At 38.4% G+C, this 71894-nt stretch overlaps 6 protein-coding genes and 1 long non-coding RNA gene across 9 annotated transcripts in view; 4 read left to right on the top strand and 3 right to left on the bottom strand.

Moving 5' to 3' along the window:
* The first annotated feature begins 10140 nt into the window (after positions 1-10140).
* LOC121810709 lies at positions 10141-12219 on the top strand. Its single transcript, XM_042211460.1, has one exon. It carries the CDS (start codon positions 10141-10143, stop codon positions 12217-12219), a length of 2079 nt encoding a protein of 692 aa, XP_042067394.1.
* Positions 12220-20877: 8658 nt separating this feature from the next.
* Positions 20878-25315, top strand: LOC121811181 (putative late blight resistance protein homolog R1A-10). The gene is made up of 3 exons (XM_042211983.1): positions 20878-21595; positions 22179-22670; positions 22886-25315. The coding sequence occupies exons 1-3, from the start codon at positions 20942-20944 to the stop codon at positions 25145-25147; spliced, it is 3408 nt and encodes a 1135-aa protein (XP_042067917.1). The 5' UTR covers positions 20878-20941; the 3' UTR covers positions 25148-25315.
* Positions 25316-25668: 353 nt separating this feature from the next.
* On the bottom strand, positions 25669-30074 carry LOC121742106 (calcium-dependent protein kinase 2-like). The gene is made up of 8 exons (XM_042135145.1): positions 28998-30074; positions 27863-28006; positions 27635-27787; positions 26950-27059; positions 26640-26807; positions 26428-26555; positions 26152-26251; positions 25669-26077 (listed from the first exon to the last, which is right to left on the bottom strand). The coding sequence occupies exons 1-8, from the start codon at positions 29740-29742 to the stop codon at positions 26003-26005; spliced, it is 1623 nt and encodes a 540-aa protein (XP_041991079.1). The 5' UTR covers positions 29743-30074; the 3' UTR covers positions 25669-26002.
* Positions 30075-47085: 17011 nt separating this feature from the next.
* LOC121742580 lies at positions 47086-47637 on the bottom strand. The gene is made up of 3 exons (XR_006038079.1): positions 47512-47637; positions 47348-47430; positions 47086-47267 (listed from the first exon to the last, which is right to left on the bottom strand). It is a non-coding gene; the product is annotated as an uncharacterized LOC121742580 (long non-coding RNA).
* Positions 47638-48285: 648 nt separating this feature from the next.
* On the top strand, positions 48286-49333 carry LOC121742579. The gene has a single exon (XM_042135762.1). The coding sequence runs from the start codon at positions 48496-48498 to the stop codon at positions 49075-49077; it is 582 nt and encodes a 193-aa protein (XP_041991696.1). The 5' UTR covers positions 48286-48495; the 3' UTR covers positions 49078-49333.
* A 14507-nt stretch (positions 49334-63840) lies between these two features.
* On the top strand, positions 63841-68950 carry LOC121810269 (uncharacterized GPI-anchored protein At1g61900-like). 2 transcript variants are annotated; one of them, XM_042211047.1, is made up of 8 exons: positions 63841-64406; positions 65551-65721; positions 65814-66419; positions 67163-67408; positions 67540-67551; positions 68108-68251; positions 68336-68380; positions 68601-68950. In XM_042211047.1, the coding sequence occupies exons 1-8, from the start codon at positions 64343-64345 to the stop codon at positions 68669-68671; spliced, it is 1359 nt and encodes a 452-aa protein (XP_042066981.1). In that variant the 5' UTR covers positions 63841-64342; the 3' UTR covers positions 68672-68950. The 2 variants fall into 2 exon arrangements, with proteins under 2 accessions (XP_042066981.1, XP_042066980.1); XM_042211046.1 differs by having other exon boundaries at positions 63847-64406; positions 68333-68380.
* Positions 68951-69787: 837 nt separating this feature from the next.
* LOC121810268 (heat shock 70 kDa protein 16-like) overlaps positions 69788-71894 on the bottom strand; it is a 6177-nt gene continuing 4070 nt past the window's right edge. For both annotated transcript variants that reach the window (XM_042211045.1, XM_042211044.1), the window contains exons 6-12: positions 71868-71894; positions 71219-71365; positions 71017-71145; positions 70779-70909; positions 70340-70392; positions 70200-70262; positions 69788-70113 (exon numbers count right to left, since the gene is read on the bottom strand). The exon at positions 71868-71894 is cut by the window's right edge. In XM_042211045.1, coding sequence (XP_042066979.1) covers positions 70112-70113; positions 70200-70262; positions 70340-70392; positions 70779-70909; positions 71017-71145; positions 71219-71365; positions 71868-71894 — 552 coding nt within the window. In that variant the 3' untranslated portion in view covers positions 69788-70111. The remainder of the gene's footprint in view (positions 70114-70199; positions 70263-70339; positions 70393-70778; positions 70910-71016; positions 71146-71218; positions 71366-71867) is intronic.

Below are 71894 nucleotides of genomic sequence, written 5' to 3' on the forward strand. Positions count from 1 at the left end.
TGCCGCTTCTAATGGTAGAAGTAAAACATTTGAGGTTGAAACATTTTGACACTGTTTTCTAAAACACCATTATTCATAATCTATACATATATCAAGGCGGAATAGCAAAAAATCCAATTTCTCAGTTTCAAGAAATATTGTTCACTATATTATAAAATTTTATTAGCATATAATATACTATATTAACACATGATTGATATGAGTATATTGTTCACACTTATACATCCAGTGAAAATTCTCTTAAAGATTATTCCTATGATCATTGCATGAAATAAGACCAAGTGGTCTCTCCCTCGATTTATTTTATTGATCAATGTGATTATGCCATTTGTACATATTACAATGTCATTGATCAATAAATGTTTTATTTAATATTCAAATATCTTTTATATATTAAATGAAATATATACATAAATTATACCAAAATTCATATTTTTTTTATCCTCTACAAATAGAGATCACATTTGCTATAGTTCTATTAAAAAAAAATCTCTATTTTTCTCCGCATATAATATTTCTTCTATTTTACAATTTCTTATTTTTTTAAGTTATTCACCATGGAAGATGAGAATAACATGTTCTCTAATTCCAAAATTTCAAACCTTATTATTTGGGACAGTAAGGGTGTCCACTATAAGGTGGACACGCCCAATAGCCCCGCCCCAGTTTTTTGTCCATAGCCCCGGATTTTTGTCCATAGCCCCAAAATTCTATTTTCGCCACTGTAGTGGACACCTCCAATAGCCCCCAAATTTTATAATCAATTTTCATTTTAAAAATAAAAAATTTTGCACGCGTCGACCGCCGCGCCGGAAGCTGCGGTCACTATGACCGCCGCGCCTATAGGCGCGCCTCACCCCCACCAGCCGCGTCCTCGCCCCGCACGCGGCGAAGCCGTTTCCGCCCCCCTCCCCCGTCCTCAGGCGCGGCGGCCACCCCAGCCACTATGACCGCCGCGCCTCCCGCCTCGCCCCACACCCCTCTTCGGCGACCGCCGAGCCGCTCCCATAGTGGACACTCTAAGCCCATCCCTATGAGTTTTCTTATACGAAGTGTGAAGACAAAAGCTCATCAACAAGAATAGTCAAAATTCCTTATTTAACTACTAGTGCTTATGTAATTGCTTACACTCCTTATCAAGGTGAGACGTTTTCCTAGTTTAGAGGTTACCATTAGAAGCTCTTTTATGTAGAAAGAGAATATGTAATGTGAAAGACAAGCCAAATTAAAACTCTTTTACTGTATTGTTCAATAAGTTTCATGTCTTTCTTTAACCTAGACCTTGGTATCAGAGCAGGAAAGCCAAATTAAAACTCAAAAGACTCCAACCAACAATGGAGAACAAACAAATTGATCAGCCTGAAATTTTGATTGAGATTATGTCAAACTTAATACTGCAGTCCTACAACCAGAACTCAGTCGGCTACAACCGGAACCACCGCCTCCAACCGGAAAATCAAAGATGTCGTCGATGGTAAGAATGGGGAAACAATGGAGCAAGTGAATGTTACCAGTGCCGCTGCCGAGAAGACGGAGGTCCGTCAAGGAGAATAGGAGATGGCATTTGGCGAAAGAGAAATATGAAAAATGAGAAGAAAAAAAAAAGTATATTCTTTATTTCTCAATTACTCTATAAGGACTGTACAATCCTTATAACGTGCTGGGGGCATGTCTTCTTCCGATTCGGATCCCGGCAGTTGATCACTCTCGTGGTCGTGCATGTCTTGGAAAAATTCTTTTTTTGGTAATGCATGTTAATGAAATTGCATTTTAATGAAGAGTTTTAGTTGTATTCCGACTCAGGGAGTGACGCATAACCATTATGCGTCGTTAAAAGAGAGGCGCATAACCATCATGTGTCTTTATTTAGTGACACATAAGGGTTATGAGTCATTAGGGAGTGACGCATAAGGGTTATGCGTCTTTTAACAATATAAACAAAAAAATATTTTGTTTTGCATAATTAAATTAAAAATAAATTGGAAGAACTAGAAAATTGAAACTAACAATAAAAATCAACAACAAAAAAAGGTGCTACTGGAGTACTAGAAAAAAAAATTAGTTAGTTTTAATTTTAAATAATTTTGAAACTACTCAATATAAGTATGCGTCTTACATTTCTTCAAAGTAGAGACCGAAGAAGTTTACCTATAGGCACGCTTTTAATTTATGTCAGAGTCTTATACATTTTCCAAGAAAATAACTCAAACAAGTTAAATTAAATAATGATTATAATAAGTACTCCCTCCATCCCCGAATAAGAGTCGTTAATTTCCATTTTGGGTCGTCCCCCATTAAGAGTCACTCTTCATTTTTACCATAAATGGTAGTAGGCCCCACATTCCACTAACTCACTTCACTCACATTTTATTATAAAACCAATATAAAAATGTGGGTCCCACATTTCACTAACTTTTTCAACCAACTTTTCTCTACATTTCTTAAAACTCGTGCCCGGTCAAAGAGCGACTCCTATTAGGGGACAGAGGGAGTATTATTTTTATTGGCATGTATATCTTCTTCTTCCCCAAGACATGGGAAACCATTTCTCTGCAACTTAAGAAATTTAAGTTTCAGCCCTTTTTATCCTCTAGTTTCCATCGATTTAATCTTCCGCATCACTAATTTGGTGAGGGCTGAACTTGATTTTTCAAAATTTGTAAATTGGAAAAGAAAGGGAAAAAAATTGTGTAGTTGCGTCCGCCAGTGTCCAGTCGCCTTGACCGCTCCGAGCATGCCCCAACCGCCCAGAGCGCACCCCGACGGCGCCCCACGTATCTCGCTCGGCTCACCCATGTTGAGGCGAAGCCGGCCTCGATCATGGTGACCCGCGCCCCGAGCGCGCCCCAGTCGCGTTTTTGACAACACACTAGGAGGCCCCCATTAAAATAAATTCCATAAGTGTTGAGAATAGTTTGGTGCAACCCTTAATATTTGAAGATGGCATATAAGGGTATCCAAGACTCCTAGCTCAACTGGTTGAGAAGGGAGGCAAGGATACCGCCCATCCAGGAGGTCTTGAGTTCGAATCCTGCCTTTACAAGGCTTGTTGCCTTGGGGCTTGGCATGCTGATGAGCCTTGACCTGTCCGGGACAACGCTGGTCCACGGGCCGAACCCGTCGGAGGGTGGCTGGTCTACGAGCGCATAATGGTTGTGCGTCATTAACCAAAGACGCATAAGGGTTGTGCGTTTCATTAATAACGAGCGTCACTCCCTAAGTCAGAATAAATCTATACTCTTTCATTAAAATGGAATGTTTCATTAATAACGAGCGTCACTCCCTAAGTCGGAATAAGGCCATCCGCAATGGGGCGAACGATGGCACGCCCGATGGCGCGCATCGTCCGCGCCCGCCATCGTCCGCACCATTGTGGGTGCGTGACATAGGCCGCGGACGATCGTCGCGCCCTATACTAAGGGCGCAGAGTATAGGGCGGACGATGCCTATCGTCCGCCCCATTGCGGCCTACGCGGACGATGGCCGCGGACGATAGGCCATCGTCCGGCCCACTGTTGGCTACGCGGACGATCGACGCGGACGATGGCACGCGGTTTCGTTTTTTTATAAATAGAGTTCATTTGTAATTTCATTTCACGATTTCACTTTCGAAACTTATTATTACATTTACATAATTACTACGAAATGGATTCAAGTCCCAATAGTCCTATGTTTAGCGGAGAGGCGCGTTGGCCGGGTACAGAACCCGGCGAATATCGTTCGTTCGACGCCGACACCCAGTACCATCCCGATTTCAGTACGGAATCGTACTGGTTGTCTGACATGGAGCCGTCTTCCGATCCCGATCCCGAACCCGCCGCGACCGCTTCCGCCCCAGCCAAAAAGAAGCAGAACCGGCAGCGGGCACAGAAGTTGCCGCCTCCCGGAAATTGTGATGAGTACGCCCCCGGCCGTACGAACTACACCGACGACGAAACCCTCATTTTGGCCCGGTGTTGGGTAGATATATCGGAAGACCCGATTTTCGCGAACAACCAGAGGCAGGGTGCGTACTGGGAGCGCATCGCTGGCCTCTACAATGAGGCCAAGCCGCCGACCGCGTGTGACACCCCGACCTTTTCTATTTCTTTTAAGTTAGTTTTTGGATTACCGTCAAATTTTTAGCCAAATATCGTTCCGTTTTATTTTGAGAGCCTGTGGAATTTTTTTAAGAAGTCAAAATATTAATTAATTATTCTAATCCTGCAGTCAAATCCCCAGTCAACATGAATTTCCTTCTCCTAATTTCATTCTACACGTTTTTTTTCATCAATATCCTTACTCCCTAAAATCTCTCCAACCATCAAATCCATTAATATCTATCAGTTTTGCATATATATACCCAAACCATATATATACCCAAACCTTTCCACACATATTCAAATTTTGGTAGAAGAAACCGAGAGGGAGAAGAGAGAGCCGACGGTATTCTGGAGTAAGCTGTTTTAATAACTAATTTCTTTTACTAGTTGGTTACTGTATCTTTTGGGAGTATATACAAATATATAATTTTATGATGATGGTTTTTAAATGGAAGGGGAAAGGGGTACGTGTAGTTTTGGAACGGGATGTGTGCCCATTTGTTTCATATTTTAGATTTAACTACTATCTCTCTAATATTATTTAAATGTTTGATGCTTTTAATGAATATGTAGGTAGCTATATGATACGTGTTGGAAAGGGAGTATGTGACTTTTAATAATCCTAATTAAGGCCACATTAACAACTAATTAATTATTTGCAGTTGTCTCTCCATTCGAATGGTATGTACTCATAATCAGATTAATTAAATTTACATTACGATAATTATTGTTCTTATGAAAGTACAGTAGGAAGAGAAGGAGTACAGTACAAGATAGAAAAGGGATTAGGAGTATATGCGTATTATTTTGTGAATGGAAGTCCTACATTTTATTAGGTTGCTTTTGAGTTGGACGGCCAGAGTTAATCGAAATACCTAAATTTTTTTTATGGGGAAAAATTGTGATCTTACCTACAAAAATAATTCAAGCCTTCGAATGCATGCATTTTAATTAATGCTTGATTCATTGTGTTGATTTATGTGTTATTTAAATGCTAAAGGTGATTCCTTGCGAGCTAGACGTGATATCAAGGGAAAAGAAATAATTCCGGATTAAGAACTTGAGGTGGACTTTCTTTTTAAATAAGGGCAATGCCCTAAGTATATTTTATGTGAAAATAAAATGAATATTTGTCATGCCGTGTTTTGTTTTATCTATGGAACCTATCTGATGTGGCTTTTGCCATCAATGGATAATCGAATTCGGGTCTGTCTAGGGAGTGAGTCCCTATTCAGGCTAGTGTACACCTATGGAGATCGTGAGCCGTCTTTTGGGTCGGCCGGTCTAGTGACTTGGAATGTGGCCACATTCCTTGTCATCAATGGATCAGATATGGTAGACATCTATGGGAAAATGACTGATCAGTCACGAGTTCTACGATGAAAATGATTTTAGTGTCTTGGGCGATTTCTAAAGTTAAAACCCCATGGTCACTCAATGGTGGCATGATAAATACTTTTTATAAAAATGTTTTCGGCATGAGTCCATTGAGTGCATCAAGTACTCAGCCCTGCATTTCTTTTTAAAAAATGTGCAGGTTGAGCGTGACGAATGCGGTGGGTGTTGAGCAAGACCATTGAAGAAATTTAAGTGTTTAGAATGTGTCATGTCTTCACACGTGGCATATTCCTTCTCTCAAATGCTTCCGCTAAGTAGTTTTCATTCTTTTGAGCTCTTGTATCGCTAAATATTGTTTCTTTTGAGTTGTTGATTGTTGAGATACTCTGATTTTATTCAACCTATTCTCATTTGTTTCGAGCTATGGTCGATTTGCGTTGTTTTCCCCTTTCTTCCCCGCTTCTTTAATCCTCCCCTAGTCGCGATCAACCGTGTTTTCTATCCTTAGAGAATGCGGGCGTGACACCGCGTACAAGCGCAAACGTGAGCAACTCCGCAAGCACTGGGATCAAGTGAAGAAGCATGTGAACTTGTATGCAGCGGAGTTCGAGAAGTCCACGCGGGCACAAGGGAGCGGCGAGAGCTTGAGCGACGTGCGCGCTAAAGCGCTGTTGTCGTACCGGTCGATGTACGGCGACTTCTAGCACGAGGCCATCTGGGCGCTCTTGAGGGACAAACAGAAGTTCCAAGGTGGAATTCTGCACACTGGTGCGCCGAAGAGGACGAAGACCACCGAAGCTGGTGATTACACGAGCAGCGGTAATCACCTGGTTGACCTCAACCGGACGTACGTGGATGAATGGAGTTCCAGCACACCGGTGTCCTCCCGGCGTCAAGGCTGCGAAGACCAAGGGGAAGGCGGCCGCGACCTCATCCTCGACCGCTGCAAACCCATCTTCGTTCCCGGAAACGCTCCCGACCCAGACGGCCACCGCGTTTGAGTCGTTGGCAACAGCGTCGATGGCGAGGACGTTATTGCAGACGCACAAGGCCCTCAAGAAGTGTACCGACCCCGACGAAGCCGAATATCTCCGGGCGTTAATCGATGAGCTGCGTCGGAAGTTGGGAATTGCACCGACTTAGTTGTTTTTTTTTGTAAGTTGAATGGTGTAACTTTTTTTTATTAATGCGTCACCATTTTTTATTTAGACGTTTTTTATTTACTAGTTACTTGTTATTTGAAAACATTTAAATTAATTAAACAAAACAATAAAATGATGATAGGGCGCCTTAGGGCGCCCCACTGCAGGTGGGGGGAAGGAGGATAAAACTGATGACGTGGCGCGCCTTAGGGAGCCCCGCTGCTGATGCCCTAAATCTATACTCTTTCATTAAAATGGAATTCCATTAGTGTCCTATAACAAAAATAGAAAGAACTCTGCATGTCTTCTACAACTGTTGGATCTCGAGGTCTCTATCATGCATATTGGTTTAATATTGTCCGATTTTATCAAATCCATGGATTTATTTTTGGATCATTTTCAAAAGATTTTAAACTGATTAGAATAAAAAATATTTATATATGTACTCCTATTTTCTTGTTTTCTAAGAGTTCGTTTGTTTGTCATGTTAAGGGGTAGATAGTCCCCTTATCTACCTTAATATCCTCGTTTATTTGACATGTTGCGTATACACATGACTCGGCATTCAATCTCAAAATCCGTCACTACAGTTGCTTGGTAATTCTAAATTTGTGATAACTCTATACCTGCTTTCAGCTGTGATTGTGCAAATCCTCAAAACAATGATAGACCCTCTCACCAACAAATTACACTAATACCCCCACCATTTATTCCTCTTCCTTCCAATACACCGACTCCCTCCAACCCCAAAGCACAAAATCAATATCTCAAAACACCCTTCTTCTCCATTCACCATTCAATCCCTCCAGACTAACCCTTCACCGAACGGCGGATGGGGCGCTTCCCTCGCCGAAGGCGGCAATCCATCCGACCTCCTCTTCCTCGTCGGCGGCGGTTGCTAGTTCTTTCTGCTCTTCTGTAAATTCACTTTTAAAAAAACAAAAACAAAAACAAAAACGTAATATTTCAAGATGATGCTGAGAATCTAGCGCGTTCCTACTGTCGTCTCTAACTACCAGAAGGAGGATTCCGATGTAGGCTACGACCGCAATTGCCTCAGAAGCTGTTTCCTACCATGTGTTTGATCTTTTGTTCAATTGAATTTTAATTTTGATTTTGTGGAATTCACTGATTTGGTTTGTTGAATTAGGGGCAAAATTACCTCTCTGTGTTTTTAAGAAGGATAGTAGCAATGTTGTTGTGGAAAAGAATTCTGTTGTCATTGATGAGAAGAAGGAGCTTCAACCAGATTTCTTGGATCCAAGAAATTAGTATGGATCATGTATATTATACTCCTACTAATTGTTTGTTTTTCCACCTTCGGAGTAGGCGCCACAGGTACAGATGTGCTCTCGTCAACCATCTCTGGTAGCACATCATCATGAAAAACTTCGTTGGGGAAGAGTTCCTCTAAAGTTGGTGGAGAGGACTTCTCTGAATCTTCATTCAAATCAGCCTTAGATCCATAAATTTTGTGAACTGCATCCCTTGTGTCCACTGACCGAACTCCCTCTGCACGGTCCTTGCCGAAGATCTCTTTCCAGTCATTCAACATTAACTTCAGGCAAAGATCTTCGTTTGATTTGGTAACCTCCGGCATCGCAGGTTGCAGCGTCCTCACAAGGGGCTAAATTTGGGGATGAAGTATGTATTTGAGGAGAAGTTGAAATTGGGGGCGCGAACGAATTTGGTTTCAGCGCCATATAGAGTTACGAGGATATTTCGGGAATTATAAAAATTTTATGAGGCTATTTTTGTCAATAGAATTTTGTATCTACCGTTTTGATGTATCATATCAAACAGATGTATGGCAAACATATGATACGTATATTGCCAAACAAATGGCTGAAGGTGATTACTATGCAAAAATGAAAACATAAAAATAGTTTTAAATATATGCTAACATATGTTAGACCAATATGGCAAACAAACGTGCCCTAAATGTCTCTGACTGCATCCCCATTAGGGAGAGTTGATTTTGAAAATGTATGATTTGATGTCAGACTTCAGAGCAACTTAAAGGGACCGTAGGCCAAAAGTCAGTGTGTACGCATTTATAAGTCTTTTCCACGAGCAATATATTTCACTATCCAATAATCTGAAGACATTGATGAAGTGCATGTATTTAAAAGTAGGAGTAGTAGTTAAGTTTTTGTTGGCTAGTTATTTTGAAGCCACGAGAGGGAAAAGTACCTATCAACAGAGTTTGAAGGACTGAAATCAAGCATTTAAAGTTGAATTTAAAATAAATTTATAATTTTAAAAAAAATAATACGGGCATTTGCTCCTCCAAGGATCCTTGTGGCTTCGCCCATGCTTTAGTTATATGTCAATAATAATAATAATAATAATAATAATAATAATAATAATAATAATAATAATAATAATAATAATAATAATAATAATTTCAGATATTGGCAATGCGATGCCATAGTTTTATTATTTGTTACAATTAGGATCATCATTAATCCCTAACTTTGATCAACTTACCGAACTCCTAGGATCATCATTAATCCCTAACTTTGATCAACTTACCAAACTCGTGGTTATTATATCGTCCCAAGTTAGTTGATTCATTTTTTTTACATAAAATTTAAAAAATTGATATTTAAAGGTTAAAGAGTGGTTAAAGTGGAGACTGAAGAGAATAAAGTATAAGATATATTTAAGAATACGACTCAGGTACTTTAGGACAAAGTGAGCACAACTGTATAATACTTGCTATTCATGAAATTCTTTGTTGCTAGCAAATATGATCCCATCATCGAGTCCATCAAAGCTCAACCTCTATCGAATTAAAGGCTCAACCGACTGACTGAATAAAATTAACCGTTTTAAATCTGGTGGCCTTACTACACATAGTACTACTATCTCCATCCCATCATATGTGACACATTTCTTTTGGACACAGATTTTTAGGTAATGGTGTTTAGTGGTTAAACGAAGAGATAATAAAGTAAGAGAGAACAAAAAATAGAGAGAAAAAGTAGGAGAGATAATAAAGTAAGAGAGAGATAGAGTATTGGTTTTTTGCCATAAAATTAATGTCCCACTTATAGAGGGACGGTCCAATATGAATACGTCTCACTTATGGCGGGACAGATGGAGTATAAATTTTAGAGCACAAAAGAGTCTTATCTGCAGTTTAGAGTGTCCACTATAGGGGCGGCACGCCGGCCGCCCCGGAAGCGGCTAAGTCGCGCCTGTCTATAGTGGGCGGGGCGTCCGCCCCGAAGTGGACAAAAAATCGGGGGCAGAAGGGCGTTCGGCGCCGAGCCGCCGAGGACACGGCTGAGGAAGAAGGGGTGGGGCGAGGGCCGCTGCCCTATTGCGTGGAAACGGGGCGGACGCGGGAGGCGCGGCTATGAAACGGCTGTGCGAGAAGGTGGGAGGCTGCTGTCCGCCTATAGTGGACACCCTTAGTCTCCAGAAAATTCAAATTTGCTGTTGATTTCCAAGTCTTCTCTTTTACTCATGAAAAGACTTGTCACAAGATTTATGTAAATAGATGTATAACGTGTGATATAAAATGTCAAACACAAAATATTTTAAATCAACTAATTAGTTTCAACTCATTGATGGATTCTGATTCCGACACCACAGTGCAGAAGAAGCTAGATGCAGCGATGCCATGGGTGGGCTTATACATCGCCGCAGCTTCTACAGTGTGCATCCTTGCAATGCTGGCCGACGCTTTCAACAGCTTCCGGCGCAAGAAGCTATGGTTTCCCTGCAAATACACCTCTCTCAATGCTTCTTCTTTGACTCTATTAGCCGTGGCAATGAAGTTGCCCATGGATCTCAACACCGTGATGATCAACACCGCCACAGATGCATCTGCAAAGTTCACCAGCTTGCTCTTCATGTCAACAGCTCTCAACACTCTGATGCCTTCTCTGGGATCCATGAACGACAAAGAGCTGCTCACAAATTGCGTTGGCCTAGCCCTTCTCGTGGTCACCATCACGGCTAATGTTTCCATTCATACCATTGAGGTGCAACGTTTGCTATCACAAGCAATGATCCCTTCTGTTGTAATGTTAGTTTCTCTTGCGATGCTAGTTTGCCTGGCGCTTAGTGTGTCAGTGATGAAGAGGAGTCTGAAACTGAAGTACGAAGAGAAGCACAGAGAAGCTTTGGAGAAGGAGGAGGAATTGGTGGAGGCCTTCAAGATGGATGATCAGAGAAGACAGATGATGAAATACTGGGTGATGGCAGAGAGCAGCTGCCCTCAGTTTGTGATAGCGCGTTCTAGTGTTTGTGCAGCTTCATCTATGATCACCTTCTTTTTCGTGATCATGTATACTTTTGTAAATGTAATTCATGGGATAATCAAGTATGTGCCAGGAAAGACGCCCTATGGAATTTACACCAAAAGGATTATAGAGATTCAGTTCTATGGGGCAGGGATAGCCGTGATTGTGGCTATGTTGAGATGGTTCGTCACAGTCAGGTTTCGTTGCTCATCAACCAACACGTGGATGATTGAAAGCTACTGGATTCAGACGCTCAGCGACTGCAGAAACAGCTCCGCAGGCATCAAAATTGGGCCAAACAGATGGGGCAAATGTCTTCTTGATGCAAAATGGTGTGCGCTAACTTTCTGCATTGGAGTTCAGTGTTTTATTGTTCTTGCAAGCAAAACCCTCATCTTCTTTTCTAGCTTCATGGTGGCTCCATTTGTATTGTGCTGCTCTCACATCAACAAGTTAGCGAGAAGGCATCATGATACATCATCGGGTGGTGACAACATGGATCTGAACTACCTAAGCAGTTATGTTCTGTTACTAGATGGCGAGGTGAAGCTGCCGACAAGCTTGGTGAGAAGCATGTGCCTCGAGGCTGATGGCATGATTCAGATAGGTAGAGTAAAGAAGCCCTCCAACCTTATAAATCTTCTAAGCAAATCTGATAGCTCTAATACTAGCCAAATTACGACCTTAGTTTTAGGCTTAGCTCATGATTGTTGGACTCTACTAGTAGTCACTCTCACAAGCATTGCCCTCGCCCTTCCCAACATCTCCCAGCATCAACGCAAGCAGTTGTTGAGCAGTGTGAGCGAAGGCCTTCCTCTTGCAAAAGTAGTCGAAAAAACTTTGGATACAAATGCGAAACTTAAAAGCATTAGGAATGCTGCAAGTGCTACTTGGGTGGAACTGCTAGTTTACTCAAAGTGGGTTGAGATCGATCTCAGAACTGGATTTGTATGGTGCAGAAACAGCAAGCAAGTCTTGCAAGAGCTCTCCGATAAAGCTGAAGAGATCGTCTTGGAGTCGCAAGATTCCAATATGGGAAATCCTCTAAACTTCCCAGCAAGAGTTGTGGCTGCAAACTCCATGTACAGAATTTGTCAGACCATTTTGTTGTCCTATGGTGAAGAGGAAAGCTGTGAGGAAATGTGGGAGAGATTATGTGTTATGATCGCAGATGTTTTTTCTGCGTGTCTCACCAATTTGCCATATGCTATAACCAAAATGTGTCACCAGAGTTGCATTGAAAAGAGAAACAACAACGTGCGCGAAGCGTTTCTGCTTTTGGGGAAGACGGAAGAAGTTGTTGGAATTGTCCGACAACAGAGACGGCTATGTATAGATCATAACGAAGAAGCTTTGACGCTGTCAAGCATGAATGACTTGGCTGTAACTGTAGATTGTTGAGCATGCCACATACTCGAGCCGACAGTGCCATCGAAAATGAAATGGCATATTGAGGTATTCACATGTGAATTGTCCACATAATAAATGTGAGGTAAAAAGAGATCAACTTAAATGCCATGCCTAGTGAGTGATCACTAGTTAGTTTTAGGATAGAATCTGCCTATGGTTTTATTGATCTCCACTTTACGTATTAAGCAACTTTTCATAACATTTGTAAGATTTAACACTTTGTTGGTCCCCTAGCTTGTGCTTTGGGGAGGGGGTGGTTCTCCCTAGAGAAAATGGCTTGAGTTTATTGTAATTCTCTATTTATTTACCCACCGAAGCAAAACAATAAAATATTGTATTCCGTAATAGTTATAATATTGAAAACTTTCATTTTCCGAATGTGCCCTATTTTTTTGGACAACCAAAAATGGTAAATGTGCTATATTTTTCGTGGACGAAAGGAGTACAAATTTTTTGCAAATTGGCGGAAACTTCTCTTTGATTTTCTCCCAAAAAAATTTCCCAAAAAATCTGTAACTTTATGTATTTATAGATAGATCAGAGATAAATAGATATATTATAAATTATAGATTATAGATTTGCAAGAAATTTATAATGATTTTTTTAATTGTATTTTTAAAACTGCATTTATATTTCTTAAACCATTAGTCACTAGAATTATTTTAAGAAACTACCTTTATAACTTCTCAACCAGCAATCAATAGCATGAAAAAGTAGATATAGCTCTTAAAAAATTTGAATGATGATGATAAATGGAGGTCAACCAATGGAGTACAAAAAGCTGCAAATCAATTTATAGAAAGTGATGCAAAGTGTGTTACAGATACAAGTGTGATCAAATACACAAATTTAAAAAAAGAATTTAGAGATAGATTAGGCATCCAATATAGCCAATTTGGAGAAAGAGCTTCTCTGCGTCTCGAATTGTGAAATCTGAATTAGGCAATTAGATTTAGAGTAATGCTATGGAGCCATAACGTGGCTAGCCACACAATGGCATTTTTATAAATAATTATAAAAGTCAATGCAATAAATTAATAGTAATAGTTAGTGCTAGGATAATTTTACTTAATTACCCTTTTCTCAATTTTTTACTTTAAATTTACATTTACAACATTATCTCTCCAATTTATGCACAACTTACGAAATAGTTTATGCACAATTTCCGTCAAATTATATGTATGCACAATTTACATCAAATTATATGTATGTTGTATTGGAAATAATCATATCATACCTATTAACTAAGAGACATCACAATATATCATAAATAAATTGTGGTAATAAGTAGTATATATGCTTGCATATATATTTTATGATCTAGTTTAATAAGATCAACTAATCTTAAATATAATGTTACTCCTAGCTATTCTAATTTGGTAATCAATTTTCATGAATGTGCAAAGTTATATAATTGTATTGCATATCATATAAAGTATACTTCTATATTGTATTAGAATTGGATCATGTCTTCTAAACTGTAAATATAAGTCACATATTAATATTATAAATTATTGTGTATTTTAGATGCTACTTTATTATGTAAAATAATTTAATTTGTTACATTGCAAAAAATAACTAATATTATATAATTATCATATTATTGCAAAAAAAACTATTATATCACATAATTCAACTTACACACCAATAACTAAACTTGCTAATAATATTAATAATAACATATAATAGTAATAATATTGAGTTATATAGATAACATGGATAAAGTTTAAATACAAAATACATTTAAAGGTCATTGTACTACTTATACGAGTTTGGCCGTAATGGTATATGAGCCGTAATGGTATATGAGTAGCTTTATATCATTATTATATGCTATATTATGATACCATTTAAAATCAATTAAACATTCTATTTTTCATCTTTTACGTGTATTTTTTTCTCTTTAGTGTCATTTATTTTTATTTTTATGTTTTTCTTTGATTTTACATTGTGGTGTCATTTAATACTTAAAAATATTTGATCCCAAATTATTAAATAAATCTAAGACCAATAAAAAATTCTTCGTTAAATTGAAGATCAATTCAAATGTCCAATCTAATCTAATACTAGATGACGCCCAATTAAATTTAAAATCTACTCAGGATCTAAATTACTTAAATGAATGAAAATTAATTTGAATATCAAATTATACGATCGAAATAATTAATCTTTAGTTGCATTAAAGATCAATTAGAAATAAATAAAATTTAATTATAAATAGATTAAGCATATTATTAAATTATAAAATATCATACTATAGTTATATAATATAACAAAATGTTAACAGAATTATAATTATTGATAATACAATTATCATTGATAATTAATCTATAGTATTATCACAAATGTAGGATCATACTATACATGTAAAAATTGACACTGCATATTGTGTATACATAAAAAATCTAAATGTTCAATTATAATGTCGTAATAATATACTATTAACTTATACATTTGTCAAATTTTATATTCATGTGATATAGTAACATTTTAAGATTAATAATGTTTTATTTTCAACCCTTGATATTATTAATTTATATACTATAAATCGTTATTAGAATTTTTAATATTAGGGATTATTATGTTTGACATATTATAATATTTTGAGTTGTTATAAATTAATAGTCTCAATGAAATACAAATGACTGCATGTTATCACAATATTATTAATCAATGCAGTACTATTTAGTTATTTACTACTATGATATAAATTTTAAGATTATAATAGGTGCTACAACTATATGGTGTAATATATTTTTAATAAATGAACAATCTGAAAAGATAGAATGAAGGATAACATTAATAAGTAAAGAAAAAAAGAGGGAGCCGATGAGTGGGGTGTCTAGATTTGATATTTTTTAGATATATTTTTTGTATAAATAGATTTGATAAGTATTTAATATATAAGGGCATATTAGTCTTTAAAAATTGCAACTCTCTAGATGCATAAATTTCATCCATTTAGCATTAAATGCACAGAAATTTTAATAATTTTTAAATATTATGGCTGGCCATAATATGGCCATTTAGCATCACCCTTAGATTTAATATCATCTCATTATTGAGCCATGTGCTTTGAAAAGAAGATCAGAGACAGAGTGTGTATCCCATCCATAAAGCCACAATTTTCTTTTCTCGCATGCTGTAAGTGGGGTGAAAAGAGAGGGTTGTATCTAATGAGTATTAGCTGTCGTGGAAAAAAAAATAGCTTATCCTCCCAGCTTCAGCCTTTAAAAGCCATCCCCCCACTGTCCCTTAAACTACTATTTGAGAGCCCAACTGTACTTTATTCCTCTATCCCTTAACTAAGGGACGGAACCTGCAACCCTCCGTCCCTTAACCGTCCCTTAACCGTCCCTTATTCCGTCCCTTAAATTACTATTTATTTAATTTCATTTTTTATTTTTTTCCAATCCAATTTAATTAAAACAAACACACTTTATTAAAAAACACACAACATAAAAAAACACACAACATAATTTAAAATACAAATTTAAAGAAAATAAAAAAACTACTCCGCCGACTAATCATCCTCCGGAGGCGGTCGAGGTTGAGGGGGAGTCAGAAGGCCAAGTTGTGCTACCATATGCACAATTCCGTTCCACCAGGCCGCGAATTGGGCGTGTGAGAAGCGGGAAGTGTCCGCCATTGTGGCGGTCATGTACGCCACTATAAGTGTGTCCGAGCCTCCCCGCGAGCCCGATCCCGAGGCCGCCTGGCTTGATTCGCCTCGGCCCTTCCTCGCTCTAGCCGCCTTCGTCCCTTGCGGCCGACGGCGCCCACGGCTGGATCCTCCAGCATCGCCGACCGTACCCGCAAACTCCTGCGATTCAGCCTCATGTGGGCTGATGCCCTCAGCGGTGTCACCACCAGACGAGTATTGGCCACTCGCCGTATGCTTCGTGCGCTTCTAGTTTGAGCCCGAGCTGGAGCGGAAACCGCCTGCCCACCGTTCCTCGTCCTTCACGGCCTGCCAAACATCAACAAATCTGAATTGTTGATGGGTGTCTTGGTAGTAGGCGCGCAAAGCGGACGTCAAAATGTCGGTTGTCGTGGCGCCGCTTTGGTAGCGCGCCGCTTCGGCCGAGTAGAGGTCGTAGAATTTTTTGACCTGTCGGTCGACTCGGTCAAAGTGAGAGCGGAGCATTTTATATTTGCGCTTGCGGGAGCCTTTCGGCTTTATCTGGTGGCAGACCTCGCAGACCTTTTCCCAGAAACACTTCCGGGGTTGTTGATTCTCGACGATGGGATCGTACGAGACGGTGATCCAGGCGTTGTACACAGCCAGCGTTTCGTGGTTGTTGTACGGATGCCTGCCTAGATCCTCTTCCTCTTCATCTTATTCCTCCTCCTCCTCGTCCTTGCCCGACTGGGGTTGTACACCGCCTCGTCCACCTCCACCGCCTCGCCCACCTCCACCGCCTCGCCCTACTCCCGGCGTTGGATCAACGAGAAAATCCTCCCGGATCTGGGATAATCCCTGCGAATACCGCGGGGCGGAGGGACGGGCATATGCATCAACGTCAAAGTTGGGTGGTTGGTACCCCCGGCGTCACCGAACCCTGGGTCCCCGGCGTCGACGCACTGGAACCGCCCAGTGTGTTGATCATGGTCTCCCAATTGCCGAAGGCGTTGAGATCCCACCCGCCGGAGCCGGAGCCGTCGTAGTTGCCTTCGCCGGACATCTTGTGATGATAGGAAATTGAGATGATAGAAGAATAGATGTGTAGTTGTGTGTAAAATGAGGATGGGTGTAGGAGTATTTATAGAGTAAAAAAATTAATTTAAAAATAAAAAAATTTAAAAAAAAAACAAAAAAACGGTATAGAGAAAAAAAATTTAATTTTATTTTTTATTTTTTAAAAAAAAATCAAATTTTTTTTTAAAAAATATTTATTGCGTCAGCACGTGACGACGCCCACTCGCGGGCCGGCGAGTGGGCGTCACGCACGACGCCGGGTCGCGCCACGTCGCATAGGCGCGTGGCGAGACGGCCCGTCGCGTATCTCGTAACGCGGGACGCGGGACGTGTCGCGGGACGGGACGGGACGGATGCTGCAACGCGGCGCGCGACGGACCCGTCTCTCCGGGACGGGTCGCGGGACTCCGGCGCGCCGCGTAGTGGATGCTCTAAATAGAGCCAAAATCTTTAAGCATTCTCCCACACAACAAATTCGAACAAAAATTTAATTTCAAAGGCTCTTAAGAATCGAGAGGCCACGCAACAATTGATCAGTTGTGTTAGCGAGGCCACGCAGCAATCGATCGGTTGTGTTAGCGAGGCCATGCAGCAATCGAGGGCGAGGTGGAGCTAGAGACGGATGCCGTACAAGTATGTCGCAGCGAGATCGAGCGTGAGGCAGAGACAATTAATGGGTCGACCAAAGGAGGTGAAGCCCGTGCTGCGTAATGTGGAAGCGATAACCGCTTGCTCAATGACACCACTTTTACCATATACATTTTGGTGTATATGCTAAGTTTTTTATAATGGGCTGGGCTTAATATGTATTTGTTGCGATAATATTTGTCCGATAATTATTAATAGTTGTAAATCTTTTTTTTATTTATTTAACTCTATAAAATTTGAGGCTTCTCTATGTTTATAAATCGGTGCAAAACTATGTTTAGATGCATCTTAAACTAAAAGATGAGTGATTTAAGCATGAAGTTATGTATCGTAATTTAAATTCTTTTGATATGACTTAAATACATTAGATGCAATATCTTGATAAAAGAGACCGTTAAATTGTCGTACTCTCAATGATGTATTCCTAATACGAGGCCCATATAATTAATGTGTATCGGAGTAATATAAAAAAAAATACAGTATATCATAATTTGTTTTTTATGTATACATATAAGAATTATCTTAATTAAATTAAATTATAGTAGCGTTTAATAAACCTTTATTTTTACATTTTTACATAATATTTATTGCTCCCCAATACATGTAATCCGAAAATGAACAATAAGCGGAACACCGAATTCAATACGAGTCCATTAGATATAAGTTCTATTTGTATTGCTTTTTATTAACCAACTTCGTGCTAACTATGGACATAAAGAAAGAACTTAAGAAAGTGAGTAAAATATGAAAGACCAAGATCAAATGTGAATAAAGTAAAAGAGAACAAGATAAAAAGTGAGTAATAATTTACAAGTCATTTTTCATTTAAAATATAAGACTATTTTTTATGGATGGTCAGAAATTGATATGTGAGACTATCTTTTGTAGATGAAGATAATATTTAATAAAATGGATGATTTGATAGTGAAGCTAAATCGGTCAAATGGGCTATGTAGGCCCAATCCATGTCCGTGAGGCCTGAATAATTCAATCACGAAACTTTGAAATTGTAATCCATTTAAAGTGAGTGAATTTATTAGCGGAGTCAATATTAACTTTTATACTCTAGATATTGATCCTTTTGTGTTTTATTAGCATTGGTTATTTAAAATCTTAAAACTATAGATATTATGTTTATATAATTATTGGGATTGTCTTTGTTAATTTAGTGTGATTCATTCGTTAGTTCTCAATTATCGAATGATTGTTGTTGTAAAATTTGAGATGATTGAGCATGTAGATATATTTATAGAGAAGTTATTTTTGGGTCTTATTAATGAATTTATATAGTTATTGCTACATATAAACTATAGATAGTATTTGAGGGTGTGATCAATTGCTAACTTTCTTAAGTTGCTAACTCTGTTAACTCATCAACGTAGTGTCTTAAAATTGTCAACACGATTATATTAAAATGTCAACACATAATTTTGTTGACATATATTGTGTTGACATTATGTGTTGATATTTTACTATGTTGACATTTTTAATACAGTGAGTTGATGAGTTAGCAGAGTTAGCAACTTAAAAAGTTAGCAATATATAACGCCTATAGTATTTGAGTATAAATTGGTTTCCGTATATATTGAATTTCTGATTATATATTGTAGCTGCTAATTGGATTGGATTCGACTTAATTTTATTGGTTTTTTTATATCGATTGAATTTCTAGAGCCAATATTTTCATATTTCTTTAAGGGTATAGTATTTTATATATTTTTTTTATAAAATTTTATTTATCTTTCATAAATTTAGTGCTAATATTTAAATTTGTATACTGTGAAGTTTAAGAACAGCGTCTCAATTAAAAACTTATATACTTCCTTCGTATTCAAAAAATAGAAACATTTGAAATGACACGAGTTTTAATGCACAACTGGTAAAGTAAGTGAGAAGAATTGGTAAAGTAAGAGATGAGAAAAGAAAAATGAATAAAGTAAGAGAGAGGAAGAGATAAAGTAGTGAAAGTAGAGTTAGTAGATTGTGGGGTCTATGTCCTAAAATAGAAAGATTCTAAATTTTCTATTTTTAAGGAATGACCTAAAATGAAAATAGTTGTTATTTTTAATAAACAGAGGGAGTATATGGAACGAACCGCGCATAGCCCGGGTGGAAAACTAGTTTTTATACTGCCCAAGATGGAAATAGTAGTAGTAGTAGTACTTGTTTTTTTTCTTACGAATCTTTACATAGACTATGCATGATTACATGGATACAGTAGTACCACTATTTCTAAGAGCATCTTTAACGCCACGGGCCAGACCGCACTTGGGTCCCGTCCCGCTGCCCCGCGCGATGAAGGTGACGAATTTGCGGCCCAGGCCAGTCTCGGGGACTCAGTTGCGGCTCAGGGACGCGCCCGAGGTTCGGCATGGCGGGCGATGGAGCTTCCGGTTAGAGGGGATTCGGGCCGCTACTGTGCCCCAAGTTTTGAATTTTTATGCATTTGGAAGAGGAAGAAGAGGGAGGGGGAGGAAGAAGAAGGATGGGGAGGAAGAAGAAGAGGGGGGGGGGAGAGGGGCGAGATTTTTTTGCACTTTTTAAAATTTTTTAAATTTTTTTGCATTTTTTTTAATATTCTAATTTTTTTATATTTTTTAGTTTATAATTTATTATTTTTTTATTAAAAATGAAATTCTCATGTTATAATTGCTCAACGTTTATCCAAGCCCCTTGGCCTAGCGGTAAAGGGTGCTGGATACCGCGTCCATCCTGGAGGTCTCGAGTTCGAACCCTGGGTGACGTAATTTGTCTTTCCTCCTTGTTATAGGAGTTGATTTGTAATTTCCTCCTTCATATATATGATATAAATATATGAAGTTAATTTAAAAAAAAAAAAAATTGCTCAACGTTTTTAATTTTTACAAGTAATATAGGCTGGAGTAGTGAATAATACAATTTAATAGTTGTGGTCTGAGACGGGGCCTGCAGGGTTAAAGCAGTTGTGGCCTTGGACTTAAATTTAGGCGAATGATTATGTGGAGAGGACTTGGGGTATAAATATATGAAGTTAATTTAAAAAAAAAAAAAAATTGCTCAACGTTTTTAATTTTTACAAGTAATATAGGCTGGAGTAGTGAATAATACAATTTAATAGTTGTGGTCTGAGACGGGGCCTGCAGGGTTAAAGCAGTTGTGGCCTTGGACTTAAATTTAGGCGAATGATTATGTGGAGAGGACTTGGGGCCTGAATCCGGGTCGGGAAATGATGACGTAGAGAGGACTTAGGCCTGAATCCGTGTCTCAAAGTAAAGGATGCTCTAATCACTCACTCTTTTTGCTCTCTCTAAGAAGTACTCCATATTTGCGTGCACATTACTTGCAGTGTTTTTGTGAGGAGGTCCAGTAGCTAGAGAGAGAAGAGGTATGGCTTATGCTGCAGTTGTTTCTCTCAAGCACACAATCCACCGCCTTCTCAATTCTTCAATTGCCTCTGCCACTCTACAATCTGCACACGTGGAGGTGAAGTCGCTACAGCAGGTTCTCAGAAAACTCGATGACAGCATCTGGAGAAGCAAGAGGTTGAACGAATTGGATGAAGAAATCAGAGAGGCAGCACAAAAATTAGAAGATTCGCTGGAATACTACGAAAAAGATCTGGAGATGGAGGAGATGGAGGAAGTGAGGCTAGAAATAGTTTCTTTCTCCGAAAATGTGAAGAGGATGAAGGAAGAGTTCATCAAAAAATTAGACACGCCTGAAGAGGATGATAGTACATCAGATTTTTCGTCAATTAGGGATTTCGGAGTAGAGATGGTTGGAATCTCCGATGAGATTAGTGGCATTAAGAAAAAGCTGGTTGGAGGTGTGAGGCCATGCGACTATGGCATTTTCTGGATTGTTGGGAGGGCTGGCAGCGGAAGAACAGTTACTGCGAGGATCATCCTTGAAGAGCTGTGCGTAGGCAAAGATAAATGTGTGGATTGTGGCGCGTGGGTGACAATAGGCCCCAAATATCAATGGAAAGATATCATTTTAGCTATTCTTCGTCAACTAGGTTATCCTTCCAATGAAATTAAGGTTTGTCTTCCCATTTTAGGTAATTTTCACTGTTGAAGTTTTTCGATTAGATCATTCAATCTGCCTTAGCTCTACACAACTTGCACAGCTGATAAATACTACTGATAATCATAATGTTAGGAAACTGATGTTTTAATTGTCAACATTCAAAAACTCATATGACATTGGAGAACGTTATATAACCGTGGTGCTCAATCCAACAACTATCCATTATTATTAATATGTATGCAGTCATTGGTCCACTTGCAAGTGGAACAAGTGTTCAGTTTTGTTTAAGCTGAGTTAATGTATAAAGACTCAATTTGCCTTAGCTCTATACAACTTCCGCTAGCTGAACTATAGTAATAATCCTCTGGAAGTGGTGTTTTCGTTGCCATGATTTGGAGCTCATATGAAGATTGCAGAATTTTGTAAACGTAATGCTAAATCCAGCAGTTATCCGCCATTATTATGCAATATAGGTTTATGTAGGTTATGGATTCATTGATCTACTAACAAGTGAAACTAATGTCGAGTTGCCTCCAAGCTTGTGATTGAATAAAGACTAAATGTGTTTGCTTTCGTCTTGAATATCTCATTTCAGACTGGACATCCTGTGAATCCAGACCAGTCTATGGGATTAGGAGATGATGAGGAACTACTAGTTGAGCATTTGTACACGAGATTGAAGGATCGGAGATACATGATTGTTTTGGATGATGTGTGCGACACAAATATTTGGGAGTACTTGAGACGGTCATTTCCAAAGCAAGATAATGGAAGCCTACTCTTGCTCACTACCAGTTTAGAGGAAATAGCTCTGTTTTCCAACAGTTTCCATATTTCTCGTATGCCTGACTTTGATGAACATCCTATGTGGGACTTTCTTTGCCTGGTTGTTTTTGGAGGGCCATTTTGCCCGCCACAACTTGAGGAAGCTGGAAAGAATATAATCAAGAATTGCCAAGGTCTCCGTCTCGTAGTCATTAAGGTACTTCTCTTCCTTTCCAGCACCAAGAAGACACCAGAGTACTGGAACAACATAGCAGCTGACAAAGACAATCCTATTTTCATGGTTGCTGATGAAATATCTGAGGTACTACTACTTTGCTGAAGATAACAAACTTAGTAAATGATGTACAGGAAATGCATCTTTACTTTGATACATGACTGATCGTGGCTTTTGAACTAAAACAAACCACACACTAGTTGAGCTCGAACTGCAGTCAATATTATATAGACCACAAACTTGAACTAAATTTCAATATTAAAGAAAAGGAGTGGTCAATCTCATATCTACTCTTTTAACAGGTTTGTAGATTCAAAGACGATTTTAACAATTCAGTGCCAGATGATGATCGAAGAGCTGCAACTTTTAAAATAGTGGCAAAAATGCTCAACTTCTCAAATCATGTGGAAGGGATTAAGTTGCAAATGTTCCCAAAAAGGTTACATCCAAACATGGAGATTTTTTCAATCTTTGGGATGGCAGGGATTGGTAAAACTACTCTTGTTAAGAAAATTTTCGATGACCCACTAATTCTGTGCCATTTTGATCACCATGCATGGATCACTCTTGGCCCAAATTATCAATCGGAAGAATTCTTGGTAAATATTTTGGCGAGACTATGCGTTGCTGTTGATGAAATGCATTTAAGAGAAGATGAGAAACTGGTTAAGGATTTGTGCACAACATTATCCAATAAGAGATGCCTCATTGTGTTGGATGATTTATGGAACAAAGAACCCTTGCATTACCTGAAAAATCTATTGCCCAACATCAAGGGTGAAATCTTCGTAACAACAAGGCTATTTGAAGTAGCAAAATGTGGAAGATCTGATATTGTTTACAAGATGCCCTTGCTAGATGAAGAAGAAAGTTGGCTTCTTTTTTGTCGGAAGGTGTTCTCCAGTGACTTATGCCCTCTTAGATTAGAAAAAATCGGAAAAAAAATCTGTAAGCACTGCGAAGGTCTTCCTCTTTTAATCCTCACAGTTGCCGACCTTCTATCCAGAGCTGAGATCAGCCTAGAGTTTTGGGAAGAGGCAGCAGAGAAAAAGAACTATGTATTCATGGAGGCTCAAGCTCTAATGTCAAATGTGGTATCTCCGAGCTACAATTACTTGCCTCAACATTTAAAAGCCTGCTTTCTTTATATGGGAATTTTCTCTCAAAATTATGAGATCCCAACTTCCAAACTTGTCAGAATGTGGGCGGCTGAGGGATTCCTCGAACCAAATCCATCCCAAACTTTGAAAGATTTTGCCATGGATTGTTTGGCAGAGCTTGTTGACAAAAGTCTAGTCATGGTTTGCAAGAAGGGCATGAAGGTCAAAGTCAAGACTTGCCGCCTTCATTCTGTCTTTTGGCACCTATCTAACAGCGAAGCCGTGAGGAGCAAGTCTTTCCTTACACTGAATGTTGATGTCCATAATTCAGTCGAAAGTCTAGAGGCTTATCGCAGGTTGTGCATTCGGAATGCAGTACTATTCAGCCTCAAAGATTTGCAAGATTCAATCATGTCAATCTTGCGTGTACATTCTTTGCTCTATACCGGTCCTCGCCATCAATATCCAGTACCGATATCTTACACTTCAAGGTTCCTAAGAGTACTCTATGCTCTTATGATCCGCTTGTATGAGTTTCCAGTTGAAGTAGTGAAACTAACTCAACTAACCTTTCTTGCACTCACTTGCAACGGGGAATTGCCAGGTTCCATATCCAAACTTCAGAAACTTCAGCATTTGACTGTCGGTCGGCATCTGAGCATCAAGTCACGAGAACATTCTTCACATTTGCCAGCAGAAATTTGGAATATGAAGGAATTAAACCATCTTCAGATCGAGGGAGGGCGCTTACAGAATCCCAGTTCCGACACTATTTTACCTAAACTCGTGACACTCTTAGAGGTGGATGCTCAAAGTTGCACCAAGAAGGTCCTCAAGAAAATCCGAAATCTGAAGAAGTTAGGAATTCAAATCGAATTGGAACCAGATGATGACAATAGTAAAAGCGTCCGTTGTTTGAATCGTATCTCTCGTCTCCGTAGACTAGAGTCACTTAAATGTGTCGTGTTGAATCCTGACCTTCCCCCTGATGCTGTCCCCCCACCCGCTCCTCGTTCGATGTTTCCATCAGGTCTTAAAAAACTGAGTCTGAGTGGGCTTGGATATCCATGGAAGTACATGAGTATAATAGGTAATTTGGAGAATCTTGAAGTGCTCAAATTGCAATGCTACGCCTTTCAAGGGCCAGGATGGGAAACGAATTACCGCGACTTTAGGAATCTGAAATATCTTGTGATTGAAGATACAGATCTGGTCTGGTGGAAACTCACAGTACCCAGCTTCCTAAAGCTTGAGCATATAAGCATTAAACACTGCTATAATTTTGAAGAGCTCCCTCTCAATACTGTGTCCTCTGTGAAAATGATTGAAGTAGATGACTGCAACTCTGTGGTTATGAAATGGGCAGAGGAAATGAAAGCGAAGCATGCATGGAATGTTTATGGTATGCCAGCTCGTAAAAATCAAGTCACTTGTTCATGGGATGCTGGGAAGAAATTCAAGTAAAGTAAGATCATTTTCACTTTAATTAGATTTAACTAGTTACTTAAAGTTAAACTTTCTCCTTTTATGGTTTTTGGAGAACTGAATTTATATTGTCTTGTAAGTTGTAGTGATTGGGTTGTTGCAATTTTGGCATGTTTTAATCAAATTTTCCACATCGAATAGTACCAAGTTCTCTGGATTTTTCTCTACTGATAAATACTACTCCCTCGAAATAAGTCATTTAGGAACGGCATGCGTTTTAATAAATAAGTCATTTAGGAACGGCATGAGTTTTAATAAATAATTGGTATAGTAAGAGAAGGAAATTATTGGATACATAAACTATTTTTATGGGATGACGAAAAAGGAAATTGAGACTATTCATCCCTAAAAATCATGAACTTAGGACGAAATATGCTTTTTCTCATAAACTTTTAACTTGTGTTTATGACTCAGATGTAGCATGTGATTCTCAAATGAACATAAATACACTTGCATTAAATCTTTGAAGTAATAAACAGATCAAGATTTGTAGGCATTAATGGAACAATCAAACCCAATTTCCTTATTCCTCTATTAATGAAATAAATATCTCAACAATTGTTTCTGACCACCTAACACCATATATTCATTAACTGAATAACTCGAAATAGCTTTGTTAAAAGCATTCGAAAAAAGAGAAAAAGAAAAACTAATGTAAAACCATAAACATTTCTAACTTGCTATATCTCTTGTTACAAAATTACACCAAAAAAAACTTACTTATGTAACTAGATGAAGAAAACAAGGCTTTTTCTCAAGTAAATACCTCAAAAACCCAAAGCATAACTGAATCATGGAGGTGCGGTGAAAAAGCACCATCCTCGACTTGATCCTCTACAAGAGCTTTCCAGGTTGCTGTGTTCCGCTTCTCATCATTACACAGAACTCCTCGTAGTTGATCCTTCCATCCTATCAAGTGCAACCTCATAAGTTCCACGCCCGCCACAAACATAACAAAACATGTCTATATTAAGGTAACTTACGTTATCTGTATCCACCTCCGAAATTATTTCCCTGATGCTGCCCTCATCCCCTATACCATACTCCTTCATAGCAGTTTCCAGTTCATCTCTTGTGATATAGCTGAAATGAAATCAAGTCATGCATTATGATTTACCTTTGTGTAACAAAAATGGTTTTTGTAGTATCAATGAGACTAACAAGGGGCATACATGATTTCCTTTCACTTTTAGTTATAAACAGAGACTAATGATCAAGTATTCTTTGGAAAAAAAGCTCTATCCAGACGATAGGCTTACCCGCTACCATCCCTGTCAAAATATTGAAATGCACTAAACAGATGCTCGTCCCTCTCCAGCTTATGTCTGTGCATTGTAGCAGTGATAAATTCTTCGTAGTCGATAGTCCCGTTTCCATCCACATCAGCCTGTATTAAGATAGAAGTAGTTTAGGGTGGTGGCAAAGCTAATGAAGGCTGACTCTACTTTCCATATAAAAGTGTGATACTCACAGCTTCCATGAGTTGCTTTACTTCAAATTCTGACAATTTGGACCCAAGCCGTGCCAATCCAGATTTCAATTCTTCATAAGTGATTGAGCCACTATTGTCGGTGTCGATATTCATGAATGTAGCTTTAAGACCTTTAATTTCTTCTGTGGATAAACTTTGTGCAATGACCTGAAAAAAATCTCAAATGCATCAGAATCTTGATCGGTAGCGAGAATTTCTCATCTAACTAACTTTTAATACTTCACTTAATCACAAATGTGATTAAAGTTCTTGATCAGAAACTTTTGACAAATGCAATAAAAAGTCTGACCTTTAATGCAAGTTTCTTGAGCTTATTCATTGCCCTGAACTGCTTCATTCTGGAGAGAACTGCACTATCGATCCGCTTGTCAGATGCCTGTCCCTTAATCCAGGGGTGCTCTCCAAGAAACAAGAAGAAAATAATATCAAGTTTGGTTACTTATGAATATACTTTCATGACTAGGAGTCTGTTGCAAAAGAATAGAAAAAACTATATAACCAATGGATTGCAAACAAAACTATCCAAAATGTAGAATGTGACAACAAGTCCACCGAGAAATTATTAAAACATGCATACATAAGTAAACTTAGTTCAAAGAAGACTATCTGTGCTCTGCATTTCATAGAGTTCTAGACATCTGAACACCTATTTCTACACTTTCTCTCCCAAAAATTACTGAGACAATTTTCTTCAAAATGTTTCTTCCCTCAATAGAAAATAACAGAAACAGAATTTCGGTTGTGATGCTGCAGATTAAAATCATCGTCTTTATCAAGATAATTAATGGTGCAATGACACCATATCACCAAGTCAAATTTATTTGTCTTAATTCTCATCTGCACTGTGTTATGGCATAAAGTCGAGCTAAGATTATAGTCATTGGCCAAAAACAAACACACGATTTACAAGCAACAAATAGCCAAGATTATAAAGACTGAAACTGCAGCTATGAAAAAACAAGAGAGGAAATTACCCAGTACTTCTGTTGAAGTAATTCTCTGTTTTGGATCCTTTGTTAGCATTCTACCAACAAGGTCTTTGGCACTGTTTGATATGGAAGGCCATGGATTGCTATCAAAATCAACTTTTTCTTTAAGTATAGCATCAAATATGCCATGTTCAGTTTCTGCATAAATTTTTCACAAACCAATTAGAATATCAGAAACATTTGTCATCTTGCAACACAAGAGGTTAGTCATACCAGCCCAAAAGGGAGGCACACCACTGAGGAGGATGTACAAAATAACACCAGCACTCCATATATCTATTTCCTTCCCATAACTTCGTCGCAACACTTCAGGAGCAACATAGTATGCACTGCCAACTATATCTCGATACACCTTTCCTGGAAAATATTGATGAAATGAAGTCAATTACTGATTCTATAGTACAAAAAAATAGATACGTATGACACAGAAGATTAGTATACTCAACTGAAGAGATAAATGAGTCCAAAAAGTTAACTGCAAACATGAATATCTAGAATGCAAATAAAGACCTGGATGAGTGTCCAGAAGACTTTTACACAGACATGTATCCCATATCTGTAATCTGTATGACAGTATCATCACACTGAACAGAAAAACTGGTATGAAACTTTTGCTAATTTTATAGCTATATTCTTCCTTCACAAGGATAAAGATTGTCAAAACTCAAATCCCTTCAAGAGACTAGTATAGTATATGGCTAATATGCTGAATCATAAGCCATGACCAGGGTAACTTATATATAGAAACAAACAGCCCCATTCTAGGAGAAAGGATTTATTTCCTACAACAAATGCCCAATAAAGTGATGGAGGGCTGAAAGATGGCACCTTTACTTCTGCATAACCTCCCAACACTACCCTCCCACCACATTATTAGGAACTATAATTACAACACATACTGTTCACATTTCCAAAATAATTCACTAATTGGTAGAAGTGTATCAGTTTAACTTAAACTGGGAAGTCACAAAACAGTTCAAATCCTACGATAATGAACATAAATTAGATCCCTTGTTTTTAAAGCAAAATCATTAAAAGCATATGCATAGTTTGGTGCACTGTAGAGCTCATCAATCTTGAAATCGTAGAAAGTAAAGGCATGCTAGGAGCACAAAGTTCCAGTCTTCCAGAACGTCAGCATTATCACTCAATCAAACAAGTATAAGAACCATAAGTTGAACATCGCACCCTACTGTTAAAAGCTCTTCTCAAAGAAAGAAGATTAAGCAATTTCTATCCGAATGTAGATAAGACTAATAAACTGATATAATTGAGATTAAAAGGAACGCCATAAGGAATAATGAAACAGTTACCAAACTAAGCAGAAGAAAAGAAGAGTGGTGATCACCTTCTTCAATGAAGACAGAGAGGCCAAAATCAGTAGCTTTGAGCATGGCCTTCTCCTCCTTATTAGAAAGCAAGAAATTCTCAGGCTTGAGATCCCTATGCATGACCCCCATAAAATGGCAGTGATCAACCACATTGACAATCTGGCGGCAAAGATCAGAAGCATCCTTCTCAGAATAATGGCCCTTGGCAATAATCCTGTCGAAGAGCTCACCGCCGGCGCAGAGCTCCATGACGAGATGCACAGACTGGCGATCCTCGTAGGAGCCCCTGAACTCCACTATATTGGGCTGGCCGCTCAAATGCTGCATGATGTCAATCTCCCTCTTCACATCCTCCCTATCGTTCTTGCTCACCAGCTTCCTCTTCAAGATCGACTTGCACGCGTACTGCAGCCCCGTCGCCGCATCCGTACACGTGTACGTCACCCCGAATTGGCCCCTCCCCAATTCCTTCCCGATCGAATACTTGGACTTCACCTCCTCCAATGGCTTCCCCAATATGTTATTCGGCTCCAATTTCTGCCGGGATGGAGTGCGAGGAGATGGAGATGGAGATGGAATTGGCGCCGGCGCTTGATTCTGATGCTGATGTTGATGCTGCCTCCTTTCAGGGATGATGGCTCGACTTTCGGATTGATCGGGGCGATCAATTGGTGCCTTTTGATAATTGGTCGCTCTTTCTGATCTGTAGCCGTTCACGTCACGGCTAGGGGGATGATTTTTCTTGCTAAAACAACCTCCCATTTTTTCCCTCTTCTCTCAGTCCAACCAAATTAGGTGCACGAAATCGTTAGTGTCGCTTTATGGTCGGAATAATTGGAAAGAATAGAAAAGCGGACCCCAAAAAAACTAAATCTTGGGACTGAAAAGGGAGTTGTTCTGTCAAATCCCGAGTAGCAAGGGTCAAGGAATGTCTTGGAAATGACGATCAGAAATATGGGAGTGAGATTGAAACGAAGGAGAGAGAGAGAGCATACAATTGAGTGAGAAATGAGAATGATTTGAAGCAGAGTTATGGGAGAAGGCCGAGACGACGGCAAGCGTGTTTGCCTTGACGCGCGGCTGAGTTTTTCACACGCTTTTACTTCTTCATTTTTCGATTTAAATTTTAGTTTACACGTTTTTAGGAAAAATAAGATGTCAAAGCAATTTTGTATGGAAGATTGCAATTACAGATTTACGTCTCAATTGCAATTGGATTTCCTAGCACATTGTAATAACTGGCATGTTGTCGTTAGTGTTGACTGAATTTTAATTTATCTAAAACAATACTCCCTCCGTCCGGCATTAGGAGTCCCTATTGACCATTTTCATCCGTACGTCATTAGGAGTCCCGATTGACCATTTCCATAAAAAGTGAAATAAAAATATTATAAAATAAAACACTAAAAAGTACAAGTAAAAACACATCCAAAGAATAAAGTAAATAATAATGCAAATGGGTCTCACGTTCCATTATCACACACTCCAATTATTATACACTCAAACATTTCTTAAAACCCGCAGCCAACTCAACCGGGACTCCTAATACCGGACGGAGGGAGTATCTCTTTAGTCTTTACGACCACATAAATAGATAAAGGTCTATTTATTCTAAGAAATATGAATTTGTGAAAGATATATTAGCTTTAAATATTCTAGTAAGTCATACTAAGTGCAATATATATCATGATTTTGACTCATATTTGGATTAAATAAAATTGTAAATGTTATCCTTGCTCGAATAAATATTCAATATAAAGTACTCCCTTAGTCTCACGTTACTTGAGGCGTTTCTTTTTTGCACGGGTTTAAAAAAATTGTGTTTAGTGAGTTAAATAAAGTAGATGAGAGAACAAAGTAAGAGATAGAAGAGAGAGTAAAGTAAAAGAAATAATAAAGTACGTGAGATTAAATGTTTTGTTTTTAGCAAAAAAAAAGAGACTCAAGTAAATTGGAACAATTCAAAATTGAATGTGACTCAAGTAACTTGGGATAGAGAAAGTATTCATAGTAGTACACTTCAATTAGTTAATGCATAACATGCGCGCATACATATGAGATGGATCTACTACCATCTTCTTATCAATCTAAAATTACAAAATTTTAATTAATTTGAATATCAATTTGAAATTTTAACTTGTATGTGAATATATTATTTTTATTTAAATTAAAAAAAATAATTCAATTAAATGTCACAGTAAATAACTTTTCTAATAACATGCTTACACTTTTGTTATAATGTGAATTTAATTTGAATTTTAATTAAACTAATTTATGTGTAAATATATTATGTCTAATGAATATCGTATTTTAATTAGATTGAAAAAAATAATTTAATTTAATAATAAATAAATAAAAATAGAAAATGAAATAAAATCAATAGTAGAACTCATAAATAGTTAAGAGAAGATATGATTAAGAGATGAAGGTTTGTATTATATGTGTTGTCTCTTGATTAAGATAAAGTAAAAAAAGGTTGGTATGGAAGCTATGAATAGTGAAAGAAAAGAGATGGATAAGTGATAAAGATTGTTGATGGCCTTACAAAGCAATTTACACATATTATTTATGTTTGATCTTATTTAAAGAGAACAAAGATAGCAATATGTATATGCAACTCACTAATGAAATGGAGCACGACTTGGTCAATAACAATCTGCTTTGCAGATCATGACTTGGTCAATAACACTAGATGAAGTCTTTCAAATAATTGGGCCTCCGTGGGTTACTGGATGAGCGGTGCTGAGGATGTGTTTGGGCTGCTATAACTGAGTTGGGCTCATGGGCCACTGGGCTTGGATCTGTAATAGAATTTCAGTTAGATACTCCATGGGTATTGAAAGGCAGTGGCAGTAGAATGGCCTATTTTGTAGTATAACATTTACAGCTGAAATAGCCTTTCATTAAAAAAAATTAGTCAAATTGCATCCTCAGTCATGAGCAAAGTCCATTGGCAGAAAGGCTTTAGCTCAACGTGACTACTGCGACCTACTTGCACTTATGACAAAGTTATTGAATTAATCATCTCATGCATCTATCAATTCAATGGGGCCTATACGCATCGTTACATCAACAATCTACGTAAAACCTAACTTTCTACTTAATTATGTATACTCCACTTGGTGTAGGGTCTGAATTGCATTGCATACCAATAAATTTCTAATCACACATGCTACCTTCGTCATCTAAAAGTAAATTAAGTTGTAAATAGCACGGATTTTGATGCATAATTGGTAGGTAATGGTAAAAGGAGGTGGAATTAGAGTGTCCACTGATGAGCCGCGGCTGCCGGGGGTGGTGGGGCCGCGGCGGCCCCCTGCTGGACGAGGGGAGCCAGGGGGCCGCATTGCAGACCGCCAGAGTTTTTTTTAAATTTTTTATTTTCTTAATTAATAATGTGATTTTATTTTGTGACTGTTCCGCCTATTGTGGACACTCTTAGTGTGGATTGTGACGTTCACATTAGTAAATTGGTCTAATTTTGATGGACGACTCAAAATGGTAAAACAATTGGTCTATTTTTTGTGGACAGAGGTATTATATTTATTATCTATATCCCATTAATCATTACCATTATGGGCTATTCGGTTTGTAAGATTATATCTTGGGATTAAATATGTATTATGTCTGGTCCATGAGAATGAATATCACAACTCAATGATAACCATGTGACAATTAGTCATAATCACCCCTGTAACTAAAATGATCTCATAACTCAATCGTATGCTACATCTCATGAGGGTGGAGAGGATGATATTATCAAGTCTTGATTGCCATTACACTTTACTGATTATGCTTTCGCCCAGAAAGTAATGTGACAAAACAGATTTTATTAAGCACTTAATTATTCAGGTACAAGAGGGAGAAGAGACTACTACACTACCTAACATTTATGAAAACCAAGAAAAATCCTACCTTATACTGTGTTCGTGTGACCACATATAGACTATTAAATCATCTTAATGGAGTATTAATTGCATTAACAAAACTCGGAATTATATTTGTGGTTTAGTTTTACAGTATTTTATACTACTATTACACTTTTAGATACCCTTGTAGAGTTGTAGCTGTATGGAGTATATAGTATGGGGTTGGAATCCTCTGCTGTGCAAAATGCCACAACAGGGGATGCCGTGCAGTTCCACACCTTATATTAATTTTACATACTTGTATTATTTTTTTTATTTCAGCAATGCATGGCTTTGATCTGCGCAGCATCCCCTGTTGTGACATTTTGGACGGTAGGGGATCCCATCCCTATAGTATGAGTATAATACTAAGATAGAATAATTTCCCATACCCATATTACAAGTCACAATTTATCTGACAGATTGTAATTTGCCAAATCTCTGTCTGTAACTATTTCAAGTCCAATCAAAACACAGCTCCCTTAACTAAGATACTGTCTCTTTAAGGGTTGATTAATGTTTTCTTCTATTGGAGTGAGTTGATTAAACGTGTCAGAGACATGCCATATGTACATAGCAAATTATCATTAATTTAGGATTCATCATAATACTCCTACCAATTAATTTTTTATGAAGGTAGTAGTACATGATTATTAATACTACTACTTTCTTTGGCTCATTTGATTCACGTTGTGAAATGAAATTAGTCTTGTTTGTAATCGTAAATATATTTCAAATTTTTATGAATTGACCTTGTATAATGTATACATGCTAAAGCAAGATTAAATATAGTATATTGAAGTATGATACCTAGAAACAAAAAATTAAAGTATTTATAGATATATGCAAGCTGTATAAATAAGATGAAAACACGGCAGTCTGTGAAAAGCCAAGATTCTGGTTTATTTTCTATAGCTAAATTATTATTATGACTTATATTAATTTGTTTGAACTTATTAATTAAGTGTGGTTCGGTACTTGGAATCATGAATTTTATTACTAACACTGATATTCTATGATGTCTGGTTTGAACAGAATCTCATTATCAAATAATTGTGATTATTCTAGTAATATTTGCTGCACTGATTGGTGGACATTTCATCTACAAAAGAATAAGTGGAGGAAATTCGATTGGTGGACATCCATTAGACAGTAAAACTGTATTTAAACCACCAAAAATGGAATCTTCGTCGTCATTGCAAATCTAAATAGTGGTATAGTGTTGTTAACTGATGTTTAAATTGGACCCATTAGACTTAATTATGATATAGCAAGACTTACATGTGAAAGAACATATATGATAATAAAATACATTTCTTAAAAAGAGTGAAATAGTACATAATCTTTCACTTTCGCATAAATATATTACCTGATCTTTGTTTTATATCGTTTTTAATACATAAAATCACATTTTCAGTACCTAATGTTAATTTTCATCCTAAAATATCCCCTAAAAATCACATTTTTACCATGAGAGCATTTTTGAGCATACATGAAAAGAGGACCTAAAATGATATCTTCTCTATCTTTCTCCTTATTATTATTATTATTATTATTATTATTATTATTATTATTTATTATTATTATTATTATTATTCTTATTATATATTATTATTATTATTATTATTATTATTATTATTATTATTATGTTATAAATTAATATTTAATTTATTTTTTAATATAATTCAAATTATGAGTCATATTTAATTATAGTTATAGATTTAATTTTACTTAATTATTATTATATTATTATAATATTAATATTTCGTAAGTAATAATTAATTATAATATACTTATTTAAATTATGAATTATATAATATTAAATTAATTAAAATAATAATAATAATAATAATAATAATTTTATTATTTATCTTATTATTAACTAATCAATATAGTCTTATAAAATTTAAAATTATGCATTATATTTATAACAATATAAAATAATTTTATACTTTTAATTGGGTTATTTAGTCCTAAAATATAATAAAAAATTAAATTTAAAATATTCAATTGATTTAATTAGTTTAAACAATTAATTTAATTAAGTATTTTGTCCTTAATTTATATTATGAATGTCAATTAGGTGTACATATAAAATACTAAAAAAGAAGAAAAGAAAGAAAAATGAAAGGAGATGAAATAGAAACTAAGAAGAAAAATGAAAGAAGAAAAGGAAAAAAATCAAATGCTTGGTACTCCATTATTTAGAGTGAACTATAAAAACAGTCCCTGGACTATGCGTTTATCTCGCCATTAGTCTCTGAACTTTCAAAATATCCCCAGACAACCCTGGACTAAGCATTTATCTTGAAAATGGTCATTTTTCACTGTTTTAGGACAAAAATACCCTTTTGGGGGTTGGACAATTTGGTCTTTTTACACTTTTAACATTTTAAATCTGATATTATTTCAAAATTATCATTCTTCTTCCCTTTTGTCATCCTTCACTTTGTTTCTTTATTTCAATATTAGATTTAATTCTATAAAATTAAATTTTACATTTTGATTTTTAAATATCAATAAATTTTTTTAATTAAAACTATTAATTCATGGACACTATAAATATTGGTTAAAACTATTAATTTTTTGTTATTTAATATAATATTCAGCTGAATTGAAGAAGTACAGATTAATCATGATAGAAAAATAAGAGCTATTCTATTTAGTCTTCGTTCGGTTGTTATAATTGCTTGTGATTATATATTATGAAGTTGACTAAAATTTTGATACTACTAAAAATTTGATATAAGAGAATTTTTGTTGAAATTTTCTAGTTAATTTTGATTGTTTTCAAATTAATAAACGAAAACTATATTAGTCTTACATTAGATGCATATTTATTTCAGAATAAATCGTGTTATATGATCTATCTATGATTAAAACTATTAAATATTGATTAAAACTAAGGCGTCGTCGTACCTTATTGATTAAATATTATACACTATCAAATATTGACTAATACTATTAATTTGTTATTTAATAGTAATTTTAATAATTAATAAAAATTTATTGATATTTAAAAATTGAAATTTAAAATTTAATTTTATAAAATTAAATCTAATATTGAAATAAAGAAATAAAATGAAGAATAGTAAAAGGGAAGAGGAATGATAACTTGGAAATAATATCAGATTTAGTATATCACTAAAATAATATCAGATTTAAAATATTAAAAGGGTAAAAAGATAAAATTGCCCAAATCCCCCCCCCCCCCAAAGGGTATTTTCGTCCAGAAACAGTGAAAATGATCATTTTCGAGATAAACGCTTAGTCCAGGGTTGTCTGGGGATATTTTGAAAGTTCATGGACTAATTGCGAGATAAATGCATAGTCCAGTGACTATTTTTGTAGTTCACTCCATTATTTAATACTCCCTTCGTCCCATAGTAGATGTCACACTTGGGGATTGGTACGGGATTTTAGGAGGTGTTATTTTGTGTGTTAAGTAGAAAGAGAAAATAATATATTTATATTAATGTGAGAGACAACTTTTTTCAAAAAAAGAAATGTAACATCTTTTGTGGGACAAACTAAAAAGGGAAGTATGACATCTACTATGAGACGGAGGGAGTATGGAAAAAGAAAAATTACATGTTTGGTATACTATTTAATTGAAATTTCCAAAGATACCCTCTATGACTCAAAAATCACATTTTTGGTACCTATGGTTATTTTTGTCACAAGATACCAAAAATGATGTAAAACAAAGATCATATACCATTTTTGTGGGAAATTGAAAAATCAGATATGTAGTTCACTATTCTTAAAAACACGTTTACTAAGCATAAATAGCCATTAATTAGTTAAGAACTTAAGATTGTATTATTGGCAAATAAATAGATAACTTGGGTATATCGAACTTAATTAGTTAAGAACTTAATTATATAATGAAATCATTATATAATTAAGTTTATAGATCACTCCTCCTATCTACTGATTTTAGGATAAAACCTTATAAAATCATTCAACCTTGCCACAGTTGGAGAGAGAAATAAATAAAAATATGATAATGATCGAACATAAAGAACTTGGGTATATCGAAAGTCAATTGGCTAAATAAACAAAGTTGTCCACAATGGTGGCCCTTGAAGGCCACCAAAGTTGGCCCGGCCACGAAATGTGGCTCTCCATGGCCCTCCGCAATGGTAAATAAACAAAAACAACAAGGGCCACGAAATGTGACACTCTCCAAAAAAAATTTTAATTTGTTTACTTTTTTTAATTATATTTTTTAATTTAACTACAACAAATTTAATTAGCCTAATAATTTGGAAAATAAGCATAATTTAATAAAAAAGTGAATTAAAGATAAATTTCCGTCGTATTATAGATAGAGGAAAATTATACAACGAAAATTGTCGTATCCCGAGTCTCCATACCCCGGGGAATCACCATCTCCACCTTGCATCTTTGGTAGGATTTTAATTAGGGTTTTGAAGTGTTCAAGTGTAAAATGGAGTGGAAAAAATGGAAATGGAAATGGTAGGATTTATAAAAGAATTTTTTAAAATTAAAAAAATATATTAAAATTTTGCGGCCCCAGTCGCCGTTTCGTGGCTCCCTGCAGTGGTGGGCCGCGGCTCTCTCGTGGCTCTCGGCCCTCAGCCGCGATTCGTGGCTCTCTGCAGTGGGGGCCGCGCACCTGAGCCCCGGGCCGCGGCTCCCCCACTGTGGACACTCTAAGCCCCAGCCCCCAAATGATAATGTAGGGTTAACTTTGTCCTCAAAAAATTTTAACAGCAATAAATTAGCAAGTGTGGCCTAGCAATTGGCATAATTTCAAAATATTTAATACTGTCCATTTATAATACTATAATAGATAATATTTAATATAAACTTGACAAAATAAAAGATAAAAGTGATTATTATAGTATTACTAATTATATGTGAATAAATAAAAGTGTAAACAAGTAGGGAAAAAGAAAATAAAATGCAAGTCATATTTAAAAATGAAATTAGATCTTTTTATTTATAAAGTAGATCAAAATAAGAAAATAAGACTAGAAATTGTGAATAAAGCAGTGGAGTATAAATTTTGTATTCATATTTTTTTTCTGAAGTATGACTAAATAGCTAATATATTCTTTATTTTACTCTTAAAAATTACAAAAACAAATCTCTCATAATTAAGTGGAACGACACTATGTAAAATTCCTTTTTTTTATAAACCAATCATAAAAATTTATCCTAAAATCATATTCTTTTCATTTGGTATTAAATGCTCTGACTTTGATTTAGTGCAAATTTTAAGAAGTGTAAAAGAAAATAAGAGTAGTTGAAAAAAGTTAATGTAATATGAGATCTATTTATTAAACCATTAAAAGTGAAATAATTATTTCATTGTAACATACAGAATTAAAATAATAATAATATAAATTATTTATTAATGGACGAAGGAAGTAGTCTATAAACGTACATAACACTTCCCAATAAAACAAACTATTAAAAATACACCTTATTCATAATTCTTTTACCACAACACCACTTTGAATCATCATAACATATGAAAAAGAGATCTCATTCAAAACTTTGAGTCGTCTCTCATTTATGAAAATATTAATACTATAAATTAATTCAACATAGGAATTTATATGATTTACTAGCTATAGATGAAATAATTCTTTGGAAACCTTGCACAACTGATATGAACAACCAATATTAAGACCCAGCATGGAGCTTAGGAGGGGCATATGCCCCACCTCATATTTTCTAAGTACTCTATACATATATTGCATTTTTTTTCAATTTTTCCCTGAATGTCATTCCTCAAATTCTTAAATTATCTTCATAAATAAATTGCCCCCCTTCCTATAAATTTTGGATCCCTCCCTGAAACCGACCATAAGAAAGTGAAAAACGTTAGCCACAATATTTTTTTTAAAACCATGATATTTTTTGTACGTGTCAAAATGTCTTATTAGTCAAATTATCACCTTGATACTGGACTATCCCAAAATTGTGTCTAGTAATCCAGACGATAAGCTGCGTGACAAAATATTTTATGGATAGCACGACTATAGGATGGGGATTCATTCCAATAAGCTGCGTGAGTCAGCGTGACAAAATATGCATTTAAAAATCTCACTATTAATTACTACCTTTCTGTATAAATTGTTAAATAATACTAGTAATTCAGTATAATGCGTGTAAACCTTTGTCGAGATCACTTTATAAATATTCGCAATCTATTGGCATTGTTCTTTAGTTAGTTTAATTTCACTAAATTAAATGGATGGCGCATGTGAAACGATATAAATCTAAATCATTTTAGCAAATTAAAGATTCATTTCTTGTTGCGAAAGTAAAATTACAATTTTCTATTAACTTTTATTGAATACTTCATGTCTATTTGACTTAGGATATGCTGGATAACTGATATGTTGGATGATTGGTATGTCGCATTTGTGTCAAGTATATATATTAATTTAAAATTTACTGTATTAATCTTGTACGATCTTCTAAAAACCTTACATATAATAAATTAGTAGAAATCACATTTTTCCATACACACATAATCTCATTTAGACCTCGTAAGAATAAATAATCTCCCAAACTCAAAATACTTATATTATATGACTCTTGATTTTGAAACATCAGTTTGTCTGAAGCTTGACATATCACCTCTGATTTATACACATCGTGATGCAAGAGCTTGAAAAGTCATAATTGGCCTTTTAGCATTATCATATTTAATCTAGAATTTGAAATATTAGCTCTAACTTTTGAACATTTTTCTTCATAAATTTGAATGAAAATATATGGATGCTCAAAAATCAGAGGTGGAGATAATTATGCTTAGATGTTAAAATGTCAAGATAATATAAAATTATAAATAGTAGTAAATGGTTTGAATTGAAAAATATCATTCAGAGACTCAGAGTAATAGTATATCATTTGGAAACAACATCTCTCTCATCTAAAACTTTAGCGAGCATCATCTAATCTGAAAATATATTCAGTTATAAATTCAATCGTCGATGCTCAAGTAAATATAACTCCAACAAATTAATTAGTGCTCCACTTAGTCCCAAAAACATTGCACTCTCTTTTGTTTTAGAGAGCCCCACTGAATATTACACGCTTTTTAATTTTCATTTAAAAATTACATTCTATTTATACTTTACTCTCATTTTATACACCCATTTAAATAAAATTAAAATGTGTTCTTCAATAAAAAGCGACATTTTATTGGAAGTCCAAAGTGAGAGGAGCAAGACCGACAAAGCCAAAGTGAGCGTGGTCCGCAACACTTCCAAAATCAAAGGCAATGACGTGTCTCCATATGGCTTTAACTCTAGCATTACAAAAAACCTCGTCATTGTCATTAACAACCAAAACCAATAAGAGTAACTTTTAGCAATATAACCATTAACCAACCTCGTCATTACATATCATATGCAGAAATGAAACACAGATTAAATGAGAAGTGGTAAATTTGGAGTGGTGCGGGTGTGTGGGACCCGTCGTGGTGTGATGGTGAAATCATGATAAGGTTTTCCGTTAGTTTTCGTAGACGACGAGTAATATTCTGGACCCGCTCAACTCTATTCACGGCCGTCCAATAAAGGGACCCTGCCTTAATCTGTTGTACCCCTCCGCACTCTAACAAAACCCCCTCTCTTCTGTTGTTTTTCCATATTAGTAATACAAGGCCATCACCCTTTCTCCCTTCAAATTTGTGGGGCTGCCTGTTAATGTTATTATGCTTTTTCCTCTCTCGGCTCAATTTACATCTAATTTACGATTTTTAAATGTTTCCAATTGTATGATGCCTGCCAAATACCTGTGTAATTCTTTGGTTGCTTTGACCAAATCCCAAAAAGATGAAACACTTATTCAAAAGAGTACATACATTTGAGCTTTTTCTGTTTAACATTTTTAGTTTATTTGACTTGTTAATTCGGTATAATTATGTTATTACTCCATCTTAATGGAACCTTGAAAACTTTTTTTAAATTTGCCGAAAAAGTAGTATTTGGTCAATTTCGCAACTTCTAAAACACAGTCAATTAGCATATACTTTGACATTTTCTTAACTGTTTCATGGTAATAAAATTTGGTTTGCTACATTAATTTCTTGATACGATGTGTACACGTACTAACTAAATGTAGTCGACATTTTGTTCAAATAGTATTCTCTGCTTTCACAATGTACACCATTTCCAGCAAATATGAAACTATGAGATAATTGAAAAAAATGTTAAAGTTATGATATACTTCATTCGTCCCACAAAGATTGTCTCACTTTGATCAGGCACGAGTTTTAAGAAATGTAATGAAAAGTGAATTGAAAAAGTTAGTGTAATGTAGGTTGTAGAAGTTAAGTGATGAATCGAGCTGCAAATGAGCTACATCAACACTGAAGAAGTCGAGGAAGCTGAGACGCTTCAGCAACCGTCGGATCTCACGTTTTAAGATGGATTAAATCCTGAGCGTTCGATTCTTTCGACCGTTAGTTAGCTTAGTTTTAAATAGCCGTTGGTTTGTTTCTTTTCAGTTAACACAGCAGCTGGTTTTCGTTCTCTCTCAATTCAATAAGATTTCTTCTTTTGCGAAACATTCTTGATTCTTCTCCAATCAAATACTCATCCACACTCTCGCAATCATAACCTGCTCGTAATCATAACAATTGGCGCCGTCTGTGGGAATCGCAAATTGGAGAATCGATTCAATTCTTGCGAGAAGGAGGCGGATCTGCGACAAAGATGGCATCGAGGTTTGAGGCGGAGAAATTTACCGGCAAGAACGATTTCGCCCTGTGGAAGATGAAGATGAGGGCTATGCTTACCCAACAAGGTCTTGTATCTGCTCTGGCGACAAAAGAAATAGGAAATGAGGCGGAGGACAAAGATCTTGATGAAAAAGCGATTCAGCAACGTGCGGAGCTTGAGGCGAAGGCGTATAGCACGATCGTCCTTTGCCTCGGAGATAAGGTGCTTCGAGAGATTGCAAGGGAGAAAACGGCTGCAGGTATAATGGCTAAACTGGAAGACTTGTATCTTACTAAGTCGCTTGCGAATAGATTGATTATGAAGCAGCGATTGTATTCCTATAAGTTCTTGGAGGGAAAAGGGGTGTTGGAGCAGTTGGAGGATTTCAATAAGGCAATTGACGATCTGGAAAATATAGATGTGTTGATTGGGGATGAGGATAAAGCGATTTTGTTGTTAAATGCGCTCCCATCAAACTATGATCAGCTCCGGGATGCTATATTGTATGGAAGGGAAAGGACGGTGAGTTTTCTGGAGGTGCAGGCTGCCTTGAGATCAAAGGAGCTGCAAGGTGTTGAGATGAAATCTGGAAATTCAGTCCATGAAAGCTTGAATGTGAAGAAGTTCAAGGGCAAGAAACCATACAAGAAGTATAGTGAAGCTCCTAAGCCTAGTCCGGGTGAACAGAGGGAAACAAGATCTTGCCATTGGTGCAAGAAACCGGGCCACCTAAAGAAAGATTGTTTTGCTTGGAAAAGAAAGCAGCAAGAAGGTGGTGGGAAGGTTATGAATTCCATTGAGGAAATTGAAGAATGTGAGCTTCCAGTGGCTTTGAATGTTATAGACAAGAATGACAGTGGCTCTTGGATAATGGACTCGAGTTGTAGCTTCCATATGAGTCACAATCTTGCGTGGTTTGAAGATTTAAAGGAGACCTCCGGATCAGTAATTATGGGGAATAACCAAATCTGCTCTGTTAGAGGGATTGGTACTATAAAGCTGAAGGCTGAGAATGGCTGCATTGTGTTGCTCAGTGATGTTAGATACATTCCTGAGATAAAAAGGAATCTGATATCTCTAGGCTCTCTTGAAAAGAAGGGCTGCAAATTTGTATCTGAGGGTGGTGTAATGGTCATCAGCAAGGCAGGGAAGATACTGTTGAAAGCTAGGAGACTTGGCAGTCTGTATTACATGGCAGCAAGTATCCAGAATGATAGCACTGAGGAAGCCTGTGTACTCATCACTGAGAATCTTAAAACATGGCATACTAGGCTGGGACACCCAGCCATTGGTATTGTGAAAGAGCTAGTGAAGAAGGGGCTTATCCACTGTGATGAAGCTAAGGATGAATCAGTGCAATGTGAAGAGTGTGTACTTGGGAAGGCTAAGAAGCTGAGCTTCCCAAAGGCCATTCATACGTCCACCCGGCCTCTTGATTATGCCCACAGTGACTTGTGGGGGCCTGCCCAAGTTCAATCCATTGGAGGTGGGAAGTACTACATGAGCATTATTGATGATTACTCCAGGAAAATGTGGGTCTATGTGTTGAAAGAAAAGTCAGAGGCTCTCACAAGATTCAAGGAGTGGTGCACTGAGGTAGAGGCAGAAAAGAAGGAAAGTTTGGGATGCTTAAGGACTGACAACGGTCTGGAATATCTATCAAAGGACTTTGATGTGTTTTGCAAGTCAAAAGGGATCAAAAGGCACAAAACGGTTCCTCTGAATCCACAACAAAATGGTGTTGCTGAGAGAGCAAACCGCACCATTTTGGAGAGAACAAGGTGTATGCTCTTTGCTGCTGGATTGGAGAAGCGGTTCTGGGCCGAGGCAGCTTCTACAGCCGTTGTGCTAATAAACAAATGCCCTGCATCAAGTTTGAATGGAGAGATACCAGACAATAAATGGTTTGGGAGACAATGCAGTTATGGGAATCTAAGAACCTTTGGCTGCAGAGCCTTTGCACATGTGAGGCAGGGAAAACTTGAACCTAGAGCTATAAGGTGCATCATGCTTGGCTATCAACCGGGAGTGAAGGGATATAGGCTCTGGTGCACGGAGCCTGGTAATGGGAAGATAGTTATCTCCAGAGATGTTGTGTTTTGGGAGCATGATCTACCATTCAAGAAAGGGCCAAGTACTGCCAGCTCTGATGATAATGCAAGGGCAACTGAGTTTGAGAGTGATGGAATTGAGGTGGAGCATCCTAATATTCAAGATAGTGTGGAGGACAATGTGATTGACACGGAAACCAATTCTCAATCACAATCACAGCCAGTGCAGCAGCCAGTGCAGCAGATAGATTCTGGTGTTGAAGGAAGTTGGAGGTTAGCCCGGGATAGGGTGAGAAGGACTGTGAAGCCATCCAACAGATACTCTGATGCAGAATATCTATTTTTCTGTCTAATGGCTGCTGAGGAAATGGAGTATTCTGAACCAAGCAGTTATGAAGATGCAGTTAGCAGTGATGAATGGGAACTGTGGATGAGAGCCATGGTTGATGAGATTGATTCTTTATTAAAAAATGGGACTTGGGTGCTGGTTGAGAGACCAGATGGAAGGAGGATTGTGAGCTGCAAATGGATATTCAAGAAAAAATTAGAAGGGGCAGAAGGTGAGAAACTGAGATACAAGGCAAGGTTAGTTGCAAGGGGTTTCACACAAGAGTATGGGATTGATTATGATGAGGTGTTTTCCCCTGTGGTCAAACATACTTCTATCAGAATTCTATTGGCTATTGTGGCAAGAAAGAATTGGGAACTAGAACAACTAGATGTTAAAACGGCTTTCCTACATGGTAAGCTTAAGGAGACTATCTATATGGCTCAACCCAAGGGCTTTGTGAAGGCTGGTGATGAGAACAAGGTTTGCTTGTTAAAAATGAGCATTTATGGGTTGAAGCAAGCCAGCCATCAGTGGCACATGAAGTTTAATGAGCATATGAAGAATTCTGGGTTTCTGAAATCATCTTATGATGGGTGTGTGTACATCAAGAATGTAGGTGGAGCTGCAGTTGCCTACTTGTTATTGTATGTGGACGATATGTTGTTGGCTGGGGCCAATGTGAATGAAGTCCAACAAGTGAAGAAGGATCTTAGTGAGGCCTTTGAAATGAAGGATCTAGGGCCTGCCCGAAGAATTCTGGGAATGACTATTGTGAGGAATAGAGAATGCAAACAAATATGGCTCACTCAGAATGATTATGTATCCAGATTATTGAGGAAGTTCAAGATGGATAACATCAAGAGTGTGGCTGTGCCAATGGGACATCAGTATAAGCTGACATCTGAGCAGAAACCGAAATCAGAATCTGAGATAATGGAGATGCAGAAAGTCCCTTATGCGAATATCTTGGCAGTATAATATATGCCATGATATGTACACGGCCAGATATAGCACAAGCCATATCAGTGACTAGGAGGTACATGACTAACTACGGTAGGGAACATTGGTCTGCCTTGAAGTGGCTGATGAGGTATTTGAGAGGAGCCACTGATTATGGAATCATGTTTGATGGTGGCAATAAGTATAAGGGAGATGCTTTGGTGGGATGGAGTGACTCTGATTTTGCTGGAAATTTGGATACAAGGAGATCACAATCAGGGTACTTATTCACTTTATTTGGCTCGGTTATCAGCTGAAAAAGCAGTTTGCAATCGGTGGTTGCGTTGTCTACAACCGAGGCTGAGTTCATGGCATTAACCTCAGCGGTGAAGGAGAGTTCATGGCTCAGAGGCATATTGAGAGACTTTGGTATACTTCAAGAATCAGTGAGCATAGGCTGTGACAATAACAGTGCCTTATGTTTGGCTAAACATCAAGTATACCATGAAAGAAGTAAGCACATTGATGTGCGATTACACTTCATTCGGGAGAGGATAGAAGATGGAGAGATAAGGGTCTTCAAGGTTAACACAACAGATAATCCAGCAGATATGCTGACTAAACCAATACCAAAGGCGAAGCTGGTGCTGTGTATGAGTTTGATAAATCTCAAGAAGGGCAGCTGATTGACAGTCGAGTCATCAAGGTGGAGTTTGTAGAAGTTAAGTGATGAATCGAGCTGCAAATGAGCTGCATCAACACTGAAGAAGTCGAGGAAGCTGAGACGCTTCAGCAACCGTCGGATCTCGCGTTTTAAGATGGATTAAATCCTGAGCGTTCGATTCTTTCGACCGTTAGTTAGCTTAGTTTTAAATAGCCGTTGGTTTGTTTCTTTTCAGTCAACACATCAGCTGATTTTCGTTCTCTCTCAATTCATTAAGATTTCTTCTTTTGCGAAACATTCTTGATTCTTCTCCAATCAAATACTCATCCACACTCTCGCAATCATAACCTGCTCGTAATCATAACATAGGTCCTACTTTTATATATTAGTCTTATAATAATATGTGAGTAGGAATAAGTTAGTTAAATGGGACAAATTTTGTGTGACGGGCGGAAATGGAAAAATGAGATAATCTTTGTGGGACAGAGGGAGTAATCAGTATCTTTTTAAAATTGAGTGATTAGTTGATCATAAAATAATCAAATTTGTAAATTTTCCGAGGATTTAACCTTCTTTTTAATACTCTCTCCGCTCTATTCTAAGTGATGCATTTTCTTTGTTCGCTACTATTGTGAGGAACCTGTCACTCTAAATGACACATTTCTTAAATAAAAATATTACTTTTTCTATTTTTTCCCTCACTCTTACATTATTATATTCAATTAACTTATCAAACAATACAGTACATAAAATCTCGTGCAAAAAAACATGTTTCAGACGAAGGGAGTATATGCTGTGAACCACGATATTGGAACAACATTTTGCAGTATATACCCACGAACGACCACAATGTCGAATTCCCTCAAAAGAAATGGTGAGTGATTATTTTAAGGTCACATTCTTCTAAAAGAAACATATTATGGTCACATCTCAAACTTTTATGCAACGTCCTACCAAGCTGACGTGGCAGAAGGTGACTTGTACAATTCGGGACTCACATCTTCATGATGTGTCTACTTCTGGACATATAAGCAAAAATAGTGGGACCCACGTCCACGTGGGGTGTGGGGGCAAAGTAAAAACTTGAGCTCTTCAAAAGTCAAAGGTTGTCTAATTAGTCAAATATTCATTAATACCAAACTAACATGGATTTCATATGTTCTGCCGATAATATTTGCTCTATCAGCTATAGTACGGTGTATAAACATTAATTGTGACATTGAAAATACATTTTAATTTTTAACATAATCTAAAATGAGTTCTGATGAAGAAGTGATCCCATGCTTCATTTCTCATCGATAAGTTTCTCAATCAATTTTGAGCACAAGCACTCATCTTAGTCGTAGCATTTGTGAATAACACAAAATTGAGGGATGGGGTGCGTTGGTCCATGCAAAAATTGATTTTAATGTTTATTTATATTTTAATTAATAGTAGTACTAAAATTTCACAAATAGTGCTTGAGATATGTGCTCTCTCGTGATCAAGCGAAAGATGGTGTCCGGTCCTACAACACGAAGACGAGCAAAATGACTCAAAAATCCTTGAGATATCATTACTTGTATTTAGGATGATAAATTTACAGGTACCCTTCATATGCCTGGTAAAATATATATTGAAAACCGGAGGAGCTAAGAGACTGTTGGGCTCTGTCCATCTGGGTTTGATGAACGAAGACATCCGCTGTTCCAAAACATAAGTAGTGAATAGTAATTGGTAAACATGATTTTGAAAACAAAAAAACGAGGTAGAGAGATATGTACAAAGTCCGTGAGCTAGGAAGATCGGGAGAGAGGCAGCTCTGTTTCGTGATGGACGATTACGAATGAGGAGGTTGCGCATGCGGCTGCAAGGGTAAAATGGTCAACACTTTAGTAACACCACCACACCAAATTATTTGGACAAAATAGTTTTCATAAAATCAAACCTAGCTTGGGGAAGCCAACCATTGAGGGCAAGAATGGTAGTCAAATTGATAGGAGGGTAAGCGCTGCCATTATGATATTGGCCGCGAGCAAAGCATGTTGCAGAGTGAAGAGCTACTGCGGCTCCAACGCCAATACCCCCAACACCAAGTTTTACTGCAACCAAACAAATCATCCCGCGTTTTTGGATGTCTAAAATCTAAATCACTCCAACATCAAGAAAACTAGATTAATTAGTAGAGACTCTTACTGCCAGCAGGCTCAGTTGACAGCAAGTTAGCTACGCGTGCTGCTGAGGCATCTAAGCCTCCCAACTCGTCGTATGGACTTTCTTCTGTAGACACAACTCACATATCGTAATCACACCCTGACACACCATATGCTTGATTATTTTTCAGTTTTAAGTTGCATGATGTAAAATTGATCTGTTTTTCGTCCTTACATGTTGCTATTTAAAAAATACAAAAAAAAAAGAGAGGAGGGACTAGTATTAAGGTAATTATCATCTGTGGTCATTAGCAAGAATCCTGACAAGACAAGCTTTCTTCAAGTAAGACGCACGTACGTACCACGCGCGTCATGGAGGTTGGTCTTCGATTTTACAGTTTCGTAGCCATCTTCCCCTTCTCAACAACACAATGCATCGCTTGTCCATATTGTGCCATTCTTGAAATTCAGACAAAATGAAACCCAGATTTAAATGAAATGAAATGAACGGGTGAGCCCCACGCCCCTCTTCACGCAATGAAATCGTTATATATACGACCGCAGCCATCGCAGTTCACTTCTGTATACATGCTCAATTATTATTTACTCACGTATCCTCATTTTTATATTTAATTAATCATTTTTCTTTCTTTTTTCTTTTTCTAAAATTTTGTTTTCCACTCTTTCAACCAGCCAGAGCTCCATTTTACTCATACAAAAACAGATTTATTAGCATTCCGGCGAATCCAATTCTTTGTTTTCTTTCTAGGCAATAATTCATGGCCAAGGGTCGGAAACTGACCACCAGCCGCAGCGAACGCTTTTTAGGAAGTTTCGGTAGCCACACGGCGGCGAATTCTTCATCCGAGCTGAAAGAAGAAGACGTCTGGTCGGTCGCTGATGACACCATCAACGGCGAGGGTTTCTCAGCAGACGGAGACTGGGGCACACGCGCTTCCGCTGACCGCAATCGAAGCTTCGGTGGTTGCAGGGCCTCGCCGCGGTACCAAGTCGGCGGCTTGTCATTAGCTTTCGACGACCCCAGAAGCACCGCGTCGCAGAGGATCATTCATCAGTTCCACCTGCAGGAGGGATCGCCACGTGGCCGCAATATGGCCACGTCAGCACCGGTTAACGTGCCCGATTGGTCTAAGATATACCGGGTCGACTCGGTGGAGTCCTTGCATGACTCGGATGACGGCTTGGACGACTCCGAGCTGGTCCCCCCACACGAGTATCTGGCGCGTGAGTACACACGCAGCCGGAACTCGGTGTTTGAGGGTGTGGGGAGAACGCTCAAGGGGCGCGATATGAGCCGAGTCCGGGATGCGGTGTGGAGCCAGACCGGGTTCGATGGCTGATTATGATATTTCTATTGATATCGTCACTACTGAATTATTGTTTTTTATTTTTTTCCTTTATGATAATTTGGATTTTTGTGAATGGGAGATGAGTCAGAGTTAAGTTGGAGGCCATTGGGCCCTAATCAAAAAATTAGATTGGTTTGTGTGTTTTTTTGGCTTAATCCCTAGTGTTACTCATATATGTATTGCACTTCGATGTATTGCTATTTAAATATGTGGTCATTAATTTTATCAAAGTGTATTTTATCTTCAATAAGGGATAAAAAAAATCGATCTTATCACATTAGAATAGACCATTAGAGCATCCGCGGTGGTGGTCGTTGGAGGGTCTAAAACGCAACAAACAAGAGAAAGAAAAATGGATGAACAATAATTTCCATGTGGCCCCCGAATGAAAAATCATGACATTTTTCTGTTTAATTGAGGCCTGCTCCACTGATGCTATATCTGTTTGGGAAAGTGATAATTCTCTAGTTATTTACTAGTACAGATTTTGGCCTTTTCTATTGTTTGCAGTTGTGTGCTCACGTTAAGGGACTGTGTAGTGACCACCCAACCCAACCCAACCCCTTTTTTTACTACCCTTTTCATACACTTTTCTTGCCAATGCCAACTAATCCAACCCAACTCCTTCCCCTACATAAATCATTTGCCCTATGATACAATCATGTATTTATTTGTTGTAAATTAATTTCAGTGTAATTGCTTTTTATGTAGATTCAACTTTTATAAACATACAAACAAACAAACAAACAAACGGTAGGAGTCGCAGCCCATGGAATTTTTTTTACTTAACATTATAGAATTGTATTTCGTCCTACAATGAGGGAAAACCACACAAAAAATGAAAAAGAAGTTGAAGTTGTGTTTTTATTGGAAGGAGATGGATGATATAATTATAGAGACAGGAGCAAGTGGAACGAAGGTGGGTGCATGTCAACATATAAAATATTTGAATTTAATTTAAAGATTGAAATAAGTAAAAATAATAAAGGGTGGATACCTTTTTCAAGAAAGGGATGCACGGATTTAATGGCTTCACCATTGCTTTGCCTTCGTTTCCTCCTCCCAATTTAGTGAGGTGAGGTCCACTTCCATAAACATCAAGCTTCTTTACAACACAACATTCACCTTCAACACAATCACCAATTAAATATTCATTGCTATTCAACTACGAAAATTTTAATCAATACGATTGTCGATTATGAACCAACTAGTATTAAAATACTACTCCATCATATCAATAAATAGCAGGTGTAATTTGTGAAGAAAAAATCGCACTATGATAAGAGTACTGAATAGATACTTAACTAGCTGTATGTATGTATGTATCCACAAATTTAGTAAAGTAGTTTGTGTATGAAATGATTGAACTTTTAAAGGGAGTCATATATTTAATCGTTGATTTAACTAAATAAACCATTAATCAGTCCAAAGAGAGAAAAATCAAAATATTATTGTGTGATGAAGTATGAAAATGTTCATTTTACATTAAAAGGAAAGGAATATATGAGCATAGAAATATGCACTATGGTAACTGTACTCGAGGGAACCCAGGTTAGTTTAATCATCTTACATTATTCATGCAGTGACCAACTCTGCCCCAACCATCCGCATAATAATCGGAAAAATCCATTAAATTCAATATTTGGAATTGTTGCCGACCCCACGTTGCAACAGACCTGCCCCAACCCTTTGTTGTTGGGTTATATTTTCTTTCTTTACATGTCATCTATTGTTAGCAACGACACGCTTTTGTTTTCCAAAATCACGATAACCGTCTTTAATGTGTCCAATCTTAAAATAGCTGGAGTTAATTATAAATATGTGGTTTATCACAGAGATATTATTGAGGGGATGATTGCATTTTACAATTATTAACTTTCAAAATAAATGGAAAAACAAATTGTGGGGCGTGGTTCCCCCACCAAATTAAATAGCGCATGCACTCATTGTATCATTCTCTGTCTGTTGTGAATTTCACAGTAACCAAATTTGTGAATGTCCCAATAACGGAGACAGCACCTACTACTTGCTTCGGAGATGCGGAACCTAATCACGACCCTAATAAACTTTTAAACTCTACCATGGTTTTAATAGGGCCAGCCCAAACATTTGGGCTCAATTTGAGATTCACATTATCCAATTATTCAACTGACTTTCATCTTTCTTTTTCTCCTATTCTATTGCATTAAACGATACACTATAGTCTATAGGTACTCATACTATATGTTTTGCAATTCGCAGAGTTTTTTTCATGTACGACTCTCAACAGTAAAAATTGTTAAAATTAAAATCTGTGTTATTTACTGTTGATAGTTGAGTTGGGATTTACCGTGTTAGTTAACAAATGAGATATACGGAGTATTATTTAATTTTATATGAATAAATAAATATGAGCTGGTTTTAGTATATTAGAAATATAAAATAAATATTTTAACTCTGTGTTTGGTATATTAGTCTGTATTTAAGTTTGAATTGTAATTGTACCAAAATACATTAAATCTCAATTAAAATGGAGAGGTTAAAAATGTGAAGCAATAAAATAATCTAAGTTAATTATCATGATTTGATTTTTAATTTAGATTAATTGACCCACCTACTTAGTGGGTTAATTTAGCGTATCAAAACATAGAAAATGAGGCAGACCGAAAACTAACACAGATCAAAAGATAATTTATTTTATATACCGAAATATTATTATCATATCAATATAGATACTAAATGAACCATAAACATTACATATTGAAAAATAGAGGTTGTCAGATTCGAAACTAATTAATTTCACACCATACATGTTAATGTAATGACAATATCCAATTATTTCAATAAATAGCTGGAGTTAATTAAAAGTTAATGACAAACAGTTATAAACATTATACTAGGCCCACTTATCCATTATTTTGGGCCAAATTGTCACGCCCGCATTTCCTAAGGATAGGAAGTACGGTGGACCGCGACTAGGGGAGGAACAAAGAAGCGGGGAAGAAAGGGGAGAACAAGATTATTTGACCCAAAAACATTTATTAAAAGAAGTTCACTTCAAAACATTGTACTAAGGTTAAAGTAAACAGAGTTTAAATAAAAACATTGTATCGGATTACAAAGCAGCGGAAAAGACCAAGAGACAGATGATGCCGGGTATGGCGACACGGCACCATCCAAAAGACAAAGTAAAACACTGATTTGGCTTTCACTGCTCAACATCCGTCATCCCCATCGCCGCACAACCTGCACATTAAGAAAACAACATGCAGGGCTGAGTACTTATTGCACTCAGTGGACACACGCCAAAATCATAGTTTGTCATGCCATAACAGTGTAACCTTGGGGTTTTAAGTGTAAAGAAAATAACCAAGTACACTAAAACATATTTCATAAATTCGACTGCGCAGTCATTTTCAGATATTGCCACCCTTATTCCCACCATCATACACTATCTGATCCAACGGTGACAAGGGGCGTGGCCACACCCCAGGTCATCTAGACCGGCCAACTTGCTCTCAGATGGCTCCCGGTCTCGTGTACACTAGCCTGAGGGTTCGCAGCCCAACAGACCCGAATTCGATTAAACATATGTGGTAAACCACTTCAGATAGGTTTCAAATCAAAACAGTTGGCAAGACAAGCAATTCACCTCCATAAACATTTCCGGAACGAAGTCCGTATTAAAGATAACCCACATAAAATAGTAGGGTAGAAAAGCCCACCTCGATTGCTTAGCTTTTAAAATAGTTCCCTTCAACCACACTTTCCTCGTAAAAGATCACCCTTTTTGAAAGATAAATAAATCATGATTAGAGTCAGGGTAGACGATGTTTAACGACAATGCATGATTCCTACTTAGATGACTTCAACATCTAGCACGTTACACGTATACACACTTAACAACATCTCATAAGCCAATCACACAAAAAACACACGCCCGAAAACACACCCCGCACGCACCCGACACGCATACGACGTACCCAAAACGCGCACACGACACACACACAACACTCATACTCCTGGCATACCCTTACTGTGCAACGGCTCACTTGGCTCGGAAAAGGTTCGGAAAAAGCTCGGAAAAAGGATCGGCGTCTCGGCCTGGCTCGGTGTCTCGGCCGCCTGGCTCGGCACCTCGGCCGGCTGTCTCGGCCGCCAGGCTCGGTGTCTCGGCCGCCTGGCTCGGCACCTCGGCCGACCGTCTCGGCCGCCTGGCTCGGCACCTCGGCCGACCGTCTCGGCCGCCTGGCTCGGCACCTCGGCCGCCTGGCTCGGCACCTCGGCCGCCTGGCTCGGCACCTCGGCCGACCGTCTCGGCCGCCTGGCTCGGCACCTCGGCCGCCTGGCTCGGCACCTCGGCCGACCGTCTCGGCCGCCTGGCTCGGCACCTCGGCCGCCTGGCTCGGCACCTCGGCCGACCGTCTCGGCCGCCTGGCTCGGCACCTCGGCCGCCTGGCTCGGCACTGGCTCGATCATGTGTACACCCGTTTTTCCCCAACCAACGATTCTCAAACCCTATACGACAACCACACCACACATTCTACATCCCAAAACACACCCAAACACCTGGGATCAACCCTTCAACACTCTCCACCACACTGCCCTAGGCCGAACCCTAAAACTCTCGGCCAACACACACGAAACCCTCGAACCAAACGCTGATTCCTCCGAGCCATCTCTTGGCCAAACACACCCACAGACTTCACAAAAACGAAGCACTCAGACACACCCCCATTGCACACACATACATCACCCAGAACACACAACTCGCAGAACTGCGCAGTTTACTTGCGAAAATCATAAAAAAATCATACGACCTCCAAAGAAGCTGAAATTTACACACCACACCCAAGACACATCCAAGTTTATACAGTTAAAATTTCGTATCAAAAGGAGATCTTCTGCTCAGTCGAAAAGGGGTCGGAACCCACTGTCAGTTATCACCGAAAACATGTTCAACACAAACACATAGCCACAAATCCTATTCGACATCTAAACCATCCAAAAACGTCCTACATGCATGTTTTTCGAAATTATCACGAGTTAGGGTATCGGGTTACCTTTCCCGGATAGTTCAACGTAATTCACACGCTTTACTTCTTCTTCCGACTCCGATTCACAACGAGAGTGCGTATCACCTTGAATAATCCACCATTCGATGAGAGGGAGTGAAAGAAAAAGATGAGAACCGAGAGGGAGAAAGGAGAGAAGCTTACCGATGAGAGAAGCCTTCGAGAGAGATGAGAGATTGAGTGATGAGGGAGGGAGAGATTGAGAGAGAGTAGATAGCCACGGTTGTGAGGAGTGGGAGGAGGTTGAGAAATTAGTGGGAGAGGGGGGGGGGTTTCGAAAAACAGAGGAAGAGGGAGAGGAAAAAAGAATTTAGTTAATTAGGATTTTAATTCATGATTTATTAATTATCCCAATTATAAAATGCCTAGGTAAAATATATCCCATCCACAACAATAAAATAAATCAATTAAGATTTTCCACACCATGTTTTAAACAAGAAAACACAAAAAGATCAACCATTAATTAAAAGAATAAAAATTCAAAAAAAACATAAACATATTTTTTTTTTTCGGATGTTACATTCCTCCCACCTTAACAAAATTTCATCTCGAAATTTGCCTAGGTTACTCAAACAGTTCTGGAAACTTCTCTCTCATTCTATCTTCTGATTCCCATGTTGCTTCTTCGACTCCATGATTCCTCCACCGTACTTTCACCGAAGCAATTGACTTATTCCTCAATTCTTGCACCCTTCGATCCAAAATGGCCTCGGGCTTCTCCTCATAACTTAGATCGGGATTTAGGACCATCATCTCTTCCTGGTGAACTATGTGTGTGGGGTCAAACACGTACTTCCTCAATTGTGACACATGGAAGACGTTGTGCACATTCCCAAAGCTTGGTGGTAGGGCCAATCTGTATGCTACCACGCCGACTCTATCCAAAATCTCGTATGGACCGATAAATCGGGGTCTCAGTTTTCCTTTCACTCCAAAACGAGTTATTCCTTTAGAAGGGGAAACTTTCAGAAAGACCTTTTCTCCGACCTCGAATTGTAAATCGGTCCTTCGAACATCCGCATAAGATTTCTGCCGATCCTGTGCCTCCTTGATCCTCCCACGGATTTGTCAGACAATCTCTATCATCTCTTCTACAGAGTCTGGTCCGAGAATTCTTCTCTCACCCACTTCATCCCAATAAAGTGGCGATCTACACTTCTTTCCATACAATGCCTCATATGGAGCCATCTTGATAGTCGCCTGGTAACTATTATTGTACGCAAACTCAACCAATCGCAACACTTCTTCCCAACCCCAGCCTCGATCAAGCACCACGGCTCGTAGCATATCCTCTAAGGCTTGTATTGTTCTCTCCGACTGCCCGTCGGTTTGTGGGTGGAAAGCTGTACTGAAATTCAACTTAGTCCCCAACTCGCGCTGCAGGCTTGTCCAAATTCTAGAAGTGAATTTAGCATCGCGATCAGATGTAATTGTTGCGGGTACGCCATGCAAGCGTATAATCTCCCGTACATATACTTTAGCCAACTGGTCGGACCCATAAGTAGCACGAACCGGTACAAAATGTGCAGATTTGGTGAGACGATCTATGATCACCCAAATCACAGTGTTCCCTCGCTGGGATCTTGGCAGTCCTATCACAAAGTCCATTGCAATATGTTCCCACTTCCATTCTGGAATCTCGAGGGGTTGCAATCTCCCATAGGGCCGTTGGTGTAGTGCCTTTACTTGTTGACATGCTAGGCATCTCTCCACAAAAGCTGCAACATGCTTTTTCATACCGTTCCACCAAAATTGTCTTTTCAAGTCTTGATACATCTTGGTGCTTCCTGGATGAGCAGCGTATGGGGTTTCATGTGCTTCTCTCATGATTTCCATCCTCAGGCCTTCATCCTTAGGCACACACAACCTTCCCTTGTATGTGAGACCATTATCTGCTGCCTCACGAAAATTTCCGAGTTCACCCGTCCTCACTTCTGAGCGAAACTTTTCTAGTAACGTATCTCGCCGTTGAGCTTCCACAATTCTGGCTCTTAAGTCGGGTTCCATCACCAACGTGGCTACTATTTCTTCCACAGTCTCGGGCATTCTCACTACCTCCAACCGCATCTTACTGAACTCTTGGATTAAGCTCTCCTCGAAAGTAAGAAAGGTGGCCAGCTGAGATTGAGACTTCCTACTAAGAGCATCGGCCACTACGTTTGCTTTTCCTGGATGGTAGTTTATACCACAATCGTAGTCCTTTACCAACTCGAGCCACCTACGTTGGCGCATGTTCAACTCCTTTTGCTCAAAGAAGTACTTTAGACTCTTATGGTCCGTGTATATCTCACAACGGACTCCATAAAGATGATGTCTCCAGATCTTCAAAGCATGTACCACGGCTGCCAGTTCCAGGTCATGCGTCGGATAATTCAGCTCATGGGGCTTCAATTATCTCGATGCATATGCGATCACTTTCCCCTTCTGCATAAGCACACATCCAAGTCCCACCTTCGACGCATCCGTATACACCGCATAGTCAGTCTCTGACTCCGGCACGGCTAGAATTGGTGCGGTGGTCAATTTCTCTTTCAACAACTGAAAGCTCGCCTCACACTCCGGTGTCCAATTCATCTTGACTCCCTTTTTCAGTTGTTGAGTCATTGGCCTTGCTATCTTCGAGAATCCCTCAATGAACCTTCGATAATAGCCCGCCAGTCCTAAAAAGCTTCGGATTTCATTTTGTGTAGAAGGTGACTTCCATTCCTGTACAGCTTCCACCTTGGCCGGGTCTACACGAATTCCATCTGAGGTTACTACATGTCCAAGAAAGTTAACTTCCTTGAGCCAAAACTCGCACTTACTGAACTTGGCATATAGTTTCTCGTCCCTTAGAGTTGCTAGGACTGTTCTCAAGTGCTCTTTGTGCTCCTCCACGTTCTTTGAGTAAACGAGCACATCATCGATGAAAACTAGGACAAACCGGTCCAAATATGGATGGAACACGCGGTTCATAAGGTCCATGAACACTGCCGGGGCGTTCGTCAGTCCAAAAGGCATCACCACGAACTCATAATGACCATATCTTGTTCGGAAAGCCGTCTTGGGTACATCTTCTCGCCGAACCCTCAGCTGATGGTACCCAGACCTCAAATCCATCTTAGAGAAGACTCCTGCCCCTCGAAGTTGGTCAAACAAGTCGTCTATCCTTGGTAGTGGATACTTGTTCTTCAGCGTCAGTTTGTTTAGCTCTCGATAGTCGATGCACATCCTCATCGATCCATCCTTCTTCTTCACAAACAACACTGGTGCTCCCCATGGCGACACGCTAGGTCTAATGAATCCCAAATCCAGTAGCTCTTGTAGTTGCACCTTAAGCTCCTCCAACTCTTTTGGCGCCATCCTATAAGGTGCTTTGGATATTGGTGCCGATCCGGGCTCCAGATCGATCGTGAATTCTACTTGCCTGTCGGGTGGGGGTCCCGGCAATGCATCGGGGAAGACATCGGGATATTCACTCACTATCGCCACATCTTCTATCTTCCTGTCTTTCTTCTCCTCCCCATTCAAATAAACAAGGTACGCTGGACATCCCTTTCTCATCATTGTAGTGGCTTGCAGCGCAGAGACAATGGACTTGCGTCGGCTCATTGAGAAACCGTAAAACTTCGTCGGCTCTTTTCCTGGGGTTTCAAACAAAATTTCCCTTTCTCTACAATGAAGGATAACGTGGTTCTTCGCTAACCAATCCATACCCAAGATTATGTCTACGCTACCCATCGTCATTACTTGCAAATTATGGGCCACTAAACTGAGTTCACCTATTCCAAAGTTCACACATGCACAAGATCGGGATATATCTATAGTCCCGCCTACCGGTGAGGTCACACTCATAGTGGGTTCGGTCTTAACAGTAGGTAATCCCAAAGTATCCACACAAGAAGTTGATATAAAGGAATGCGATGCACCCGTATCAAACAAGACAACTATAGGCATATTTAGAAGTGTGCCCATACCTGCCAAGTTTCCTTGCCCAAAGGTTTCTTTCCCATTTGCCGTCTGCTTCCCCTTCAAGGCGTAGGCCCTTGCTTGCGACGGCAATCCTTGGCGGCGTTGTTGCGGTGGAGGTGCAGGTAGTGCCTGGGATTGTGGACGGAAGCCTAGCTGGTTCTGTCTCGATCCCGTTCCCATGTTCTTATTTGGGCAACTTCGGAAGTAATGGCCACTTCCACCACAGTTGAAGCACCTAGGGTCTCGACACTCTCCGGTGTGGTACTTGAAGCACCTTCCACATTGGGGGTTCCTCGGCGGAAAGTTTGCCCTCGGTTGAAAGGTATTCTGTCCCCCGCCATTGAAGGGTGCGTTCCTCATGTGTTGTGGCCTCTTGCCACCATACTGAGTTTGATCGCCATCCCACCTCCTCTTCTCTTGGTGACCTGACTGGGCTTGTAGAGGTGTCGCGTTTGTTGTCGCCACAACTCTTGGTTTAGGGAGTGCATCTTCCACGTCCAGTGCACAAGTCAAGATCTCCGAGTAGGAGAGTTCTCCTCGGCAAGCCAATGCGGCCTTTATCTCATCTCTGAGCCCGGCCCGGAACTTCACCGCCCATTTCTCGTCGGTGTCCATCAATTCGGGCGCATATCGTGCCATCTGCGCGAGGGCTCGGTCATATTCAGTTACAGTCATTCGGCCTTGGCTCAACGTGTGGAATTCTACCACCTTGGCCCGTCTGTACGTCTTTGGGACATACTTGTTGTCAATCTCCACCTTAAACTCTTCCCATGTTAGCGCTTCCAGGCGTGCAGGATTCATAGTCCTTTGCCGAGTCTCCCACCAGTAATCGGCAGCACCTGATAGTTGAAAGGTAGCGCCAGCAATGCGCTCCCTATCTGTGCATTCCATGACCCTGAAAATACGCTCGAGACCGCGTATCCACTCTTCCGCTTTTGATGGATCTCCTTGTCCATCAAATTTTGGGGGATTCTGCCTGGAGAACGTAACTATGAATCTTTCTTGTTGAGGCGGGGGTGGAGGTGGTGGTGGAGGTGGTGCCTCCACGTTGGGTACTTGTCGTGGTTGGCGTACACGTCTTGGCGGCATTCTGATTCAATATCCAAAAAGTGTTACTACAATTCTCATCCAAAATTACCACTTTCTCAAAATTTTCTTATAAAATCTTCATGTAGTATAAGATGCAACACATAGGATATATATCAAAATCAAAATTCTCATAAAAGAAGGAAGGTCAACATTGTTCTCAAGAGCAGATCGTACTGAAAGCAAAAACTGAAAAGACAACGAACTATTCTAATTCTAGACTACGACTCTATCATCCTCATCCATAGGCCCTTCCTCTGGGTCTTCGTCATCGTCCTCCTCGGGGTTCTCTTGCAGAGCCACCTCGGGATTCCCTTGCGGAGCCTCCTCGGGTTCTTCCCCGTAGTCATCTTCAAACCCTTGCTCACCCTCGTACATGCTCACATACTTGTCCTGATACACAATCCTCTCTTGCACATCCTGTGGGGGCTGCTCTTCTCGAGAGTCCACCAGTGCGCAGTACACGGCCTTCCGAAAGCCAGCCATGTCACCCACCATGTCATCGGTAACAGGCTCATGCCACGTGTACCTCCTCGCCGTTCTTTCAGCCCACTCCTTCCAGCTGTCAGGGAGCAATTCTATTAGCTTCTCAATGCCGTCGTGCTCCGTCACTCCGAACTCCTGAGCTGCCCTCCAGAGGGTGTCGAAGTGTGCCACGAACTCGATCAACGGTATGTGATCCTTCTTCCGGTACACTCTATAATCCCTGAGCACCCTCTGTGCCCTAAGTCTATCGCGATCACTCCGTCGCGGGGTTCGGAACATACGCGCCATCTATAGAAAAACAGAAACAATCGCCTCGCGTATAAAAACAGAGTGCATAACCGAAAAGAGGGAGATATGTGTATGCAGACGTATCGATGTTCTAACTCCAAACCCGCTGGTGTTCGAAGGCCAAAAGTTCTTATCTACTATAGGTCCAAGAAGCACTAGTGAAACCTCTCACGTCTAAGTTCAATCATTCAAAAGGCCAACACATTCACACGTAAAAGCTCACATCAACATTCACGTCATCATAGCATCACACATCAGCCACATGCTTTCATATAAATTCAACACACAATAACAGTTCATAACTCTCATAATTTCCAACTTTTCACATCACTTTGTACCCTTCCACATGCATCAATATTTACTTAAACTTTCCAAAAATCATTTTCAAAACCCGAAATCACAATTTCCTCCACTTCCATATACTTTCCAAAAATTCAAAATTTTCATTAACTCATTTCAGGTTGAGTGCGATGAGTCGGATGTTGAGCCAATGACACTTTTGAAAACTTAGTCAATTATTTATTTTGACACAGGGATACAAACTAAATCAAGACAGAAGAGACTCTTAGGTCCAGAGCAGAAAGAAAACCTGGCTCTGATACCACTCTGTCACGCCCGCATTTCCTAAGGATAGGAAGTACGGTGGACCGCGACTAGGGGAGGAACAAAGAAGCGGGGAAGAAAGGGGAGAACAAGATTATTTGACCCAAAAACATTTATTAAAAGAAGTTCACTTCAAAACATTGTACTAAGGTTAAAGTAAACAGAGTTTAAATAAAAACATTGTATCGGATTACAAAGCAGCGGAAAAGACCAAGAGACAGATGATGCCGGGTATGGCGACACGACACCATCCAAAAGACAAAGTAAAACACTGATTTGGCTTTCACTGCTCAACATCCGTCATCCCCATCGCCGCACAACCTGCACATTAAGAAAACAACATGCAGGGCTGAGTACTTATTGCACTCAGTGGACACACGCCAAAATCATAGTTTGTCATGCCATAACAGTGTAACCTTGGGGTTAAGTGTAAAGAAAATAACCAAGTACACTAAAACATATTTCATAAATTCGACTGCGCAGTCATTTTCAGATATTGCCACCCTTATTCCCACCATCATACACTATCTGATCCAACGGTGACAAGGGGCGTGGCCACACCCCAGGTCATCTAGACCGGCCAACTTGCTCTCAGATGGCTCCCGGTCTCGTGTACACTAGCCTGAGGGTTCGCAGCCCAACAGACCCGAATTCGATTAAACATATGTGGTAAACCACTTCAGATAGGTTTCAAATCAAAACAGTTGGCAAGACAAGCAATTCACCTCCATAAACATTTCCGGAACGAAGTCCGTATTAAAGATAACCCACATAAAATAGTAGGGTAGAAAAGCCCACCTCGATTGCTTAGCTTTTAAAATAGTTCCCTTCAACCACACTTTCCTCGTAAAAGATCACCCTTTTTGAAAGATAAATAAATCATGATTAGAGTCAGGGTAGACGATGTTTAACGACAATGCATGATTCCTACTTAGATGACTTCAACATCTAGCACGTTACACGTATACACACTTAACAACATCTCATAAGCCAATCACACAAAAAACACACGCCCGAAAACACACCCCGCACGCACCCGACACGCATACGACGTACCCAAAACGCGCACACGACACACACACAACACTCATACTCCTGGCATACCCTTACTGTGCAACGGCTCACTTGGCTCGGAAAAGGTTCGGAAAAAGCTCGGAAAAAGGATCGGCGTCTCGGCCTGGCTCGGTGTCTCGGCCGCCTGGCTCGGCACCTCGGCCGGCTGTCTCGGCCGCCAGGCTCGGTGTCTCGGCCGCCTGGCTCGGCACCTCGGCCGACCGTCTCGGCCGCCTGGCTCGGCACCTCGGCCGACCGTCTCGGCCGCCTGGCTCGGCACCTCGGCCGCCTGGCTCGGCACCTCGGCCGACCGTCTCGGCCGCCTGGCTCGGCACCTCGGCGCCTGGCTCGGCACCTCGGCCGACCGTCTCGGCCTCCTGGCTCGGCACCTCGGCCGCCTGGCTCGGCACTGGCTCGATCATGTGTACACCCGTTTTTCCCCAACCAACGATTCTCAAACCCTATACAACAACCACACCACACATTCTACATCCCAAAACACACCCAAACACCTGGGATCAACCCTTCAACACTCTCCACCACACTGCCCTAGGCCGAACCCTAAAACTCTCGGCCAACACACACGAAACCCTCAAACCAAACGCTGATTCCTCCGAGCCATCTCTTGGCCAAACACACCCACAGACTTCACAAAAACGAAGCACTCAGACACACCCCCATTGCACACACATACATCACCCAGAACACACAACTCGCAGAACTGCGCAGTTTACTTGCGAAAATCATAAAAAAATCATACGACCTCCAAAGAAGCTGAAATTTACACACCACACCCAAGACACATCCAAGTTTATACAGTTAAAATTTCGTATCAAAAGGAGATCTTCTGCTCAGTCGAAAAGGGGTCGGAACCCACTGTCAGTTATCACCGAAAACATGTTCAACACAAACACATAGCCACAAATCCTATTCGACATCTAAACCATCCAAAAACGTCCTACATGCATGTTTTTCGAAATTATCACGAGTTAGGGTATCGGGTTACCTTTTCCGGATAGTTCAACGTAATTCACACGCTTTACTTCTTCTTCCGACTCCGATTCACAACGAGAGTGCGTATCACCTTGAATAATCCACCATTCGATGAGAGGGAGTGAAAGAAAAAGATGAGAACCGAGAGGGAGAAAGGAGAGAAGCTTACCGATGAGAGAACCCTTCGAGAGAGATGAGAGATTGAGTGATGAGGGAGGGAGAGATTGAGAGAGAGTAGATAGCCACGGTTGTGAGGAGTGGGAGGAGGTTGAGAAATTAGTGGGAGAGGGGGGGGTTTTCGAAAAACAGAGGAAGAGGGAGAGGAAAAAAGAATTTAGTTAATTAGGATTTTAATTCATGATTTATTAATTATCCCAATTATAAAATGCCTAGGTAAAATATATCCCATCCACAACAATAAAATAAATCAATTAAGATTTTCCACACCATGTTTTAAACAAGAAAACACAAAAAGATCAACCATTAATTAAAAGAATAAAAATTCAAAAAAAACATAAACATATTTTTTTTTTCGGATGTTACACAAATATACTTTGCAAAAACCAGTACACTCCAATAATTGAGTAGTCAAATAAACTTCATATTCAAACCATGCAGTCTTGAGTAGTAAATATTAATTATGGCATTAAATTCAGGGAGATAGGCAATTTTTATTTGCCGGTTATTTGCTCTAAATTTCCCAATAATTTAATGATTCAGTGCTCTAAGGGAGTAATTTGTTTGATTTTCTTCAAGAATTAGAATTAAAATTAAAATTAAAATTAAAATTAGTTTCTATTACTTTCAATCTCTTAAAAATGATATCTTTAATATGCATTTCCGCAATCTTAATCTTCCTTTAACAGAGGAGAAGTGGCATTTAAGTAAAGATTAAGTGATGAACACTCCATGGCGGCGCCACCCCTCTCTTTTCGCCGAGCAGCCGCCGAGAATGTTGGGAAAGAAGAAGAGTATTTATAAGACAAGTAATCTGAAATTTTTTTATCATTCCAAGCTAGTATTTGCAGATTCAGTTTGGAAATTAAATTAAGAAAAGTACTGCAAGAATGAAATTCGGATGTGTATAATAAGGAGACACATTTTCGAGCCTGTGTTTGATAATGAAAGACGAAATTTTTAGAAATAGAAAACAAAAGTGTGGTGAATCGAAATCATTAAAATTAACTCAACCGAAAAAAAATCATTTACAAGTCTGAAAGCAGACCACAGAAAGTCATAAAGGAGGCGAGAGATGCGGTCCTCACGTGCCCGGCATGTGATCCATCAAAGCGTGCGAATTAAGAGAGGGGCAGCTGAGCTCCATGTCCTTTAATTCACCCGCTTTGGGTGGTTGTAGGCTTGTAGCTGCACACCATATTCTGTATAGCTAATTACCGGAGTTTTCTCTCCTAACAAGAAAAAAAAGAGAAGGAAATCACGGTTATTTTCAACTCAGACTCGGTAGTGGGGCCTCGCCCTCTTCACAATTTTTATGTACAGCTATTGTTGTTGATTGCTGCCCTTTGTCCCCACTCACTTAAGCACCTCATTCATGGCTGCCCCAACCCTTCTCTTTATTCACATCAAACCCTTCTCTGAACTCCATCTCTGCTCTGCCTTTACCTCCAAGTCTTGTTCTTCCTCGTAAAACACTAGATTTTCACTTTTATTTTATTATTATTCTATTTTTTTGGGGTGCATTACTCGCCAATTTTGTTGAATTGAGTTTGAAGCAGCTCAGAATGAGGGGATCGCCGGTGCAAAGTTTGCACATTTGGGCTTCAATTGTGCTTCTGGCTCTTCTGTGTGAGAATTTCTTTTTTTTTTCAATTTAAGTTAAAGCTATTTTCGGCTTCTTTGTTTTGCCTCGTTTATTGAGTGATCTGTTAAGTTTGATGCTTTTGTTATTCTTGGCATGTTTTTGGGTTTCCAAGAAATGAGTGAGTTGGGTTGGGTTGGTTTGTGATCTGAATGCGGTTTGAGGATGCAAGTATATTTCCAAAAATGGTTGAGTTAATTGGTGCTTTTGTCTTTGTATTTTTGGTTCCATGTATTGGTTATCTCAATTTCTTGAACTCTGCTGAAGCTTACGGGAATGGCATTCAACTCCTTCGATATGTGTAATACTTCAAAATTTAAATTTTTTAATATAAATCCCACCTCATCTGTGGCTGTTATGTGTTTGATAATGTGACTGGAATGTTTTCAATGAAAACTGTTTGGGTTTAGAATTGGGGATTCAGAACTCTTCCCTTTTTAAACGCATGATTACCAACATTTTCATGATAGTCTCACGAGAATTAGATATTACCATTGAAAAATTCTGAAGAAATTATGTTTCTTATGGACTCCCACTTCTGTATTCACAACGGCAAAAGATTTAGCATGAAAGGTGATTGTCAAGTCTGGAGGAATAGAATTTCAATTCATGTTCGACAATATAAGCTAAGCTAATGAATACATTCAAAAGATTTAGCATGAAAAGCGTTTGTAAAGTCTAGTGCAGTTCTCAAGAGTCTCACTTGTGTGCAGTAGTATAGTCATCTCAGCTTCTGCAGGTAAATGTTGTACTTATTTTCTGTAAAACCATCCGGGAGCGATTAATGATTTTTTAATATAGGAGATACCAGATTCAACTATGTCAAAATTATCGTAATTTGTCAGCAATCTACATTCCTACACTTGATGAAGCAGTGAAATATAGCTTAGTTGTTATTGATAAATTCTGCAGATATGATCTTTATTAACATTATATTGCATTTTCTTGTGTTTATTAGGACATTTCAGTAAAGAGTGTAACCTGAATTAGATAAAGTAAAATGATGATTAAATCACACTTGACCTTATGTGCTTATAATGATTTGCATGATGTTAAGTTAACAACTCAATATGGTTTGTTAAATATTCTAAAGTTTCAATCGTTTATACTGGGAACTTGCTGCTTATACAGGTATACATGAATCATCTGGAAACTCTTTGGGTAATTCTGCTCTGGCAGAAAGAAGGGCGGATTTACTTTTACCCCAAATTTCCCCAACTGCTGCTCCTCAGCCGTTTCTTCCTCTTCTGGCTCCATCTCCATTAACACCATTCACAAATAGCACAATCCCCAAATTATCTGGTTTGTCTCTCTCACCTTCTATATTCCAAAAAATAGACATTAATTTTCATGTTGATTCACTTTTGTACTAATTTAAATTTAAATCTAATCAGGAATTTGTGTGCTGAATTTTACGTCACTATCAAATATGATGATGGTGACATCAACTGATTGTATGGCTGCATTTGCACCAGTTTTGGCTAACGTAGTGTGCTGTCCTCAAGTTGAGGCTACATTGGGGATTCTCATTGGCCAATCTAGTAAATATACCAATACACTAGCTTTAAATGGAACACTTGCTGCACATTGCCTTTCAGATTTTCAACAGATTTTGGTGGGTCAGGGAGCCAATGATAGTTTATCTAAGATTTGCTCGATTCATTCATCAAATCTTACTGGAGGTTCTTGCCCAGTTAGCGACGTTTCTGAGTTTGAGAGCGCTGTAGAAACATCTAACCTTCTAGCTGCCTGTGGGAAGATTAATTCTGTGAATGAATGCTGTGAGCAAGTTTGTCAGAACGCTATTCTTGATGCTGCTAGGAAGCTTGCCCAAAAAGCTTACAGTCTTCTAGCCGTAGATGGTTCTCATGTGCTGTCTGATCACACAACTAGGATTAATGACTGCAAAAGTATTGTACTGCGATGGCTTGGAAGTAAACTCGAGCCTTCTCGTGCAAAGGAAGTTCTTCGAGGAATATCTAATTGCAGAATTAACAAAGGTAAATTTAATGAACGCATGATATTATTTATTTGTAACAATTTACTTCAGATGTTGGCTCTGTATATGTCAACATTATGTTGCTTTCAAAATATTTTCTACACACACACTTCATGCATGGCTAAATTAATGTTGGAAACGAATTATTAAAATAATAATCCCCCCATTGTTTCTAATCCCCACAAGAAAGAAAGAGAGCTGCCCCAAAATTCTATGAGACCGTGACTATGATTTTTCTGTAATTCTTTCTATCCGCTAGCTCTTTTCAGACTCTCAATCCCTCATAATATATCTGTTGTTCAGTCTATTCATCATTAAAGTGATAATCATTTTCCTGTAACAGTTAGGATTCTTCCTTCACTCTTTATGCCCTTACAGAAATTTTCATAATGTCAGTTAGATACGGAGTATTTTATGCATCTCGTTTTCCTAGTCAAGACATGCAACTGAAAAAGGTAGTGACATTTATTGAATGTAAAGAAATTTATTATTAGGCCCATATTTTAGTTACGAGTATCTTCAACCTCTTTACAAATGTTATTCTTCTAGATTCACATACCAGCAGATGTCTCTTCATTGTCGACTTTAATAACTGGAGCCTTTAGTCCTTTTACTTAGTCTTGGAAGTGCACAAGCTCTACACTACTTTTGCCCCACATTTAATTAATTAAATGTCGATGAAGAATTTCCCATATACATTAATTAAAAGTTAACGCCGCTTCTACTCTTACATTGCTACTGCAGGATGTCCTCTGAATTTTCCAAATATGAGTCATGTCATAGAATGGTGTGGTGCTGGAAAGAGTAATCAAACAGCTTGTTGCAGTTCACTTGAGAGCTACGTCTCTCACCTGCAAAGGCAGAGCTTTGTCACAAACTTGCAAGCTTTAAATTGTGCTGCATCACTTGGAGTCAGATTACGGAAAGCAAACATTACCAAGAATGTCTACAGCCAGTGTCATATTAGCCTCAAAGACTTCTCCCTCCAAGGTTAGTTTGGTCTTCCCACTACTTACATGTCATTACAACATAAATGTTGAACTGCTCCTAATGCTGAAAAATTTGTTGTTTTGTCATGCTGGTCTGCTTGGGCATTGGCATTGATCACATCACTTCTGCAGTTGGTGTTCAGGGTAAATTTCTAACCTTTGCTTACACTATTTGTGATCAGATCACTGTAACCAACTTGATAGGTTTGGTTGTGATTTTCAATACCTTTTTTTTGAAGAATTGATGCCCGATTTCAAAGTGCATATGAAAGATAAATTGATCATGGGATAATATTTCTTGTCAATCAAAGATAAATTTACCAACAAAGATAATTCATTCCTTTCCTGATTCTATCTTAAATTTACTACCACAGAGAACGCACCCTTACAGACAGATGCTTTATAGGCTTGTTGCACTCGGAGCTGAGAAGTTTTGGAAATACTATTTTTCTTTGATTACTTAGTTTTATATCAAAGTCATAAGTGCAATACCTGACAACGCACAAGAAATTGTTATACACAATTTGAAACCTTGCTAATAGAGTTGATATAGCTCCTAATGGATCCCCCTTCATGGCTTCTAGGTTCTTAATTGGCAACCTGAAATCTGACTGAATAAAGATGTTATTATGCTTTTCATATTATTACAATTTTTTTATTGATTATAATCCCACTTGATATCAATTTTGTCTTTGAGTAGAATCTGGATGCCTCCTTCCCAGCTTGCCATCAGATGTAATATTTGACCAGTCTGCAGGGGTCAGCTTCGTCTGTGACTTGAATGACAACATTCCAGCCCCTTGGCCTGCAACCACACAGTTGCCAACTTCATCATGCAACAAAAGTACATTTACTAATTCACCTAGTGGGATACTTAAAGATGTTTCTCTTCAGAACTACTCACAAAACTTATTTTTTCTTACAGCAGCTGTCAAAATTCCTGCTCTTCCTGCAGTGGCTTCTGGGCAAAGTAGTAAGTCCACTCTGTGCGCTACAATTATTCTACTTGTTACTTTTGATACTGCATTTTGCCATTAAAAAAAACTTTCATGTTGCATATTATAATGATCACCGTCCTCGTAGAACTTGGTAGTTCAATATTTTCTTGTCAAGACAAGAGGGTAAAAATTAGAACTTACCTTTGATGCTATCTTTCCTTAAGCTGTTGCTGACACGAAAATTTGTCATATCAGATTTTCAGCAAAAGGGCGCAAACTATATTCCATCTTTGATTGCCTTCGTTGCCATCTTGATTGTGGTGTAGATCCTACTAGAACAAGTTGTGGTTATATATTTGATGTGCTCAATCTGAACCAAAGAGGTGAAAGCATAAAACGCTCAAACTGAAGCCAAGGAAGCACACCTCCAGCTAGGTTCTGACCGACCCTCAGTCGAAAATTGACTCAGAGGTTAAATTTCTTACAGTTATCATTTATATATCTTATTATGTGCTAGTCTAATTATTATTTGTAAAGAAGCTCCAAAAGGATGGCCAAATTCTTGTTGATTGCAATGCCTACCGTGTATATCAGTTTGGATTTAATTTTGTTGCCATACATGTTGCCTCATTCATTGATTTTTTATACTTCAAGGAAGTTATTATTCGTTTTCAATTACAATAGCAATACAATGTTTACACCTTAAATTATTTATCTCATGATTGCATTGGTATTCTTGTTGGCTACTGCCTACTTGGCTTCATCTCAGCAGAATAGAACATCCCTTTCCTACTTTAACAATATTTGAAGCTTCTGCAACTTCATCACTGACTTCACTTCATTGTTTTCACTGGATTCCATCCCTGGATGAGTTATCTACCCTACTAAACATGCGTGTATACGGAGTATTAATTAACCAATGCCATGAATGACAAGTTGACAACTGATAAACACGATGAATTGAACCAGCATTTGACTCTCTGACATAAGACTCATGTTAATTTTTCAAGTTGTGAGAAATTAATACTAGTAATTTACATGGTTTTTGTGACATTATCATTTCCCTCAATTTCTACATTAGACCATCACAACTGGTATAACCCCATGCGGCCATGCCTCTTCACATATCTCTACACACAATTTTTCCATTAGTTAACACATAAATAACAAAACTAATTCATTAAAAATCATAAAAGTTAACAAGTCTTAATATTAACTAATATTCGTAGATTAAATCATTCATCATATGATTGATTTTTCAGGTGTCGGTCAATATCAAATTACATAGAAAGTTAGAAACCCATATTTTCTATGCATGAACACGAAACTAAACAATTGGTATAACTATAACAGTTGTCCAATATCACACACTCACAAAGTGAATAGTATGACAACGACAAGTCGCTAAAAAATGCAAAACAATTCGTTGCCGCAGAATGTGCTTCAAAAACGATTCTTGATATTTAAGACTTGAGTTAAACCGAGATTCAATTCAACACACTTGAAGCAATCATGTGTAAGAAGTGACAAACAAGGCTCAAGGAACCATTTGAAGCCTCGTGTTTTTACCCATTGTGCATTCCATATCACCAAAAGAAAGATGACAGCTTAACAACCTTTCATATTACACTCGCCTATAAAAACACCACACCATTATATTATTCATTCCTTATAGAAAGTTGCACTCTGATGAAAAATATGGCAAACTCGTCTCACTTAAAGTGGACCTTAACTATGTCAACTGTGTTGAAGATTCAGCAAACAGCTTCTGCAAATCACAGAAATAGCCATCAGTAGCTTTAGGTTTGCCATCACATAGAGAGAGAGAGAGAGAGAGAGAGAGAGGAAACTCACAGATTTTGGGTGACAAGGATGGCCGACCATGCAAAAACACCATAAATCCACACAACAGCTTTCCTGGACTAGGTTTCGTATAATCAAAAAGTCCTGTTCAAATGCACATCGTCAATCAACTTCCATATCATCCCATTTACCTCTCAAGTCTGATTCTCGGTCATGCTTGGATTCTGTCACATGTTTGTACACCCTGAAAACACATTTTCTCAGTTAAATGACTGGCATTAAGATAAAATCAAAGCAAAGCAATTCCTACATATTCCCCTAATTTTTGAAGAGAGTGAGATATATGATGTTGAAGATCATTTTACAAGGAAATAATGAAGAGAAATAATTACAGCCTAAAGACAATCGAAGGAGGCTTATACTATGAGACAATGTTATCCAGAGAGTTGGAATTCCCCTTTATGTAATTTCGTGATGATTGCAGACTTAATTTACGTCTATTCGGTCAAAGAGCATCAAATTCGAGGCAGGTGGAAAATATGAGAAACATATTAAAGTCCACGTATGAGTAGCCATATATAAACAGGCCTGAACTATTTGTTTCAGTGACTATAGGAGTTCCAGACATACGCATGCAGAGCATCAGCTTTTCTCGAGATTTCACTCGACCAAAGTACTGGATCTGCATTCTTAGGGAGTAAATCTTGCTGCTGTTTTTTCTCTTGGAGCCACAGCTCTGCTTTATTGCATTCCCTAATAACCTTCAAAAAGATCAAAGTGAAGAAGATAATAGTGATTTTTTCAGAAATAGACAGACATAGTATCATAAACAATCAAATCCAAATGATTTTATGTTAAAGGGACGTACTGCATCCCTTGCACTTGGTGAAAGTGATCCTACAGCCACCTGAAACTCCTCGATGCAGCTCAATAGGTTTCTAGTGGCCTGTTCCCTGGCTGCCTCATCTTTGTATCGATTTTCAATTGGATCCACAATCTGATTAAATATTGAGAATAATAAATAAATAGTGACAACAAAGTTGAATAGATACCAAAAAAACTCAACAAACCTTTTTCAAATCCTGTAACCTTTCAGTGTAAACATATTCTGACTCATCATCTCCATCTCCGTAAATCCAGTCTTCAGTTTGTTGCAAGTTACTGGAAATTCCGTCTTTTTCGAAATCAGTGACAAAGCTCCGGTATGTATCTAAAAGCTGTTAAAATAATAATATTAAATAAAGTAGCATTATGAGATATCCAGAAAGGATAATAGTAAGGCACTAGAACATATTCAAAGATGAAACACATAATTAAGAATCCCGTGCAAGAGTACTGCATCCATGACAATTAACCAATTAAAGACAATTAAATGTCAACACAAACACACTACAGTTCCCTATAAAAGGTGGACATCAGAAGTCATTCTTAAGTGCAGGAAAGTATTCTAGCATTTGACCTTCAATCAAATGGATATCATTTTTTTAGAATTAATGACCGTCTACTTTCAAGTTCACAGTAAGTTACGGAGCCCTATTCGCATTCACCATTATTGAAGTTCACAGTAAGTTATGGAGATAAACACCAAAGTCTATGCTACTTGCACTATTTCTCATAAAATTTAATACTAATTGAACATTGTCATTATAGCTGAATCAATAAAAATCCCAGTAACATATAAGAGTACAAAACAACCTACAAAGAGAAGCACGTCTGCACCTTATTTCGCGTTTCATATACATACGC

This window comes from Salvia splendens, chromosome 7, assembly GCF_004379255.2.
Source record: "Salvia splendens isolate huo1 chromosome 7, SspV2, whole genome shotgun sequence".
NCBI lineage: Eukaryota > Viridiplantae > Streptophyta > Magnoliopsida > Lamiales > Lamiaceae > Salvia > Salvia splendens.

Coding starts and splice junctions, on each gene's coding strand:
- LOC121810709 (XM_042211460.1), top strand. CDS start 10,141: ATGGATTCTGATTCCGACACCACAGTGCAGAAGAAGCTAGATGCAGCG.
- LOC121811181 (XM_042211983.1), top strand. CDS start 20,942: ATGGCTTATGCTGCAGTTGTTTCTCTCAAGCACACAATCCACCGCCTT. Junction 21,596..22,178: donor ATCCTTCCAATGAAATTAAG/GTTTGTCTTCCC, acceptor ATCTCATTTCAG/ACTGGACATCCTGTGAATCC. Junction 22,671..22,885: donor TTGCTGATGAAATATCTGAG/GTACTACTACTT, acceptor CTCTTTTAACAG/GTTTGTAGATTCAAAGACGA.
- LOC121742106 (XM_042135145.1), bottom strand. CDS start 29,742: ATGGGAGGTTGTTTTAGCAAGAAAAATCATCCCCCTAGCCGTGACGTG. Junction 28,007..28,997: donor CTCTGTCTTCATTGAAGAAG/GTGATCACCACT, acceptor AATATTTTCCAG/GAAAGGTGTATCGAGATATA. Junction 26,078..26,151: donor CGGAGGTGGATACAGATAAC/GTAAGTTACCTT, acceptor TGCACTTGATAG/GATGGAAGGATCAACTACGA.
- LOC121742579 (XM_042135762.1), top strand. CDS start 48,496: ATGGCCAAGGGTCGGAAACTGACCACCAGCCGCAGCGAACGCTTTTTA.
- LOC121810269 (XM_042211046.1), top strand. CDS start 64,343: ATGAGGGGATCGCCGGTGCAAAGTTTGCACATTTGGGCTTCAATTGTG. Junction 64,407..65,550: donor TGTGCTTCTGGCTCTTCTGT/GTGAGAATTTCT, acceptor CTGCTTATACAG/GTATACATGAATCATCTGGA. Junction 66,420..67,162: donor TAATTGCAGAATTAACAAAG/GTAAATTTAATG, acceptor TTGCTACTGCAG/GATGTCCTCTGAATTTTCCA.